Here is a 71,384-nt window from a genome sequence, read left to right as displayed (position 1 = left end):
TGTGGGTCAGGGCATTGCTGCCCTGATGATCCTGAGGGTCCTTGTGTTGCCAGGCTTGCATGGGTCTTTCAGGGTGAAGAGAGAGACGAGAATGTTGACTCCATGATCAGAAGGCTTGATTTATTATTTTAGGATATAAGTTACATGAAGACTATACTAAAAGGAATAGAAAGAAAAGTCTCAGAAGCTGCTAAGCTAAGAATAGAAAAAGAATGAATAAACAAATGAGCTCTCTCTGATTCTGTCCCAGAGAGAGCTTGTCTTTGATTGGCCCTTAATTGTAAACATGCAACATGGGCCAATCACAGCTGCACCTGTTGCATTCCACAGCAGCAGATAACCAGTGTTTACATTCTTTCTCTAGGACCTCAGCTTCCCAGAACGGGGAAAAATGCTAAAGAAAGGATTTTTCACAAAGGATGTCTGTGACAGTGCTTGAGCCCGCAAGGGCTTTTGCTTAGAAGCCCTGCATGAGAGAAAAGGTTCTTCACCCAGAGGGTGACTGGTCACTGGAACAGGCTCCCTAGGGCAGTGGTCACAGCCCCAAGGCTGCCAGGGCTCAAGAAGCATTTGGACAATGCTCTTAGGCACAGGGTGTGACTCCTGGGGGTGGTGCTGTGCAGGGTCAGGAGCTGGACTTCATACTTGGATGGACCTGAAAAGTGACATCTCCTGCTTAGGCCCGCACTGATTTTTGCCTTACAGCAGCCATGTGACAGAAGAGTCTGCCATTAAAGGTAACTTAGTTACTCTAAAGTGTTGCTGTATCACTGCTTAATTTTTGTTTCCACCTCCTCTGCAGTAGAATCATAGAAGTGTTTGGGTTGAAAGGAACATTAAAGATCACCTAGTTCCAAATCCCCTGCCATAGGCAGGGAACCTTCCACTGGACCAGTTTACTCAGAGCCTCATCCAGCCTGATCTTGGACACCTCCAAGGACAGGTAGTCCACAACCTGCAAGACAATTCAAGACACCTTGCTAGGCAGTTTTTACTGTGCTTAAAAGCAACACTGTATTGAAACAATAACTTTTGAGTTCCAAAGAACCATCTGGCTCCAGTTTGAAATTAAGGCCTGAATTTTTTGTCACATTTCAAGCTTCACTGTTTACAGAAACTCATGTCCTGTGCAGAGTACCGGAGACGCTGGGAGAGAGGACTGGGTGGAGTCATAGAACAACCAAAAATCATAAAGGAAAAGAAAGGGGAAGAAACCTTAAAAGGGAAAGGAGGTAGCAAAGATCAGGCCTCACCAAAGGAATATCATGATGTGACAACCTCTGTCCCTAAGGACATATTCTAAAGGTAAGTCTAAATGTCAGAGTAGGGAAAAGAGGAAAAGGAAGAAGAGACTGAGTCTATGGAGGGGCACATTCATGTTCTGTACCTCAGACAATACCTGACAACAAGTGCACAACAAAAAGAGAAATATATGGTACTTAATCTGAGGGGTCTGTCTGAAATTTGGCTTTCCTTGCTGCCCTAATAGAACCAAAATCTTTTCCAACAATGCACTGAAGGTAAAGCTCAAAAGAGATGAGACATGTTAGCCTGTCATCTCTTTATCATCTCCTGTGCAAAGGTACAAACATAAATAGTCTATTGAAATTTTCTAGCATTCAGAAAAAAATCAGATTAGCACTGTTACAAATAGAGAATCTGAAATAGTGATAATCTGCCCAGCAGTTTCTTCTGCACTGGTACTGCACCTGATTTCTCCAGTACCAAGGGAACTGACCACTCAAAATGTCTTCTGTTTATTCACTGAGAATGTTCAACAGCTCAATAAAATAAAGGCACTTTCATTGTTTCACTCTAGATTACTTTCATTAGCTGTGCAAGTTAGTAAGGTAGCAACTGATATGTTGGCATGGAGAGTTTTCCATGGTGTGGAAAACTGCTGTTTATTTAGGAAACACAGTAAATTCTTCCTCACAAGTTCCTTCTGAATAGCATTTGGTAGCTGAGTGTAAGCAACTGACATAAAGAAAAATGGTAGTATTTTAGATCTCCTATCCCATGAACCATCTAGTCACTTGCATATACATAGATATTACAGATGTCTTAAATTTCACTCAAATTAAAAAAAAAAACTCAAAAGTACACTCAGAATGATAAATGAATATGAAATTGTAGTCCATTTGTGGTCCCATATAAGTCAATGATGCCATTGATTGCAAACCAGAACAGAATTTTTTCACTAACATCTAAATATATCAAATCCTTGATTTATTCAGACTCTTATTAACCTTTTGTGTAGCACTCATTAAACTTTTATTAACCTTTTATGTATTTCAGTGGGTTACTGGTGAAGGATGTAGGGAAGGAATGAAAGAAGTATTTTGAAAACATTTTTTAAAACAGGTGATGTATTAAAATCATGGTAATTTTCCTTTTAAAGGCCAATGACATATTCATTAAAAGGGATGACAGTTTTGAGGGTATCAAAAGACACTAAACTCCCATCAGGCTTCAGGGACGGCTTTTCATCTTACCATCCATTTACATGCCCCTTCCATCTTTGTTCCCAAAGCAATAAAAAGTATGTGGGTTATTTTCTTTTTTCCTTTTACACTTGCAGCATACCCCCAGCACTTAGCTTTACGGGTTCTGGACAATATTGGAAGAGTTTGCACCTTTTCTTCTATTTTTTATTTAAATTACAAATATTTGACAAATTGCTTCTATCATGGAAGATTTCAAACCCCTCCAATTTAAAATACAGATTACTATTAAAAAGCTGCTAACAAAAGGAATAGTTGAACATTGCAATTAAATATGTTTTTATTGTTCTTATTATACTAAGGGTGCTCATATCAAAAGAGAAACTTTTTTCCCTTGTCCTCATTTTTTTTCTAATTAGGTCAGTCTTCCCTTTCATATGCTGTTCACCAGCTCAGCCTCTAATGGCCATGTCAGTTAGCAATCAGATTCTAGGAAAAAATATAATAATTTAGTCATTTTCTAAGTCATGAAAAAATACACAAAAATACACAAAAAAATCCAACATGATTTTTAACAATCAGTCCATTTTTTTCATTATTTAAGATGGTGAGATTGCCAAGTACACAAATTAGGAACCGCTTTTTCTTAGATCATCAGTGGAAAGAGGAAGTTCTTGTAGTGGTAGGTCAGCACATGAGACCCACCATCTTAAGAAGCTTAATTATAAAGAAAAGACAAGCAAAATAAATGCAGTCTTGCTCCCCAAAAAGGGTAGCTCCCAGAAACGTGTTCTGTCTGCCAGGGTTAGTAAATGCCTCTGGAGAACACAATTATAAATCTTAATTTGCTATTTTCTGGTGGTTTTGATTGTTGTAGAAAGCACATTTGTTCCCAGTCAGATTCACGATGTGTTCTGCTGTCCCCTTCACAGCCTCCTCTTTAGACAAGCGCCAAATGCTGCCACACCCTTGGAGAGAAAGCAGATGTGCACAATAGGCAAGAACCAGTTGCCAGGACTAAAGGGAAGTGCTAATCAATGGTCTTAAAACAGACAAAAGGAGGATGGAGCTGCAAGAAATTACCTTCCCGCAGGTATAAAACTTAGGGGGGCAACATTCCAACAAATCACAGAATCACACAATCATGGAATGGCTTGTATTGGAAGGGACCTCAAAGATCATCTGCTTACAGCCCCTCACCATGTGCAGGGATGCCTCCCACCAGACCAGGTTGTACATAGCCCCACCCAACCTGGCCTTGAAAACTTCCAGGGACAGGATGTTCACAGCTTCTCTGGACATTCCAGAGTCTCACCACCCTCACAGAAAAGAATTTCTTCCTAATATCCAATCTAAACCTGCCCTCTTTCAGTGTGAAGCTGTTCCCCCTTGTGCTGTCACTACCTGCCCTTGTGAAAAATCTCCCTCGATCTTTCTCGTAGGCACCCTTCGGGTAGCAGAAGGCTGCAATTAAGTCATCTCAAAGCCTTCTCTTCTCTAGGCTGAACAATCCCAATTCCCTCAGCCTTTCCCCTGGAAGACAGGATCCATCCCTTTAATGATCTTGGTGACTCTCCTCTGAACTCACTGATTGTATCTTTTTTCCTGTTCTCTGTTTTGGTCTGCTTGTTGCTGAGGTGGGGTTTTTCCTGCTGCAAATCCTTTCTGCTTTCTTCTACTTGTCCAAAGAACTACTGCAAGATCAAGGGAGAGGGAAACAAACCCTGAGAACAAGCAAGAGAGGACAGATAAAAATGGCTTTTTGGCATCTGGGGAGTAGCTTTGTGATAGAGAAAACTTTTTACTTACATATGTGCTACTCATGCTGCTTGGTTTAATTTCTTTCATTTCTGCTTTGCATTAACATTCAAGGCACACTGAGAAGAAGAATCTTCCTTTTTACTGAAGAGATATAATCAAGCATCCTTTCCTATATATCTCAAACGGAGACATCTGGAAATGAGAGCCATGGTGCAAGGAGGCCTTGTGACACTACTCCCGTGACAAGGCTCTACTAATCACTGAGAAACATTTCACATGTTGTGGTAATTTGCAATAAAAACTGCCACAGATGGTGTTAGTTAATTTCTGTGAAGTTTGTGGGATTAGTATTTGGCTACAAGTCTGTCTTCACATATCATATCTGTGATACTGAACAGAGCGCAGAGATGGAGGAGCCCAAATAAGCAAAATTTTTCTTAAAGGAGATTTTGTTGAGACTCAGTAGCACTACAACCTCCACAATAATCTGGGGACCAGATACAGTGAACTGTATAAATCCAGTTCTAACTTCCCCTCTATAAATAATCCCACTATATATCTGTAAATTATTCCTGATTGGCTGTTGTTTCTCCACACAGTGGTAATCCATGTAATCCTTTAAACACACAGGCAAAGGGTACAAAGCCTTCACTAGCATCTTGTTAAAGCAGCAGGATAAACAGACACGCAGCTCAGAGTTACACAGTACGCACTAGGGGGGCTGCATGATGGGAAGGACCACGGTGTAACAGTGTAGACTGGAAACATGTCCTCAAATGGGCATTTCCAAGCACAGGTTCTATTAGGAACCTGTACTGGCTTGTGTAGAGGGTGTACAGCTGGAGCTAGGGGAGCTGTACTATGAATCCATAAGTGTGAGATGCAGGATTAGATAAGTGAATGTAGGCAAGGTGCCTCAGGACACCACAGCTCTGCAGAACCCTGTGCTCTGGACTTACTACTTTGACTATTTCCTTCCCAATAAACCATAAGAATTAGTTTACATCTTGTTGTTGGTTTTGTGTTGCTCATTGTTTGTTTTTTTTTTTCTCAAGTAGGAAGATGCTATTCCTTCTTCTTGCCTTGAGAAAAGAGCCTACATTCATCCACACTGTGTGCATCTGTTGATGGTTCAAGATTTTCAAGGCTTTCCCTGTTCCTCTTGACCTTGCTCCTAATTCTATCTACCTGCACCCAAGCTACCCCAAAAAATGCATCACACATTTTTATTTGCTACCTAGCACTTGCTTCCAGGTCTTTTATCCCTTATGTTTTTTTTACACTCCAATTTTTCAGCCACCTTCACATAGACACTATCTTAATTTTAAAGTATTCTTCCTGTATGACATTTCCTTCCACTTCCTTGAAGAGATCTCACAGAAGGCAACTGAAGGGTGGGGGCAGAAAGAGAAAGGAGAGAAATTCAGAACTCCAGGCACCTATGCAACTGTCCTTTGCATCTCAGAAGTGACAGGCCAGACAAAGAAATCTGAAGTCTATGACATGTTTAACTTCTCATTTTGCAGTTCACAGTCATCAGGAGTCAGAGAACCAAGACAATCAGGACACATCTTGATGCCCACCGACCCTTTAGCCATAAATTCCTACAAGCTTGGCAAAGGGGGGAAGGCTTCACACCCTTTTTTCAGTAGGATATAAGTCAATTTTACAACCCATAGGTGTACAGACCACGTAACTCTGACTTATCCTGCTATACAAAAATACCTGAGAACACTGCAGCATGTTTGAGGACTTCCTGGTGTGTAGAGAAGGTGCCCATGCCCTGTGTAACCCTACTATCCTTGTTAATGCTTCAGTCTCGGTTATTTGGAAACCACTGAGATACCTCTGCCCTGGCTACATTCACATCTCCCTTTGCAGGACAGATCCAGCAACAACTGAATTCCATAAAGACTGCCACAGATGTAAGAGAAGCTGAGGATTGCTTCTTGAAAGGGGAAGGGAAATAGTAGCTCAGACATAGCTCTTATTTTGTTTTTGTTCTCCACAGCAGTGAGCTTAGCTTAGAAAAGTCTAAGTCTTCACAACCAGAGCCCAGAAAGACAATTTCCTGTCTTCTCCTGGCAAACACTTCTGCTCTTTAACCCCATAGAGCCTCTATAATCAGACACTACCACAGCACTTGTGCCATTCTGAACATGACCGTTCACTCCCTGAACACAGTAGTTCGTTCAGCCAACTGTAAATGTTTATGAGCAGCTTTCTAATTAAGACATAGACACATCCTTATAATGAAACCAATCTTTTCTAGCTGAGGAATCATTGGAGTTTCATATGATTTGAGGGACAATGAGACAGAGTAAAAATCCCCCAGAGTAGAAATCCATTTTGATTTTGGAGAAAGGTACATCTTTAAGCTGCAAGGCTGAGGCTAAAGGGAAAATTGCATCAATGGAGGACAAAGATAAGGGCGGGGAGAGACAGGGGAGACAGGGAGAGATAAAGAGAGACAGAAACTGCTGTTAAAAGAAAGTCAGCTTGACCTAGGAATTCTTTCTGATAAAGAAGAACTAGGGGCAAATGTCATGGGAAATTCGTAAAAATGAATATATATGAACCTATGGTGAAACTGTATGCATATGTATTTGAGAGGGAGATAAAAAGGGACCAGGAGTTCCCAGAGGGACGCATGCCTTTTTTGAGGACAGCAATCTCCGCATGCGTCCAGCACTGTAATAAACGTACTGGCTTTACAACTTTCACAAAGTTGTGGAGTACTTTTTCTTTTCTCCACAAAACAACCAGGCATATGTTGTTCAATCATGAAGACCAAATATTTATTCTGATCACTTCAAAAGTATCTTGTGGGCTAACACTGGCTTTCCCAGCCATTGTTAGACAATTGCAAATGAGAAACATTCACAGCTTGTACACTTGGTGCAGAAAGCAGTGTATAAATCTCAGCTAAATCACTTGCAACGAGTAATTCCACCATTCAGTACAGATGCTAAGCATTGGAAGCTTACAGAACATTATGGAAATGTATCTTCCATCCTCAGGAGATGGGAGAATTTTAGTTCCTGGCACTGAATGCATGCTTCAACAAGAATATGATTAAACTTTTATAACTGCTCAATGTTTTCTTGGCACAATCAATATTCTTTTCAATAAGCCCTTAGCCTGTTCTGGAAACACAGCCAATATTTGTTGTTCAGTAAATGGGGTTTTATTATTCATTCCCATTGATCTGAGCAACAGAATGACATTGATCACAATGAGTACCGTGTTCAAATATTTTAAAACAATTTAATCGGCTCATGCAGGAGGTTAGGTAGCAGTGATGATTACAGCACATCTTTTAGTGGTCTCTGTTACAGATGAATGTGTTGCAGAATGAGCCGTTTGTCGGGGATGAGCCATTTGTCAGGTGCAGGGAAAACTCGGGGCTCAATATGAGACATCAGCAAGTTCTGTTTATTGAAGAGAGCATCAGACACTTATACAGCAAGTAATAAGCTCATGATTATTCTGTAATTTGCACCGTCCATTGGCCACACCACAACATCAGCTCTTCTCCATTTCCTAGGGGTTACATCTCTCTTTTCTCATGTCTCCCTATTTGTTATCATACTACAGCTAAGCCCAAGGACACACTATCTTGCAAGTGCAAGACTTAGAATTAGCCACAGCCTTGTACTTTTCCAATCTCTAGTCAGCTAAAATCCCAACATGAATGTGCTTTTATATTACCTTCAATGTACCCAACTGCAATCATCCACTTGTGCAAGCTGGCAGGAATGAATGGGGTCACACGCAGCAGTTGCTTCCTTTCCTTCAAAGGCAGATTGAAAGGGACACCACAAGTAGCTGTGCATGCCTCGGGAGGACCAGTATCCAGGGGGGAGATCCTGACCCTTCCAAACTGAAGTGTGTGGGAGCACCTAGGGGAATTGGCTATGATTAGTTAAATGTTAATACTGTCAAAAAGGGGGATGCTAGACCAGAATTTAGGGTGCACTTACAGCCTGTTCACCGATGTGCCAACAGCATGTGCACAACCCTGGGCAAATCACCTCACTCTGTGCCTCGGGTTTTCTTTCTAGCAAGGCAAGGTTAATAATTTTTGCCATGTTTTGTGAACTAGTTTGATACCTATGCAAGAAAAGCATGATGTGACTGTTGAGTTGTGGCATTTGTTCAGCACATTGGTGACACTCAGTTCTTTGCCAACCCAAGCAGGAGCTAGAGAGCTACTTCTACAAAATGCCTGAGAGAGTGAAGAGTTTGGAGCAAAAGTCAATCCAGACAGTTTCAACAGATGCTGAAAACTGAGAACAGTGGTGAGTAGTAAAAGGGACAAGAATCACTCGTTCCTTTTCAAGGAAATTTTCATCCTTTGCTTCAATGTGTAGTATATGGTAGTGATAATTCATGCTATTAATGTATGGTTTAAAGTATTGTAAAATCCAAACCATGTCTTTTTGACTACCCTGGCCAGGAGCAGCTGTCTTATTCAGATACAACTAGCTCCCAGACGCGTGTTAAGATAAATATCAATACTTTTAACATAAGAATAGAAGCTTCCTGGTCAATGATCCCTAGTTTCCCGAGTTATCGGGGACCCAAAAGCGATTATCGCCCTGCCGATTGCATCTGTCGAGATAACCAACAGTGCCACCCTGATACATCTGAACACACGGCTTCTCCAGAGTGGATTGACACCAATGGCGCACCTGGACGAGGCTTTTGTCCACCTCTGCACATGGAAAGCAACAGCGATGCATGTGAAGAGACAAGAAGAAAATTCGGTCATCTTTGCCTCGGGCAGAATAAACTGCATAAAACCTCACTGCGTGGAGCCGTGAGCGTGAACGGGGGAGACTCTGACACTCGAGGTCAGATCCGTGTTCACCCGGCGCCGATCCCGGGCTCGACGCTGTCTCTTTGGCTGTGGTGGTTTCGAAGACCAAACTTCGGTCTCGCAGACAAATTAATAAATCTTCGCTAAATTTTTGATAATTTTGGCTCATGATTTGATTATTTATAACAAATGGTAATACAATTCTATTAGATCAGATTTCTGTGCTTTGTACCCTGAGTTAAATGATTAAATGATTACTTTTGTTCTCTCTTCTGTATTCCCACATGTGATGGAAAAAGGATTGACCATTTCTTGGTGATTGTTGTCCTAATAATTGCTTATTCCTCTATCCACAGACAGAGTTGTTGAACTTGGGACCTGTCTTTATAAATGAGCTGGCAGTCAAACATATTTCAGTGATCAGAAGGCTTCAGAAATAACCAGATTACACAGTAAAAATAACCTGCTGTAGGTTGAATCCTGCAGAAGCCAAGCATCCACATGCATCCCAGGACAGAGGAGAAAACGGGAAGAGAAAATGTAAGAAAACAGAGAAATCAAAGTAAAGACACCTGAGTAAGTGACAGAAGGGGGAAAGCATCCCTCTTTGAGAACTAAGTGAGGACTTAGTGATGCAAAAGAGTCCTATGAGAACTAAGTGATGCAAAACCAATGACTCATTATTTCCCATAAGAGGAGTCTCCAAGTAATGGCCAACCTGAAAAAAAAAAACAAAAAACAAAAAACAAACAAAAAAACCACCCAAAAAACAAAACAAAAAAAAACCACCAAAAACCTCTCATCTTCTTCCTCTACCCCCAGGTTTTATTGCTGAGCATAAGGTTGTACAACATGGAACATCTCTCTGCTCAATTCAGGTTTAGATGTCTTATTTGGTCTCCTTCTGACTTCTTGCATAGGTCCAACCTACTCATACTCGCTGGAGTGGGCGAGGAGCAGCACAGTGGGGAAAAAAGCAAAAGCCTTGTGTTTGCAATCACTGGTCAGCAATAGCTGTCTTACCAGCATCACCTTCTTTAGCCACAAACCCAAGACTTAGCACCAAAGGGCTGCTATGAAGAGCTAGCTTCATCCCAGCCAGATCCAGTAGATCAGAACCAAAAAATGAAAATAGTGAAGTCCCATTCTGGCAGAGGAATGATTAGACTGGACCTAATAAAATTACTCCCAAACAAAATTACACATGCTCTTGACCACTGGGGGCAGTACAAAGCCTTCAGAAAACAAGGGATCCAGTAAGCACAGCCTTAGAGCCTGCTCCAAATGTGCTTCCAGCAGGACTGCACACAATTTTCAGAAATAGGGAAATTATAGAAATAATGTTATTAATCCCAGGACTATGTTTGGAAGCTCAGTGACATTTTTGACTTGGCAAGCAAGATCTTTTGATGCCTTCCTGATGGCCAAGTGTGGCTGGTTTTTTTTTTTTTTTTTTTTTTTTTTTTTGTTTTGTTTTGTTTTCTTTTCTTTTCTTTCATGCTTTATATAAGCAGAGTTATGGAGTGCTTGGATGTGTTTAATTATGATACGGTTTGGAAACATCTCTGTGTAACAGACACTCATGCAGGCACTGCCTTAGGTGAAGAAACTAATTTATGACTTTGGGTGGAGTTGTAAGTGAGGAGGCACAAAATAGCGCTTTACCTCCCACCTCTCAGAGAGCTGGGAAGGCAAGGCTCCTTTGCGAAGGGAATGATTCAAAGTGCCTGCTGCAGAACCTGGCCTGTGCTGACTCTTTTACTGTGGAGTTTTCCTGGGATGCTCACTTCCCTTCTCCACAGCTCTCCTGCACACCTACAACTACTCCCCCCTCCGCTCTCCACAGTGTTTTTTTTCACAGTCTCTGAATTTGTAATTATATTCACTGACTTGACACAAGCTGAGCTGTGCAAGGTTTTCTGGAAAAGAGCAGTTATTTTATGCTTTCTTATTCCCTTGTACAAAGAGAGAGAGCAGCATGCAATCCCAAAGAAATATACTGAAGAGAGAGGAGTTTGTCATTTCAATAGTCAATGTGATGTTTTGGCTGTATCTGAAGATCGACATTTACAGAAAATAGGTGCATAAATTGCCTTTTATATAGTTCTTCAGAAGTTGCTTTCAGGAAATTATTTGTTATTCCAGATGCGTAAGTAGTAAGGATACTGACTGACTGGAAAGAGTTCAGAGCAGAATAGTAAAAATGATCACTCAATGCAGATGTTTTGGCTTATTTTTAAAAAAAAGTGATAAATGGATTAAAAGGATAAAATACAGCTTGAGGCTGGACTAAATGATGAGCTGGGGAGGACACAGGCCTCTCCAAATATGAATAAACATCATGAATAAAACAGTAACACACAGCATATGGTAAACCATATGGTCAACAATGACACACTCAACTCAGAACCACAAATTATTCTTCTACAAGTCAAACTAATCAAAGGATAGTTGAAGTTAAATCTTCTGTCATATATTTCTGAACAGATCTACTCAACAGAAAGGCACAACATGTAGAGCTTGAACAGAATAGAGGATGAGGTTCTGATGTTACAAAGGCACCAAAGAAGTTTTCTTCTTGAAATGTCTGTTTCTGTATCATATTAATACATTCTGTTTTCTAGCAAAAAATGGCACAATATTCACTGTTTACTTATTACTATGTAAACAGTGAACATTGTGCCACTTTCTTTAGTTTGTCAACAGTTTGATCCACAGTCTTGCTTTGCAGTCAACATAAATTCACCCAAGTATTAGCTTATCTTTGTTGACTTTGTGGTTCTTAAGGTCATGCAGTTTAAAAATTTTTGGTTACACCTTATCAAATATACCAGTTGCTGCTGGCTTAGGACAGTTTCCATGCACAGCTGCTGAATGTCAATCTCATTTTCTCATATGGGTGATAGAAGGAATTTTTTGCACTTGAGTGCTCCTGTCACTGTGCTGAAGTGTACCATGAATTCAAAGTAGACAAAAGTAACTTCTGGATAAAATTGAAATAACTGGATCACACCCTTGTTTTTCTAGGTTGACGATTACCTCAAATATTAAATTAGTCAGGTGCTACATCTATTATTTAGGCTGTGAAGTCAGTGAGTCCTAAACTAGGAAATGTCAGAGGAAAGTAATTAATCTCATCCTCTGTCTGCAGTGCACTTCAACTTTAAGTCATCCAAGCACTACAAGGTAACCACAGAACACCACCATGAAGGCCATGACAACCCTAAACCTGCTGGTGAAAAGACAGAGATAGTGTGATGCTTCTTTTTCCCCACAAGTGACTTCATGATGCATTTTTTTTCCATATGATTAGCACTTTGAAAGCTGTAAGTATTGAATAGTGTGTTACCTGTTATTTCCTTTTATCCTTCTCTAAATGTGGGGCTCCAGATCTCATTCTCTGCATATCATGTAAAGCTGGCCCTGAGTATGTATAGATTTACTTGTCTACTAATAAAATTTCTACTACTATTCCAAACTAACCTGATATTTTATCATGTTGGAAGTATCACAGAAGTTATATTTCATCTATTCAAGGGAGTGAAATTAGTACTATATTTTACCAATGGGAAAGGAAAGATTATAGGCACTTGCTTCAAACTACTGAGTGCTCATCAATTTTGTCAATCTGCAATACAGAGATTCTAATTTATTTAGGGTAGTTACAATTTCTCCCCCCTATTTTTAAATCTTAGGAAGTATATATAAGCTTTGATATATTCAATGCACAGCTTCCATCAAAGCAAATGTAAAGACAAAGTATTGAGAGCTTCTGCAAATCTACTCCTGGGTATGTATCAAGAAAATAAAAGAACATAGAATTAGGTGCTCCTCAGTGAGATTCTGGGTTTTTAAAGATGATTTGTCCTGCAGTCATCCTGGTGGAAACACAGTGAAAAATGTAGGAGTGGGACCTGTTGTGTCACCTTGGAATTACCACACTCATCTTTTCCTGCATGCTGAAATCAACACTTCAGTACTCTCCTGGCAGGCCCGCTCAACACACACGTGATTTATCCACTGAGAGCAGTATTTCAATGCAGTGCTGGCAGAAAATCATACCCTGAAAAATTATAAGGCCTTAATGAAGAACCAGGAAAAGGGTAAGACTGGCCAGAAAGAGGGTTAAGTAAGACCTTAGTACAGATCTTGTCAGCTGTGAAAACTTCACAATCATACTAGTAAGAATGCTTAAATGTGGATCAAAGATGTATTTTTATGAAGTCCTACCGTTTAAAAAAATAAAACTTAACACAACTTTGTAAGAAGTGAGTAAATACAGATCAGCTTTAAACAGTGAGGGATTATGAAAAAGGCACGTCTTTACCAAAATGGAAAATGTTTTTTTAATGGGAAGGTGCAGGAAAATTGATGTGCTGGAGGGTATTTTACTTTAAAAAAAAAATCTTTATTTATAGAAAACCAATGGTTACTTGAAGAATATTGGGAAGGAACAGAATGGTATCCAAAATACAAGTGCCAGTAGGCAGGTAACGCTTTGGCCTTCTCCCAAAGGCCTGAAGCCTCTGGGGACCAAGAGAGCGACTGGGGAGGGCGTGACCGCCGGCCACTGAACGCCGAATTCCCGAGCCCTGACTCCTCTGTCCGTCTGTGCCGAATCCGACAGAGACACAACATTGTGTACATTTCTGTCTGGAGCTGCCCAGGCCGGGGAACACCCCGAGGCGCCGCCTTGCCCTGCGGCGGCACGTCCTGCCGGCGGGAGGCGGGCCGTGCGCCGCAGCCAATGGCAGCCCGCGGCCAGCGACATTGAGAGGCAGAACAACGCCCCGCGTCGCGCCGGACTTGGCGCCCAAAGCCAGGGCTTGGAGGCGAGGTGATGGGGGCACTCAGCAGCGCCAGTAACCAATCAGACTATAAAGCCCGCCCACCGCGGATTCTTATTGGCTACGGCGCCAGAACTGATTTTAGCAACAACCAATCGGACGCGGCGAAAGGGTGGCGGTTTGAATTGCGGCGGGAGGGGCCGGCTGCGGTGTACAGAGTGGAAGGTGGCCGGCGGTGCAAACGGCTTTTCGTTATGGAGTTTGATCCCACGATGCAGGAGGGGCTGCGGCGCAGCAGCGCCCGTTTCATGGCATCCATGACCCGCATCTTCGAAGAGGTGAGCTATGGCACCGGGGTGGCCGCGGGTTCCGGGCGCCGTCCTGGGGCGGGCGGGGAAGCGGGGACTGAGAGCAGCCGTGCCGTCTGTGCTGGGCCGCGCACTCCTGTGCCTTGGCAGGAGAGGGCTGGCAAGAGCCAGGTCGCGGGATATAGCCACAAAACGGACATCTGGGACTGCCCGTGCTGGGACTGCCCGTGCTGGAAACGCGACTTAGTCACAAGTGCGAGCTGACTTCACAGTGTCCGTAACCCCGGCTAGCTTGCGTTAGACGGGGGATTTCCAATGAAACTACAGAAAGTGGGGAACTCAGTGACTCCCTCTCCCTTGGGAGCCGTTCTGTGTTTAAGGTGTGCGCATGGTCCTCCTCCGTGCATCCCCGTTTATCCCGGGATGCGCCCTTTCCCGTTCGGGAGATGTTTTGTGCCGCCGCCGGGCTAAATCTGCCTCTACATGGATTTTCTAGGCTAGTGCCATATCGGATATTTCTACATGTCATGAGCTGTTGGTCTTATCTGCGGGCTGCTTTTAGTTTCTACAACAGAAATTTGGGTGAAACTGTCAGAGAGCGACTTAACTGCATTTTAAAACTCTGTGGAGCCCTGTTTTGGCAGGGCTTATGCCTTAGTCGAATGGCTTGCACATATGCTTAAAGTACATCAGTTTCCTCTAGGAGTTAATATTTCCAGATTGCTGACTTACAGCTTTAGCCAATAAAACACCGTAATGATAACTTCATGTTTGGGTAAAACAAAAAATTGTTCTCATAACAATATATAAAACATACATTAAAGGTATTACTTTGAAAGTTTGTTCTAATATTTAATCGTTCTTTTTCTTTAGTATAGTCATCCCTTCAGGGATGACGTATTGATTTCCATCGACTCTTTGACGTACGATACACATCAGGGTAAGAACTCTTTAAAACTACAAGGTTTACATACTGTATGTGTAGACTGAGTAAAGCATGTAAGTGTTGGTAGCTGCAGAATATTACAGTGTGACGGATACTGACTTTTTTTTTCACTAAGATACGATAAATCGTATGTAGACTTTGGTATAGTACCAAGACTTTACTCCAATTTGCATTTTTAGTCTATCATGTGCTCCATTCTAGATAAGACAATGGTTATTAGCAGAGTTCATGGTATAAATCGGTAATGTTTGGATTAATTGAAGGAAGAAAAGGAATGCAGACATTAGCAGGAGATGATATGCATGAATGGATTATGTATTTTCATCTCAACTTAGTATTCTGAATAATGCTCTGATAAATTACTGCTGTGCCAAACATCAGGGTGGAGTAGGTAGACACTGTTTTTAAATTTTATCTACCAACAGACCCAGGTTTGTTCGTAAAGACACATCCACTATTCCTCTCAGCATAAACCTAAACTGTGTGGACCCAAGACAGTATATATCCAGTTTTTCATTGTAATAGTTGATCCACATTATGCAGTGTTGAAAGGCGGATCCCGTCGGGGATCTGCGCGAGAGAATTGCTCGCTGTGAGGGCGAGGTCGCCGCCGGCTCCATTTCGCGCCTTCTCTTCGCGTGGGCGGCGCGAAGGAAAAGCCGCCGCCGCCCTGGCCCGTCTGTCTGCAGCACGGCCGCCCAGGAGCGGCCAAGGGAACCGAGTTCCTTGCGAGCCCTGCCAAGACAGCAGCGCCCTGGTCGCCAATTCCAGCCGCGTGTTCCCGGCCACGTGGCCGCTGCCGGCGCTGGTGTCGGCCGCGTGGTTCCTCGCCGTGCCGGACGGGCCCGCAGCGCGGCCCTGCAGGCTCCACCAGGAAAGGAAAGGGAGCGGCGCCACTCCTCGGGGAGCGCAGAGATAGAGGGCTTCTCGCGGTGTTTCTGCTGCTTAAATACATTGGCATAGAGGCGTTACCAGCTTCTCTAACTGGCTTAGCGGCGTGCCTCTTCTCAGAGCCAGCCGGCAATTAGTTTTGCCAGGCCCAGGAGAAGCTTTCAGGAACTCTTCCCAGAAAATCACTTCCATGACTGGCCTTCTTCCTCTTCCCCTAAAATGAAGCCCTATAAGAACTACCACATTCATGAATTGCCATCTCAGTTTTTATAACTTCCTGGAGAGATCGGGGAACTACCACTTGTGCACCAAAGGTTTTTACAGACTGGCAGGCTTGCATGTCATACACATTATCCAATGGGAGAGGAAGGAAGCATTCAAGAGTACTGTAATAGACAGCTTTGCATTGGTAAAGGATTGGTTGTGCTTTTGGGTTAGTGATCTCTGTTCAAAAAGGAAGGAGTATGGATCTCGGTCCCGTAGAGCCTTAGTTATGGCCCTGACTAACCTCAGATACCATGGAGTCTGCATTCATCGACTAAAATCTAGAAGCTAAAATCTTTTGCCTCTTTTCTCCTCTTGCTTGAATATGGGGCTGTAATGCTCTTTGGATTTTAGCTCAGTTGGACTCAGCATGTGCTGCTCTTTTTTGTCTTGCCTGACTTCTCAGCTTGAATTGCCATATTCTCCTGGTTTGTTTCCCTTTAAATTTTTACTTCAGCAAATGTGGTGGCAGACAGTTCAGATTTGCTAATGTTTTGTTATTCTGTAATATGTCGTTCCTAAATGTTTGTTAGAGTGATATTCAGTATAGATGGTATTATGGTAAGTGGTAATATTTTTACTTTTTGTTTTTTTCTAGGACCTAAACGATGGGACCGTATGTCAAGGAAAGACGCTAAAACCTGGAAGAAAGCATTTACGGTATTTAATAGTACAGTCCTACCATGCAGCCAAAATGCAGCAGTATTTCTTTGTGGATGGGTAGATAGATAGGATTACATTCTAATCTTGCCATGCTATAGAATATTTTCAGAGGTATTGAGGAGGTCATCATCTGCTTGACAATCGAGTTTTAGGATAGTTTAGGTGTTTCCGATGCATCTGGCTAAATAGATGACTATTTATCAGTGGTTAGCACCACTTGTAAACCTGGAGAAATTCTTTCTTTCAATTGCTGTCTGTTGGGACTGGGTATTTTTGGAACTCCTCAGAATGCATTCCGTGCAGTTAATGCATTGAATCAATTTATCTTTGTTCTTTGATTCAGCAGGGGTTTCTGGTTTCATCTTTGGTTTCTGTATTTTTTCCCCTGTGAAATAATGCCAATTAATTAAAGAATCTTTGCAGTCTCACCGGTCAGTGTGTCAGGTAAACCCATGGCCTGTATGGCGTGCCTTGGCAGTAACACAGCAGCTTTCTGTTCTGAGCCCCACCCAGTGAGGGCATGATGAGGAATGCAGTTCAGTCTGAGGCAGCATGAGTGGATTAATGGAGACCAAGAGGAGGCTGTATTTAGGGTTCCCTTTGCACTCCTGGTAATGCCTTGTGCACAGTCCCCTAAGCATTGGCGCCCAGGTTTCCCAGCCAAATCCATAAAAGACTGTGAGTGAAATTCTGTGTCTTAGCCTCTTCTGTGGGCGCAGGTATGTTCTTGCAGTGACTTTAGGGGCAGCAGGAAGGGAAGAAGTGAATGATCAGGTAAGTTTTACGAGATACTTGTGGCTTTTCTGGTTAGGCCAGGGGAACCTGAGAAAATGGAGTGGATTTGTAGTTGTGGGCTATAGCAAAGTAAATAAATACAATGGATAAAATTATTTTGCTATTCTTTGATTATTCTGACTTTTTTTTCTATTGCAGCGTATTAGTCGAAAGCCAAGGAGAACAGGTAGTGTTTCTTTTCAAAAAAAATCAATTGCAAAATGTCTTAATATTTTATGTCATTCATCTCAAGAAGTTTTATTTGGAGCACAAGAGGACAAAGCGCTGCCTAGCACCAGTCTTCCTCCACAGCACTGCCAAAAACCTTGTCCATACAGTGGTCAGATACAGGCTTTGAATCAGCCTAAAAAATGCCAATGTAGAGATGGAAAGTAAGGGTCTGGTACAAAAAGTTTCAGATGGTCCTGACCTTTACTTCTTGTTCCATTTGGCTAATGAGGCAAAGTCATTCAAAAATGTGGCTATAGTCTCTGATAAGACATGGAAAGAAAGTTAGGGTTTTTTTCAAAGATACTGTATTTAAAGTTACTTAGAATAAATATTTTGCTAATCTTTACAAATCTACTTCATGGTCTGAATATCCTAGAAGCTCTTACAGAAAGGAGTTTGCATGGTTGTCTTAAATGCTAGAAAGTCTTGATCTTTTCAATTTTAAATGTGGTGTACTCCATTTCAGATGACCTAGAAAGGCAGAAAAATGGGTAATATGTGTTTTTGCAGCTTCTGATGTTACTTGAGAAAAGTATTACTTTATTTCAAGTCATCCTAGGAAAGAAATTTCTGACTAAATATTAAAGTTGGATGAGCAACTTTCTTATGAACAAAGTAAGCTTGAGTAGATTTGTATTTTCCGTTGTACATTTATATATTCCATAAAAAATAGAACATTGCAGATTTTTTCCAGCTTAAGAAAACCATACATTGCTCTGGCTTTGTTTAATTGAAACACAAGGACACATGAAAACATTGGAGCTTTCTGGTTTTGGTTGCTGTTAGCCTTAAAAGAACCCAAAAATCAGAGCAGCCCATACACCTTAAACCCCCAGCTAAAAAAAACAGATATGTCTGACTATGGATGTAATGCTAATGTACAGATTTTATTTACTCACTTACTCTTAAGTAGACCTAAGTGTTTTAAATTAGGATACATAAAGGTTTGTGCTATGAAGTCTGAACATTAAACAAATACCTATCAATGGACCCCTCCCCTTAGAATATACCTCGTGTTGTTTTTTTCCAACTCACAATTCTGCATTTTGCTAGGTTTAAGTTTTCCTGTTTGGGTGGCATGTCCAGCACCTTCATCAAGCTTTACTGATTCAAATGTGACAGTCCTTTGAGTGGTGGACTTTTTTTTTTTTTTTCCAATCTATGGCAGCTCTCAGTTAAGGAAGAGCAGGTAGAATAAATTCCAGCCTCCCAGAGAAGTGATATTTTGGTCATATATCAGCTACATAAATTGCCTTTTTTTCCTTGAGAGTTTTTTGGGAACAAAATGGGCTTTGTGGTGCTTCTTAGACCTTGCTCAGTAAGGGAATTCAACTGGACACCACTTTATTCTTCTAATGCCATCTGTTCCCAATCCAGATGTGTTTGGAAGAGGCACTCTGGCTTCTAAAAGAATATGTTGTTGAGGAGGTGTTACAGTAGTGTTTTGCAAAAATCATGAAGATTAATTTCCAGAGAAGGTTACAACCTTAAGCCAGAGCCTTCTAGTTACGTGCTTGTTGGATTTGATGAGAGAGTGGTTTTATAGCCACTGGTTGGAAAATTGTGCTTTGGATAATTATCAGTGGTCTGCATCCAAACTTGGGGGAAACATGGCAGTTTGTATACAGGACTTGTCCTGTGCACATTATTGGTTGTATACTTTATTTAATTAATTAACAGAAGAAGGAGTTAATTAACTCTCAGATGATAGCAGGTAGGGTTGACCACTGTGAAAAGTGTCTGACAAATTAGGGCTAGAAGTGAAATTTCTTCAATTTCATGCAAAGAAGTTCAGAGTAATAGACTTACTTTGCAATAATCAAATGCTGAAGAGACAATTTTGAAAGCTGCTTGAGCCAACCAAGGATATTGCACTCTGCTGTAAAAGTAGCACACACCATGCTAGAAGATATGCACAAGTGCCTTGAACATGAAGCACACAAAAGAGGTTTTCTGCACTGTTCAATAGTGACAAAAAGTGTGCTGGAGTACTTTGGTTTGTGTTTCATTATAGTGTGATTGGCCAGAGGGATTTAGAAAAAGAAGCCAATTATTAGAGCCACTGGTGATAGGATGTAAATAGAGGGAAAAATAAAAGAAATTGAAAACAGAAATAGGAAGAGAGGGTGAGTGTTATGAAAGTAATGGAGTTTTTATTTTCCTCTCCCATTCATGCTACAAAATATCAGAGAAGCAGAGCCATGATCTTGAAGATGAGAACTCACCAGCACGCCAGGTATGGGTGCTGCATTGCATCTGTTGTGATGGAGTGTTGCAGGCCAGGCTGGGTGAGCCTTTGAGCAATCTGGCCATCACAGAGGGGGTTGGTTCTAGATGATTTTTAAGGTCCCTTCCAACCCCAGCTGTCCTGTGTTGGCCTCTTTGGGAAAATGTATTTGTGGAGTCAAAAGCTAAGAAATCATTTATGAGCAGGTGGTCCTGTGCCACGATATCTGTACTGGTTTTCAGCTGTTTAATTAGGGTTTTTTTGAAGGAGGAGAGAGAGCCATTGGATCTGGGCTCTTCACCATCAAGTGCCTTTTTAGTTAGGCAATATGTGGGTCTAACTTTTTAAATGACTATTTGTACAATCCATGTGGTCTAGAATAGCTTCTTTTGACTCAAAGTAAGTTTGTGTATAGACTTGTTAATAAAGATGGTGTGATTTGATCACAATTTGTGGAATACAGCTGCATTGGTTTTACTCCCACCGCCCCCCAAAAACTGAGCAAGTAGTGAAAGCAGAAAATTCTATGGGCTAATGAATACAGTTTAAGCTACCAGGTATTAAAATTCCTTTCATGTGCTTTTAAGGAATCTTCTGAGAACTCTGGTGCAGATGCATCTGATACAGGTGGGTTCTTTCATGTACTGCTTATCTACCCTTTATTGAACTTTGTTGAGAAAATGGAAGATAGTGAGGTTTTGACCTTGTATTCCCAAGTAATTATTGGATTGCATTAATTAGTGGGAGCTGCCTTTGACTTTTTAAAAATATTTATACCTGGTATTATTCAACAGTTTGATTCTAGAGCAAATGAAGACTTGGAGTATTTTTCTTAGATTCAGCTATGGCTGGGCAGTAGCCAGCAGTTAATGGCTGAAAGGGAAGTTGTACCAGAGTATGGTTAGCTTGGGGTTTCCCTATGCTGCTATTCAGTTAGCTTGCTCATCCACATAGCTGCCTCTAAGGCTGGCCATTTCTTCCCTGTTGAGGGAAATGTTTCCTACTGTCATTTGTGAGGATAGCTTCAAATAAGCATTTGAATGATGAAGTAATTTCTGCCAATTTAGAAAGCACGCCAATTTCTCGGCCTGCTCAATGAAAATTGGGAAAAAGACTTCAGAGACACCTGTAGCTTGGCTTCTGTAAGTTCCTTTGCATTTTGCACTCGTGGGATAAATGAGTGAAGCGCTTCAGACTCTGGTGTTTTCATAGCAGCATCCAATAAAATGATTATGAGTTTCTCCTCCTCCTCCTCTTACGAATGGTCTGCGAAGCGTCTGGTGAGGATTTCTGGAAACTGCTGTGAGTTCCAGCTATCTCCAAATCCTGTAAGATGTAGACTCTAGATTCTTCCCATGAAAAACTGAGTGCACTGTGGTGTTTTGGCTGTTGGAAGTTAGGGTGGGTGTTTTCAGGGCGCTTTTTTCTTGGTTGGGTTTTGGTGGCTTTTTGATGCATCAAAGCTTACCAATAGGGCTCACTAACTTAAGGGAAGAAATCAGTCCTTAGCTGTTTTGACTGAAGTTTTAGTTTTGGCAGGTGTTCTCCATTTTTAGTATTCATGTAGAATACTTCACACTAGTCAGGGAAGGCAGAGTTTCTTCCAGGTACTAAACACTATTTTTGTGTTGAAAGTGTGCAAAGCTTGTCTACAGCAGGTAAAAGTCAAGTGGAGCAGCTCTTACCTGGGCCAGCAAGTCTGTCCTTAATAGGGAAAGTTATTAGGATTACCATTTCTTGCTTTCTCAGGAAGTAGCTTGGCAGAGTAAATCTAACAATTTCTTGTATCTCTCAGGATGCTATCACAGAGGACTGAATTAATTTGGAGAAAGGGATAGAGAATGATAGTGTTTTGGATGCACCTCCTGTGAAATAGCTTTCTGTAATAAAGGTCATAGTTTTGAGAGAGGAAGGTGGAAGTTGTCTTTCTTCCTCTCTGTTCTGCCTTTGAGGTGCAAAGGTGTTAGTGAATTTCCCTTTTGGCCTTGAAGACCACTTTTGGATTCCCTGGAGAGAATACTTTTAGTTTTCCATTCTGTGCCATGGCCCACTGCTAATTACTGAAGATCCTGTGATTTGAAAGTATGATTGCCAGCACACTGAGGATATGCTAAAATTAGATTTTGGAGGACTCGCATGTAGAAGAATTTTCCACTTGTATACAAATCAACTCATGCTCTGATGCAAGCTATTTGTTAATAATTTAAAATGGATGTGATGGGGTCAACCATTCCGTGAGACAGGAGTTGTTCCCCTTATCCCAAGAAGCGCCCATTTCTGTAGCAGTGCAGTCTGTTCATGTGGATGAAGATTTAGGAAGCAATCTGACAGGTTTGTGCCCAGTTGTGCTGGAGGAAGAAGATTGTATGGCAGAAAGAGAAATAGCAATTTAAGAGTAGTATGACGAGGCAGTGATGTGGTAGTACCGTAACCAAGACTTCTTTCACTCACGATTGCCAGGGTTATTCCCCTCTCCTTTTTCCTTCCCTCTGGTGAGTGCAGGGCAGTTCAGAAAGCAGGGCTGAAAATGCAGTCATGTATTTGATGCTCATGGACGACTGATTTTGCTAATGATGAATTGGAAGGTCTGCCTACATCGAGGAAAACAATATTTTGTTGCATGTCATTGACCAAACCACCCACAGAATAGAATACCTAAAACTGAGTGACCAGAGTCTGTCTTGCTTTTTCATATTCTCAAGTCTTATTTCTCACTTTGTGAGTCCTGAGGTGGTCTTGGCAACAGGAAGCTACTAAGGGGAAGCGTGAGAGAAAATCCAGTTGGCATATTTAGGAATGTAGTGGGGATGGTTGATTAATGATTAATGAATCTTAGAGAGCCACAAAAGAAAAAGCTTTAAAAATGTTTCACTCCCTGAAGTATTTAATATAAATCGTAAAGAACTGATGGCAAACAAAGTTTCTTAACCCTTCTTTGCTCTGCTGCAGTCATTTATGGAGCCACAAACCATGCTTTCCAGTTGGAATTGGAATGGAAATGCAATGCAGTTTAAAGTTCTAGGGCAGAAAACTGTTTTCTAGAATGAAAAAAGTGTGGCCAATAACTGGCACAATGTGTATTTAAAAACATTTCTGTTTTGAGTTCAGCTATATTTGAGTTAATATTTACCTTCAAATTGCAGGTGAAGAAGGTGGTGATGTAGCCTCCGTAGGAAGAAAACTTGAAGGAATTCATCTCAAGGTAAAACTTTTGGGTGTCCAATAGAATGTAGTGATTCAATAGAAGCTGTTAACTATTTGAGTTGTTTACACCTGCCTAATGAGCTGATGCAGTCAGCAGAAGACTTGATATTGTCTGCATTTTAATGCACATTTTTGGCAGGTGAGGGGTTCAATCAATAGTGTCACAGAGACCAATGACAAGTGATGTTATTGTCTTGCTAATACCAGTGGGCCAGAGAAAGGCCTACAGTGTACTGCATCAGCAGGCAGCCCTGAGCAAGGCTTTTCTAGCTAAGGAAAAAGAGAAACCAGATGGATCTTAAGGTGAGAGCGCTTATAAAAAGAATGGTCATTCAGCTGGGGGTCTAGCATAAGTAGGTTACATGGTTTGAAGGAAATGGTAAATGAGCAATAATGGCTGCCATAACAAAAGCAGGCTGGAATCTTCTGCCGTTGCTTCCCAAACTAGACCATGGTCAGCACTAGCCAGACTATTTACAGTGTTGAGGAAAAATACAACATGCACTTTGTGTTTGTGAAGCCATTTTAATCCTGGTGTTTGCTACTTCAATAGCGTTGCCAAAAATGGGATTTACTTTCCTCACTTGTCTAGCACTGTGCTGGTGTCCACTCTCTGACAACAGCTAATTGAATCTGCTTCAGAAAGTGACAGTTTGACTAATGAATTGCCTTTTATTACAAAATTCTCTGAGGTTCTACTTTGAGGGTCGTTGCAGAATAGGCCTTAATTTGTATATGGCTTCCCACAGGATGTTGGGAATACAAGTAGAGATTTGCAGGTGTCCTTGTCAGAGTTTTGTAGCCATTTTTCTTTCTTTCTTTCTCCTTTCTTTATTTTTTTTGGATTTTTGTTGGTTTTTATCCGAGGATCTTTAAGGCAGTGTTTGCTGTTCCCTGAATATTCTTGTTTATTATCCCTTTTTATATATCTTCACAGATTGTTCCTTCTATGGAATTATAGGGGTTTTTTTTTGGCTGGGGGGCATGTGGGGAGGCAGATTTTTGCTTAAAATGTGTACATTAAAAATAACTTTATGCAGGTTGCATATATTCTGATCTGAAGAACACTAGTTTGCAGTAAATCAGAATAATCAGTTTGGAGTTGCCTGTGCTAATAAGTTTTATGTGTTTTAATAATTTTGTTTTCCTCTAAGAATCGGAATGTAGATGATGGACAAATCCTGAAGAAAAAAAGAGTTCCAGTGGATGTGATATTACAAGGTGATGAGAGAAATATTCCCAAATGGATAACGGTAAGATATTTCTCCTATTCTAAGTTATTGGCTAGTTAGAATAAAATAAAAGCTCTTTACCTGGGCAGCAGTTAAATGCATTCTGACACAACTTCTCTGTGCTTCTCCCATTGTTCTTCTGCTTGATGTCTGTGTAGATATTGTAGGATCTGGGGGTTTTGAGAGCTATGAAATGTAAGAAACAGAGCAAATGTTTTGAAATGTATTTTCCCTTTTTTTTTTACTTTTATATGTTATTCTTGGAGCCCTGATGTGCAGGTTGATCTTTGAGCTGTCAGTTTTCTTAAAAGTGTAAATCTGAGCTTTGTAGAGGCTCAAAGAAAAAGAATTAGCTTTGTGTTGATTTGAGGAGCAAGGAAGGTCAGAGGTGAAGTGTCAGGATAGAGCTTCTCTTTTCTGCTGGAGCTGCCAGAGGTGTGTAGATTACTCAAGTGTGTGTGTGTAGATATATATCCATGGATAAATTCTTATATTTGGGGTAGGGATTAGTACATGACATGTAATGTATAAGTTGAAAAAATGATGAATAGCTTTCCAAGAATAAAGTAGTAACTCCTAAAGCTTCCTACTGAAGCCTTAGACTAGATGTTTTCCATTTTGTCTGAACTTGGCTGAGCCCTTAAAAGGCCATAACTGTACATGACCCAGAACAGCAAGAGGCAAGGAAGTCACAAGTAAGGTTTTGATGATATGTTTAGCATGCAAAAAGCTCAGAATGTTAGATTGTTTTTTTCTTTTTATGTTTTTCAGATAACAACTCCAAGTTCGTCAAAAAGTCGTCGTTCAACTTTGCCAGGGCAAGAACTACTTGGTAAAATTAAGTCTTTTGTCTGTTGGTCAAATGTATTTCTTTAAAAAATTTGGATTCATTAATATTGTTTCGGAAAAGTGTTTCATTTTTGGGGAGGTTTGCCTTTGTATTTCCCTAGAATTACTTGGTTGCTTTAATTACTGGCCAAAGATTTTGACTGGCTTTTTGTAATATTTTCTGCTGGTATTCAACATTCAACATTTTTGATTCTTGAGCAAATGAAAACTTCCAGTGTTTTTCTTGGTCTAAGCTCTAGCTTGGAAGTACTCAGCATTAATGGCTGAAAGAGGAGTTGAAGTAAAGTATATGATTAGCTTGGGGTTTATATATTGTGGTATTCAATTAGCTTGCTCATCTACTTAGCTGCCTCTAAGGCTGGCAATTTCTTCCCTGTTGATGGAAATGTTTCCTACTTTGATTTGTGAGGATGGCTGCAAATAAGCATTTGCCTGATGAAATAATGTCTGCCAATTGAAAAAGCACGCCATTTTTCTCGGCCTGCTCAATGATAGCTAGAAGAATATTTCAGAGGCACCTGTAGCTTGGCTTCTGTAAGTTCCTTTGCCTTTTGCACTCGTGGGATAAATGAGTGAAGTGCTTCAGACTCTGGTATTTTCATAGCAGCATCCAATAAAACGATTATGAGCTTCTCCTCCTCCTCCTACCATACACCTGACAGTAAGAACTCCTTAAAGCTACAATGTTTGCATACTGTATGTGCAGACTTACTAAGCCATGCAAGTGTTGGCAGCTGCAGAATATTTAAGTGCGACGGATACTGTATTTTACTAAGCTTCACAAAGGTGTGTTGTTTCATATGTACAGTATAACACCAGTTGTTTACTCCTTGTGCACTTTTAGTTTATTGCATGCCCAATTTTAGACAAGACAATGGTTATTAGCAAGTTTCAGGGTAAAAAAATGGATAATGTATGGGTGACTTGTAGGTAGAATCAAAATGGAGAAGACTGAGAGGAAGCAAAGGGATTGGTGGCCTTGAATGGATTGTGTCTTTTTGTGTCCACTTAGTATTCTGAATACTGCTCTGATTAATTTCTGCTATGCCAAGCACCAGGGCGTAGTAGGTAGACAGTTTGCTTAACTTTTCATTGCATGTTCCCATGTGGCTAACATGAATCCAAACCATGTGGGCCCATGACAATATTTATCCAGTTTTTCATTGTGATGGTTGATGCATTATAGGGCCATAATGCTTATGGAAAGCTTATTGAGGGGAAACATGCTATTGTTTTCAAATAGATTCTGTATAAATATGGGTTTGAGTGGGACTTGTGAGTTAGTATCTTGGTGGCTTTTCTGGGAAATTAAATGTTTCTGGCAGGTTTTATTATCACTGAAATGAAGATTATGATACGTCAGGGCTTGGTGCTGGCTAAAAGCCAGTGCAGCATCTACCAAAGAAAATCATTCTTTCTGCTCTGCTATGGTTGAGCATAGGAGGAGGAGGAAAGAGGAATTAAAAAGCTTGTGGGGTGAGATAAGGAATTGGAGAAAAACACTTTAAAAGGTATGAAGGAAATTTTATTTACACAATCAAAAAGATGATAATGAGAATTAAGAGTACTTAATTCTTTCGAGTCCTTTTACCTACCCCGCCCCCCCAAACCATCCCCTGCCTTTTTTTATTTCTCACTGAGCGCATAGGAAGACAAAAGTATGGGGGTTTTGGTGAGTGTGTGGCTTGTAAAACTTCTGTTTCAGTTCACTTAGGGAGAGGAGTCTCTTGCTATGCCATGGGGTCCTTTCTATGGGAGGAAATTTTCTGTGAACTTTTTAATGTGGTGTGAATTTTTACAGGTTGCAGTCACACCTGAAACGTGCTTTGACATGTGTCAATGGGCAGAGTGGTCTTCTCACAACTGCCTTTTGCCCCTGGGCCATTAGTTCATGGGCTACAATTTTTAAGGATGAGCTGTTGTAGTATCAAAGCAAGTGTCCTCTTCCTCTGTCTCTGAAAGCAAGGGTTGTTCTACCTCTCTGTCTCTGCTCAGGCCTCTCACAGATCACAGCTTCTCAGCATGTCCACATTCTAGCCCTGAGCGCTTCTTTTTCATGGGATTCGGGAGCATTGTCCATCCTTCTAGCTACTTCGTTAATTACAGAGAAAGAATTTGTAGTATTCTAATCTTCACCACAGCTTGTAGAAGAATTTCAGCTCTGAGGCCTGGGGCTCTTCTTGTCCCCATCCCTTCTTTGCACCGGCTTTAGTGTCACTGTTGTGGTCCCCAGATGTCTTCACCCTTCCTTTTTTTTGGATTTGGGAGAGAGTTGGTGTTTGTAGGTTCGTGTGTTCTCAAGTGCTATCAGTCGAGAAGATTTTGCAGAGTTCTGCAGTGTTGAAAGGCGGATCCCGTCCGGGCTGTGCGCGAGAGAATTGCTCGCTGTGAGGGCGAGGTCGCCGCCGGCTCCATTTCGCGCCTTCTCTTCGCGTGGGCGGCGCGAAGGAAAAGCCGCCGCCGCCCTGGCCCGTCTGTCTGCAGCACGGCCGCCCAGGAGCGGCCAAGGGAACCGAGTTCCTTGCGAGCCCTGCCAAGACAGCAGCGCCCTGGTCGCCAATTCCAGCCGCGTGTTCCCGGCCACGTGGCCGCTGCCGGCGCTGGTGTCGGCCGCGTGGTTCCTCGCCGTGCCGGACGGGCCCGCAGCGCGGCCCTGCAGGCTCCACCAGGAAAGGAAAGGGAGCGGCGCCACTCCTCGGGGAGCGCAGAGATAGAGGGCTTCTCGCGGTGTTTCTGCTGCTTAAATACATTGGCATAGAGGCGTTACCAGCTTCTCTAACTGGCTTAGCGGCGTGCCTCTTCTCAGAGCCAGCCGGCAATTAGTTTTGCCAGGCCCAGGAGAAGTTTTCAGCAGCTCTTCCCAGAAAATCACTTCCATGACTGGCCTTCTTCCTCTTCCCCTAAAATGAAGCCCTATAAGAACTACCACGTTCATGAATTGCCGTCTCAGTTTTTATAACTTCCTGGAGAGATCGGGGAACTACCACTTGTGCACCAAAGGTTTTTACAGACTGGCAGGCTTGCATGTCATACACATTATCCAATGGGAGAGGAAGGAAGCATTCAAGAGTACTGTAATAGACAGCTTTGCATTGGTAAAGGATTGGTTGTGCTTTTGGGTTAGTGATCTCTGTTCAAAAAGGAAGGAGTATGGATCTCGGTCCCGTAGAGCCTTAGTTATGGCCCTGACTAACCTCAGATACCATGGAGTCTGCATTCATCGACTAAAATCTAGAAGCTAAAATCTTTTGCCTCTTTTCTCCTCTTGCTTGAATATGGGGCTGTAATGCTCTTTGGATTTTAGCTCAGTCTTGTTGGACTCAGCATGTGCTGCTCTTTTTTGTCTTGCCTGACTTCTCAGCTTGAATTGCCATATTCTCCTGGTTTGTTTCCCTTTAAATTTTTACTTCAGCAAATGTGGTGGCAGACAGTTCAGATTTGCTAATGTTTTGTTATTCTGTAATATGTCGTTCCTAAATGTTTGTTAGAGTGATATTCAGTATAGATGGTATTATGGTAAGTGGTAATATTTTTACTTTTTGTTTTTTTCTAGGACCTAAACGATGGGACCGTATGTCAAGGAAAGACGCTAAAACCTGGAAGAAAGCATTTACGGTATTTAATAGTACAGTCCTACCATGCAGCCAAAATGCAGCAGTATTTCTTTGTGGATGGGTAGATAGATAGATAGGATTATCTTCTAATCTTGCCATGCTATAGAATATTTTCAGAGGTATTGAGGAGGTCATCATCTGCTTGACAATCGAGTTTTAGGATAGTTTAGGTGTTTCCGATGCATCTGGCTAAATAGATGACTATTTATCAGTGGTTAGCACCACTTGTAAACCTGGAGAAATTCTTTCTTTCAATTGCTGTCTGTTGGGACTGGGTATTTTTGGAACTCCTCAGAATGCATTCCGTGCAGTTAATGCATTGAATCAATTTATCTTTGTTCTTTGATTCAGCAGGGGTTTCTGGTTTCATCTTTGGTTTCTGTATTTTTTCCCCTGTGAAATAATGCCAATTAATTAAAGAATCTTTGCAGTCTCACCGGTCAGTGTGTCAGGTAAACCCATGGCCTGTATGGCGTGCCTTGGCAGTAACACAGCAGCTTTCTGTTCTGAGCCCCACCCAGTGAGGGCATGATGAGGAATGCAGTTCAGTCTGAGGCAGCATGAGTGGATTAATGGAGACCAAGAGGAGGCTGTATTTAGGGTTCCCTTTGCACTCCTGGTAATGCCTTGTGCACAGTCCCCTAAGCATTGGCGCCCAGGTTTCCCAGCCAAATCCATAAAAGACTGTGAGGGAAATTCTGTGTCTTAGCCTCTTCTGTGGGCGCAGGTATGTTCTTGCAGTGACTTTAGGGGCAGCAGGAAGGGAAGAAGTGAATGATCAGGTAAGTTTTACGAGATACTTTTGGCTTTTCTGGTTAGGCCAGGGGAACCTGAGAAAATGGAGTGGATTTGTAGTTGTGGGCTATAGCAAAGTAAATAAATACAATGGATAAAATTACTTTGCTATTCTTTGATTATTCTGACTTTTTTTTCTATTGCAGCGTATTAGTCAAAAGCCAAGGAGAACAGGTAGTGTTTCTTTTCAAAAAAAATCAATTGCAAAATGTTTTAATATTTTATGTCATTCATCTCAAGAAGTTTTATTTGGAGCACAAGAGGACAAAGCGCTGCCTAGCACCAGTCTTCCTCCACAGCACTGCCAAAAACCTTGTCCATACAGTGGTCAGATACAGGCTTTGAATCAGCCTAAAAAATGCCAATGTAGAGATGGAAAGTAAGGGTCTGGTACAAAAAGTTTCAGATGGTCCTGACCTTTACTTCTTGTTCCATTTGGCTAATGAGGCAAAGTCATTCAAAAATGTGGCTATAGTCTCTGATAAAACATGGAAAGAAAGTTAGATTTTTTTTCAAAGATACTGTATTTAAAGTTACTTAGAATAAATATTTTGCTAATCTTTACAAATCTACTTCATGGTCTGAATATCCTAGAAGCTCTTACAGAAAGGAGTTTGCATGGTTGTCTTAAATGCTAGAAAGTCTTGATCTTTTTAATTTTAAATGTAGTGTACTCCATTTCAGATGACCTAGAAAGGCAGAAAAATGGGTAATATGTGTTTTTGCAGCTTCTGATGTTACTTGAGAAAAGTATTACTTTATTTCAAGTCATCCTAGGAAAGAAATTTCTGACTAAATATTAAAGTTGGATGAGCAACTTTCTTATGAACAACGTAAGCTTGAGTAGATTTGTATTTTCCGTTGTACATTTATATATTCCATAAAAAATAGAACATTGCAGATTTTTTCCAGCTTAAGAAAACCATACATTGCTCTGGCTTTGTTTAATTGAAACACAAAGACACATGAAAACATAGGAGCTTTCTGGTTTTGGTTGCTGTTAGCCTTAAAAGAACCCAAAAATCAAAGCAGCCCATACACCTTAAACCCCCAGCTAAAAAAAACAGATATGTCTGACTATGGATGTAATGCTAATGTACAGATTTTATTTACTCACTTACTCTTAAGTAGACCTAAGTGTTTTAAATTAGGATACATAAAGGTTTGTGCTATGAAGTCTGAACATTAAACAAATACCTATCAATGGACCCCTCCCCTTAGAATATACCTCGTGTTGTTTTTTTCCAACTCACAATTCTGCATTTTGCTAGGTTTAAGTTTTCCTGTTTGGGTGGCATGTCCAGCACCTTCATCAAGCTTTACTGATTCAAATGTGACAGTCCTTTGAGTGGTGGACTTTTTTTTTTTTTTTCCAATCTATGGCAGCTCTCAGTTAAGGAAGAGCAGGTAGAATAAATTCCAGCCTCCCAGAGAAGTGATATTTTGGTCATATATCAGCTACATAAATTGCCTTTTTTTCCTTGAGAGTTTTTTGGGAACAAAATGGGCTTTGTGGTGCTTCTTAGACCTTGCTCAGTAAGGGAATTCAACTGGACACCACTTTATTCTTCTAATGCCATCTGTTCCCAATCCAGATGTGTTTGGAAGAGGCACTCTGGCTTCTAAAAGAATATGTTGTTGAGGAGGTGTTACAGTAGTGTTTTGCAAAAATCATGAAGATTAATTTCCAGAGAAGGTTACAACCTTAAGCCAGAGCCTTCTAGTTACGTGCTTGTTGGATTTGATGAGAGAGTGGTTTTATAGCCACTGGTTGGAAAATTGTGCTTTGGATAATTATCAGTGGTCTGCATCCAAACTTGGGGGAAACATGGCAGTTTGTATACAGGACTTGTCCTGTGCACATTATTGGTTGTATACTTTATTTAATTAATTAACAGAAGAAGGAGTTAATTAACTCTCAGATGATAGCAGGTAGGGTTGACCACTGTGAAAAGTGTCTGACAAATTAGGGCTAGAAGTGAAATTTCTTCAATTTCATGCAAAGAAGTTCAGAGTAATAGACTTACTTTGCAATAATCAAATGCTGAAGAGACAATTTTGAAAGCTGCTTGAGCCAACCAAGGATATTGCACTCTGCTGTAAAAGTAGCACACACCATGCTAGAAGATATGCACAAGTGCCTTGAACATGAAGCACACAAAAGAGGTTTTCTGCACTGTTCAATAGTGACAAAAAGTGTGCTGGAGTACTTTGGTTTGTGTTTCATTATAGTGTGATTGGCCAGAGGGATTTAGAAAAAGAAGCCAATTATTAGAGCCACTGGTGATAGGATGTAAATAGAGGGAAAAATAAAAGAAATTGAAAACAGAAATAGGAAGAGAGGGTGAGTGTTATGAAAGTAATGGAGTTTTTATTTTCCTCTCCCATTCATGCTACAAAATATCAGAGAAGCAGAGCCATGATCTTGAAGATGAGAACTCACCAGCACGCCAGGTATGGGTGCTGCATTGCATCTGTTGTGATGGAGTGTTGCAGGCCAGGCTGGGTGAGCCTTTGAGCAATCTGGCCATCACAGAGGGGGTTGGTTCTAGATGATTTTTAAGGTCCCTTCCAACCCCAGCTGTCCTGTGTTGGCCTCTTTGGGAAAATGTATTTGTGGAGTCAAAAGCTAAGAAATCATTTATGAGCAGGTGGTCCTGTGCCACGATATCTGTACTGGTTTTCAGCTGTTTAATTAGGGTTTTTTTGAAGGAGGAGAGAGAGCCATTGGATCTGGGCTCTTCACCATCAAGTGCCTTTTTAGTTAGGCAATATGTGGGTCTAACTTTTTAAATGACTATTTGTACAATCCATGTGGTCTAGAATAGCTTCTTTTGACTCAAAGTAAGTTTGTGTATAGACTTGTTAATAAAGATGGTGTGATTTGATCACAATTTGTGGAATACAGCTGCATTGGTTTTACTCCCACCGCCCCCCAAAAACTGAGCAAGTAGTGAAAGCAGAAAATTCTATGGGCTAATGAATACAGTTTAAGCTACCAGGTATTAAAATTCCTTTCATGTGCTTTTAAGGAATCTTCTGAGAACTCTGGTGCAGATGCATCTGATACAGGTGGGTTCTTTCATGTACTGCTTATCTACCCTTTATTGAACTTTGTTGAGAAAATGGAAGATAGTGAGGTTTTGACCTTGTATTCCCAAGTAATTATTGGATTGCATTAATTAGTGGGAGCTGCCTTTGACTTTTTAAAAATATTTATACCTGGTATTATTCAACAGTTTGATTCTAGAGCAAATGAAGACTTGGAGTATTTTTCTTAGATTCAGCTATGGCTGGGCAGTAGCCAGCAGTTAATGGCTGAAAGGGAAGTTGTACCAGAGTATGGTTAGCTTGGGGTTTCCCTATGCTGCTATTCAGTTAGCTTGCTCATCCACATAGCTGCCTCTAAGGCTGGCCATTTCTTCCCTGTTGAGGGAAATGTTTCCTACTGTCATTTGTGAGGATAGCTTCAAATAAGCATTTGAATGATGAAGTAATTTCTGCCAATTTAGAAAGCACGCCAATTTCTCGGCCTGCTCAATGAAAATTGGGAAAAAGACTTCAGAGACACCTGTAGCTTGGCTTCTGTAAGTTCCTTTGCATTTTGCACTCGTGGGATAAATGAGTGAAGCGCTTCAGACTCTGGTGTTTTCATAGCAGCATCCAATAAAATGATTATGAGTTTCTCCTCCTCCTCCTCTTACGAATGGTCTGCGAAGCGTCTGGTGAGGATTTCTGGAAACTGCTGTGAGTTCCAGCTATCTCCAAATCCTGTAAGATGTAGACTCTAGATTCTTCCCATGAAAAACTGAGTGCACTGTGGTGTTTTGGCTGTTGGAAGTTAGGGTGGGTGTTTTCAGGGCGCTTTTTTCTTGGTTGGGTTTTGGTGGCTTTTTGATGCATCAAAGCTTACCAATAGGGCTCACTAACTTAAGGGAAGAAATCAGTCCTTAGCTGTTTTGACTGAAGTTTTAGTTTTGGCAGGTGTTCTCCATTTTTAGTATTCATGTAGAATACTTCACACTAGTCAGGGAAGGCAGAGTTTCTTCCAGGTACTAAACACTATTTTTGTGTTGAAAGTGTGCAAAGCTTGTCTACAGCAGGTAAAAGTCAAGTGGAGCAGCTCTTACCTGGGCCAGCAAGTCTGTCCTTAATAGGGAAAGTTATTAGGATTACCATTTCTTGCTTTCTCAGGAAGTAGCTTGGCAGAGTAAATCTAACAATTTCTTGTATCTCTCAGGATGCTATCACAGAGGACTGAATTAATTTGGAGAAAGGGATAGAGAATGATAGTGTTTTGGATGCACCTCCTGTGAAATAGCTTTCTGTAATAAAGGTCATAGTTTTGAGAGAGGAAGGTGGAAGTTGTCTTTCTTCCTCTCTGTTCTGCCTTTGAGGTGCAAAGGTGTTAGTGAATTTCCCTTTTGGCCTTGAAGACCACTTTTGGATTCCCTGGAGAGAATACTTTTAGTTTTCCATTCTGTGCCATGGCCCACTGCTAATTACTGAAGATCCTGTGATTTGAAAGTATGATTGCCAGCACACTGAGGATATGCTAAAATTAGATTTTGGAGGACTCGCATGTAGAAGAATTTTCCACTTGTATACAAATCAACTCATGCTCTGATGCAAGCTATTTGTTAATAATTTAAAATGGATGTGATGGGGTCAACCATTCCGTGAGACAGGAGTTGTTCCCCTTATCCCAAGAAGCGCCCATTTCTGTAGCAGTGCAGTCTGTTCATGTGGATGAAGATTTAGGAAGCAATCTGACAGGTTTGTGCCCAGTTGTGCTGGAGGAAGAAGATTGTATGGCAGAAAGAGAAATAGCAATTTAAGAGTAGTATGACGAGGCAGTGATGTGGTAGTACCGTAACCAAGACTTCTTTCACTCACGATTGCCAGGGTTATTCCCCTCTCCTTTTTCCTTCCCTCTGGTGAGTGCAGGGCAGTTCAGAAAGCAGGGCTGAAAATGCAGTCATGTATTTGATGCTCATGGACGACTGATTTTGCTAATGATGAATTGGAAGGTCTGCCTACATCGAGGAAAACAATATTTTGTTGCATGTCATTGACCAAACCACCCACAGAATAGAATACCTAAAACTGAGTGACCAGAGTCTGTCTTGCTTTTTCATATTCTCAAGTCTTATTTCTCACTTTGTGAGTCCTGAGGTGGTCTTGGCAACAGGAAGCTACTAAGGGGAAGCGTGAGAGAAAATCCAGTTGGCATATTTAGGAATGTAGTGGGGATGGTTGATTAATGATTAATGAATCTTAGAGAGCCACAAAAGAAAAAGCTTTAAAAATGTTTCACTCCCTGAAGTATTTAATATAAATCGTAAAGAACTGATGGCAAACAAAGTTTCTTAACCCTTCTTTGCTCTGCTGCAGTCATTTATGGAGCCACAAACCATGCTTTCCAGTTGGAATTGGAATGGAAATGCAATGCAGTTTAAAGTTCTAGGGCAGAAAACTGTTTTCTAGAATGAAAAAAGTGTGGCCAATAACTGGCACAATGTGTATTTAAAAACATTTCTGTTTTGAGTTCAGCTATATTTGAGTTAATATTTACCTTCAAATTGCAGGTGAAGAAGGTGGTGATGTAGCCTCCGTAGGAAGAAAACTTGAAGGAATTCATCTCAAGGTAAAACTTTTGGGTGTCCAATAGAATGTAGTGATTCAATAGAAGCTGTTAACTATTTGAGTTGTTTACACCTGCCTAATGAGCTGATGCAGTCAGCAGAAGACTTGATATTGTCTGCATTTTAATGCACATTTTTGGCAGGTGAGGGGTTCAATCAATAGTGTCACAGAGACCAATGACAAGTGATGTTATTGTCTTGCTAATACCAGTGGGCCAGAGAAAGGCCTACAGTGTACTGCATCAGCAGGCAGCCCTGAGCAAGGCTTTTCTAGCTAAGGAAAAAGAGAAACCAGATGGATCTTAAGGTGAGAGCGCTTATAAAAAGAATGGTCATTCAGCTGGGGGTCTAGCATAAGTAGGTTACATGGTTTGAAGGAAATGGTAAATGAGCAATAATGGCTGCCATAACAAAAGCAGGCTGGAATCTTCTGCCGTTGCTTCCCAAACTAGACCATGGTCAGCACTAGCCAGACTATTTACAGTGTTGAGGAAAAATACAACATGCACTTTGTGTTTGTGAAGCCATTTTAATCCTGGTGTTTGCTACTTCAATAGCGTTGCCAAAAATGGGATTTACTTTCCTCACTTGTCTAGCACTGTGCTGGTGTCCACTCTCTGACAACAGCTAATTGAATCTGCTTCAGAAAGTGACAGTTTGACTAATGAATTGCCTTTTATTACAAAATTCTCTGAGGTTCTACTTTGAGGGTCGTTGCAGAATAGGCCTTAATTTGTATATGGCTTCCCACAGGATGTTGGGAATACAAGTAGAGATTTGCAGGTGTCCTTGTCAGAGTTTTGTAGCCATTTTTCTTTCTTTCTTTCTCCTTTCTTTATTTTTTTTGGATTTTTGTTGGTTTTTATCCGAGGATCTTTAAGGCAGTGTTTGCTGTTCCCTGAATATTCTTGTTTATTATCCCTTTTTATATATCTTCACAGATTGTTCCTTCTATGGAATTATAGGGGTTTTTTTTTGGCTGGGGGGCATGTGGGGAGGCAGATTTTTGCTTAAAATGTGTACATTAAAAATAACTTTATGCAGGTTGCATATATTCTGATCTGAAGAACACTAGTTTGCAGTAAATCAGAATAATCAGTTTGGAGTTGCCTGTGCTAATAAGTTTTATGTGTTTTAATAATTTTGTTTTCCTCTAAGAATCGGAATGTAGATGATGGACAAATCCTGAAGAAAAAAAGAGTTCCAGTGGATGTGATATTACAAGGTGATGAGAGAAATATTCCCAAATGGATAACGGTAAGATATTTCTCCTATTCTAAGTTATTGGCTAGTTAGAATAAAATAAAAGCTCTTTACCTGGGCAGCAGTTAAATGCATTCTGACACAACTTCTCTGTGCTTCTCCCATTGTTCTTCTGCTTGATGTCTGTGTAGATATTGTAGGATCTGGGGGTTTTGAGAGCTATGAAATGTAAGAAACAGAGCAAATGTTTTGAAATGTATTTTCCCTTTTTTTTTTACTTTTATATGTTATTCTTGGAGCCCTGATGTGCAGGTTGATCTTTGAGCTGTCAGTTTTCTTAAAAGTGTAAATCTGAGCTTTGTAGAGGCTCAAAGAAAAAGAATTAGCTTTGTGTTGATTTGAGGAGCAAGGAAGGTCAGAGGTGAAGTGTCAGGATAGAGCTTCTCTTTTCTGCTGGAGCTGCCAGAGGTGTGTAGATTACTCAAGTGTGTGTGTGTAGATATATATCCATGGATAAATTCTTATATTTGGGGTAGGGATTAGTACATGACATGTAATGTATAAGTTGAAAAAATGATGAATAGCTTTCCAAGAATAAAGTAGTAACTCCTAAAGCTTCCTACTGAAGCCTTAGACTAGATGTTTTCCATTTTGTCTGAACTTGGCTGAGCCCTTAAAAGGCCATAACTGTACATGACCCAGAACAGCAAGAGGCAAGGAAGTCACAAGTAAGGTTTTGATGATATGTTTAGCATGCAAAAAGCTCAGAATGTTAGATTGTTTTTTTCTTTTTATGTTTTTCAGATAACAACTCCAAGTTCGTCAAAAAGTCGTCGTTCAACTTTGCCAGGGCAAGAACTACTTGGTAAAATTAAGTCTTTTGTCTGTTGGTCAAATGTATTTCTTTAAAAAATTTGGATTCATTAATATTGTTTCGGAAAAGTGTTTCATTTTTGGGGAGGTTTGCCTTTGTATTTCCCTAGAATTACTTGGTTGCTTTAATTACTGGCCAAAGATTTTGACTGGCTTTTTGTAATATTTTCTGCTGGTATTCAACATTCAACATTTTTGATTCTTGAGCAAATGAAAACTTCCAGTGTTTTTCTTGGTCTAAGCTCTAGCTTGGAAGTACTCAGCATTAATGGCTGAAAGAGGAGTTGAAGTAAAGTATATGATTAGCTTGGGGTTTATATATTGTGGTATTCAATTAGCTTGCTCATCTACTTAGCTGCCTCTAAGGCTGGCAATTTCTTCCCTGTTGATGGAAATGTTTCCTACTTTGATTTGTGAGGATGGCTGCAAATAAGCATTTGCCTGATGAAATAATGTCTGCCAATTGAAAAAGCACGCCATTTTTCTCGGCCTGCTCAATGATAGCTAGAAGAATATTTCAGAGGCACCTGTAGCTTGGCTTCTGTAAGTTCCTTTGCCTTTTGCACTCGTGGGATAAATGAGTGAAGTGCTTCAGACTCTGGTATTTTCATAGCAGCATCCAATAAAACGATTATGAGCTTCTCCTCCTCCTCCTACCATACACCTGACAGTAAGAACTCCTTAAAGCTACAATGTTTGCATACTGTATGTGCAGACTTACTAAGCCATGCAAGTGTTGGCAGCTGCAGAATATTTAAGTGCGACGGATACTGTATTTTACTAAGCTTCACAAAGGTGTGTTGTTTCATATGTACAGTATAACACCAGTTGTTTACTCCTTGTGCACTTTTAGTTTATTGCATGCCCAATTTTAGACAAGACAATGGTTATTAGCAAGTTTCAGGGTAAAAAAATGGATAATGTATGGGTGACTTGTAGGTAGAATCAAAATGGAGAAGACTGAGAGGAAGCAAAGGGATTGGTGGCCTTGAATGGATTGTGTCTTTTTGTGTCCACTTAGTATTCTGAATACTGCTCTGATTAATTTCTGCTATGCCAAGCACCAGGGCGTAGTAGGTAGACAGTTTGCTTAACTTTTCATTGCATGTTCCCATGTGGCTAACATGAATCCAAACCATGTGGGCCCATGACAATATTTATCCAGTTTTTCATTGTGATGGTTGATGCATTATAGGGCCATAATGCTTATGGAAAGCTTATTGAGGGGAAACATGCTATTGTTTTCAAATAGATTCTGTATAAATATGGGTTTGAGTGGGACTTGTGAGTTAGTATCTTGGTGGCTTTTCTGGGAAATTAAATGTTTCTGGCAGGTTTTATTATCACTGAAATGAAGATTATGATACGTCAGGGCTTGGTGCTGGCTAAAAGCCAGTGCAGCATCTACCAAAGAAAATCATTCTTTCTGCTCTGCTATGGTTGAGCATAGGAGGAGGAGGAAAGAGGAATTAAAAAGCTTGTGGGGTGAGATAAGGAATTGGAGAAAAACACTTTAAAAGGTATGAAGGAAATTTTATTTACACAATCAAAAAGATGATAATGAGAATTAAGAGTACTTAATTCTTTCGAGTCCTTTTACCTACCCCGCCCCCCCAAACCATCCCCTGCCTTTTTTTATTTCTCACTGAGCGCATAGGAAGACAAAAGTATGGGGGTTTTGGTGAGTGTGTGGCTTGTAAAACTTCTGTTTCAGTTCACTTAGGGAGAGGAGTCTCTTGCTATGCCATGGGGTCCTTTCTATGGGAGGAAATTTTCTGTGAACTTTTTAATGTGGTGTGAATTTTTACAGGTTGCAGTCACACCTGAAACGTGCTTTGACATGTGTCAATGGGCAGAGTGGTCTTCTCACAACTGCCTTTTGCCCCTGGGCCATTAGTTCATGGGCTACAATTTTTAAGGATGAGCTGTTGTAGTATCAAAGCAAGTGTCCTCTTCCTCTGTCTCTGAAAGCAAGGGTTGTTCTACCTCTCTGTCTCTGCTCAGGCCTCTCACAGATCACAGCTTCTCAGCATGTCCACATTCTAGCCCTGAGCGCTTCTTTTTCATGGGATTCGGGAGCATTGTCCATCCTTCTAGCTACTTCGTTAATTACAGAGAAAGAATTTGTAGTATTCTAATCTTCACCACAGCTTGTAGAAGAATTTCAGCTCTGAGGCCTGGGGCTCTTCTTGTCCCCATCCCTTCTTTGCACCGGCTTTAGTGTCACTGTTGTGGTCCCCAGATGTCTTCACCCTTCCTTTTTTTTGGATTTGGGAGAGAGTTGGTGTTTGTAGGTTCGTGTGTTCTCAAGTGCTATCAGTCGAGAAGATTTTGCAGAGTTCTGCAGTGTTGAAAGGCGGATCCCGTCCGGGCTGTGCGCGAGAGAATTGCTCGCTGTGAGGGCGAGGTCGCCGCCGGCTCCATTTCGCGCCTTCTCTTCGCGTGGGCGGCGCGAAGGAAAAGCCGCCGCCGCCCTGGCCCGTCTGTCTGCAGCACGGCCGCCCAGGAGCGGCCAAGGGAACCGAGTTCCTTGCGAGCCCTGCCAAGACAGCAGCGCCCTGGTCGCCAATTCCAGCCGCGTGTTCCCGGCCACGTGGCCGCTGCCGGCGCTGGTGTCGGCCGCGTGGTTCCTCGCCGTGCCGGACGGGCCCGCAGCGCGGCCCTGCAGGCTCCACCAGGAAAGGAAAGGGAGCGGCGCCACTCCTCGGGGAGCGCAGAGATAGAGGGCTTCTCGCGGTGTTTCTGCTGCTTAAATACATTGGCATAGAGGCGTTACCAGCTTCTCTAACTGGCTTAGCGGCGTGCCTCTTCTCAGAGCCAGCCGGCAATTAGTTTTGCCAGGCCCAGGAGAAGTTTTCAGCAGCTCTTCCCAGAAAATCACTTCCATGACTGGCCTTCTTCCTCTTCCCCTAAAATGAAGCCCTATAAGAACTACCACGTTCATGAATTGCCGTCTCAGTTTTTATAACTTCCTGGAGAGATCGGGGAACTACCACTTGTGCACCAAAGGTTTTTACAGACTGGCAGGCTTGCATGTCATACACATTATCCAATGGGAGAGGAAGGAAGCATTCAAGAGTACTGTAATAGACAGCTTTGCATTGGTAAAGGATTGGTTGTGCTTTTGGGTTAGTGATCTCTGTTCAAAAAGGAAGGAGTATGGATCTCGGTCCCGTAGAGCCTTAGTTATGGCCCTGACTAACCTCAGATACCATGGAGTCTGCATTCATCGACTAAAATCTAGAAGCTAAAATCTTTTGCCTCTTTTCTCCTCTTGCTTGAATATGGGGCTGTAATGCTCTTTGGATTTTAGCTCAGTCTTGTTGGACTCAGCATGTGCTGCTCTTTTTTGTCTTGCCTGACTTCTCAGCTTGAATTGCCATATTCTCCTGGTTTGTTTCCCTTTAAATTTTTACTTCAGCAAATGTGGTGGCAGACAGTTCAGATTTGCTAATGTTTTGTTATTCTGTAATATGTCGTTCCTAAATGTTTGTTAGAGTGATATTCAGTATAGATGGTATTATGGTAAGTGGTAATATTTTTACTTTTTGTTTTTTTCTAGGACCTAAACGATGGGACCGTATGTCAAGGAAAGACGCTAAAACCTGGAAGAAAGCATTTACGGTATTTAATAGTACAGTCCTACCATGCAGCCAAAATGCAGCAGTATTTCTTTGTGGATGGGTAGATAGATAGATAGGATTACCTTCTAATCTTGCCATGCTATAGAATATTTTCAGAGGTATTGAGGAGGTCATCATCTGCTTGACAATCGAGTTTTAGGATAGTTTAGGTGTTTCCGATGCATCTGGCTAAATAGATGACTATTTATCAGTGGTTAGCACCACTTGTAAACCTGGAGAAATTCTTTCTTTCAATTGCTGTCTGTTGGGACTGGGTATTTTTGGAACTCCTCAGAATGCATTCCGTGCAGTTAATGCATTGAATCAATTTATCTTTGTTCTTTGATTCAGCAGGGGTTTCTGGTTTCATCTTTGGTTTCTGTATTTTTTCCCCTGTGAAATAATGCCAATTAATTAAAGAATCTTTGCAGTCTCACCGGTCAGTGTGTCAGGTAAACCCATGGCCTGTATGGCGTGCCTTGGCAGTAACACAGCAGCTTTCTGTTCTGAGCCCCACCCAGTGAGGGCATGATGAGGAATGCAGTTCAGTCTGAGGCAGCATGAGTGGATTAATGGAGACCAAGAGGAGGCTGTATTTAGGGTTCCCTTTGCACTCCTGGTAATGCCTTGTGCACAGTCCCCTAAGCATTGGCGCCCAGGTTTCCCAGCCAAATCCATAAAAGACTGTGAGGGAAATTCTGTGTCTTAGCCTCTTCTGTGGGCGCAGGTATGTTCTTGCAGTGACTTTAGGGGCAGCAGGAAGGGAAGAAGTGAATGATCAGGTAAGTTTTACGAGATACTTTTGGCTTTTCTGGTTAGGCCAGGGGAACCTGAGAAAATGGAGTGGATTTGTAGTTGTGGGCTATAGCAAAGTAAATAAATACAATGGATAAAATTACTTTGCTATTCTTTGATTATTCTGACTTTTTTTTCTATTGCAGCGTATTAGTCAAAAGCCAAGGAGAACAGGTAGTGTTTCTTTTCAAAAAAAATCAATTGCAAAATGTTTTAATATTTTATGTCATTCATCTCAAGAAGTTTTATTTGGAGCACAAGAGGACAAAGCGCTGCCTAGCACCAGTCTTCCTCCACAGCACTGCCAAAAACCTTGTCCATACAGTGGTCAGATACAGGCTTTGAATCAGCCTAAAAAATGCCAATGTAGAGATGGAAAGTAAGGGTCTGGTACAAAAAGTTTCAGATGGTCCTGACCTTTACTTCTTGTTCCATTTGGCTAATGAGGCAAAGTCATTCAAAAATGTGGCTATAGTCTCTGATAAAACATGGAAAGAAAGTTAGATTTTTTTTCAAAGATACTGTATTTAAAGTTACTTAGAATAAATATTTTGCTAATCTTTACAAATCTACTTCATGGTCTGAATATCCTAGAAGCTCTTACAGAAAGGAGTTTGCATGGTTGTCTTAAATGCTAGAAAGTCTTGATCTTTTTAATTTTAAATGTAGTGTACTCCATTTCAGATGACCTAGAAAGGCAGAAAAATGGGTAATATGTGTTTTTGCAGCTTCTGATGTTACTTGAGAAAAGTATTACTTTATTTCAAGTCATCCTAGGAAAGAAATTTCTGACTAAATATTAAAGTTGGATGAGCAACTTTCTTATGAACAACGTAAGCTTGAGTAGATTTGTATTTTCCGTTGTACATTTATATATTCCATAAAAAATAGAACATTGCAGATTTTTTCCAGCTTAAGAAAACCATACATTGCTCTGGCTTTGTTTAATTGAAACACAAAGACACATGAAAACATAGGAGCTTTCTGGTTTTGGTTGCTGTTAGCCTTAAAAGAACCCAAAAATCAAAGCAGCCCATACACCTTAAACCCCCAGCTAAAAAAAACAGATATGTCTGACTATGGATGTAATGCTAATGTACAGATTTTATTTACTCACTTACTCTTAAGTAGACCTAAGTGTTTTAAATTAGGATACATAAAGGTTTGTGCTATGAAGTCTGAACATTAAACAAATACCTATCAATGGACCCCTCCCCTTAGAATATACCTCGTGTTGTTTTTTTCCAACTCACAATTCTGCATTTTGCTAGGTTTAAGTTTTCCTGTTTGGGTGGCATGTCCAGCACCTTCATCAAGCTTTACTGATTCAAATGTGACAGTCCTTTGAGTGGTGGACTTTTTTTTTTTTTTTTTCCATCTATGGCAGCTCTCAGTTAAGGAAGAGCAGGTAGAATAAATTCCAGCCTCCCAGAGAAGTGATATTTTGGTCATATATCAGCTACATAAATTGCCTTTTTTTCCTTGAGAGTTTTTTGGGAACAAAATGGGCTTTGTGGTGCTTCTTAGACCTTGCTCAGTAAGGGAATTCAACTGGACACCACTTTATTCTTCTAATGCCATCTGTTCCCAATCCAGATGTGTTTGGAAGAGGCACTCTGGCTTCTAAAAGAATATGTTGTTGAGGAGGTGTTACAGTAGTGTTTTGCAAAAATCATGAAGATTAATTTCCAGAGAAGGTTACAACCTTAAGCCAGAGCCTTCTAGTTACGTGCTTGTTGGATTTGATGAGAGAGTGGTTTTATAGCCACTGGTTGGAAAATTGTGCTTTGGATAATTATCAGTGGTCTGCATCCAAACTTGGGGGAAACATGGCAGTTTGTATACAGGACTTGTCCTGTGCACATTATTGGTTGTATACTTTATTTAATTAATTAACAGAAGAAGGAGTTAATTAACTCTCAGATGATAGCAGGTAGGGTTGACCACTGTGAAAAGTGTCTGACAAATTAGGGCTAGAAGTGAAATTTCTTCAATTTCATGCAAAGAAGTTCAGAGTAATAGACTTACTTTGCAATAATCAAATGCTGAAGAGACAATTTTGAAAGCTGCTTGAGCCAACCAAGGATATTGCACTCTGCTGTAAAAGTAGCACACACCATGCTAGAAGATATGCACAAGTGCCTTGAACATGAAGCACACAAAAGAGGTTTTCTGCACTGTTCAATAGTGACAAAAAGTGTGCTGGAGTACTTTGGTTTGTGTTTCATTATAGTGTGATTGGCCAGAGGGATTTAGAAAAAGAAGCCAATTATTAGAGCCACTGGTGATAGGATGTAAATAGAGGGAAAAATAAAAGAAATTGAAAACAGAAATAGGAAGAGAGGGTGAGTGTTATGAAAGTAATGGAGTTTTTATTTTCCTCTCCCATTCATGCTACAAAATATCAGAGAAGCAGAGCCATGATCTTGAAGATGAGAACTCACCAGCACGCCAGGTATGGGTGCTGCATTGCATCTGTTGTGATGGAGTGTTGCAGGCCAGGCTGGGTGAGCCTTTGAGCAATCTGGCCATCACAGAGGGGGTTGGTTCTAGATGATTTTTAAGGTCCCTTCCAACCCCAGCTGTCCTGTGTTGGCCTCTTTGGGAAAATGTATTTGTGGAGTCAAAAGCTAAGAAATCATTTATGAGCAGGTGGTCCTGTGCCACGATATCTGTACTGGTTTTCAGCTGTTTAATTAGGGTTTTTTTGAAGGAGGAGAGAGAGCCATTGGATCTGGGCTCTTCACCATCAAGTGCCTTTTTAGTTAGGCAATATGTGGGTCTAACTTTTTAAATGACTATTTGTACAATCCATGTGGTCTAGAATAGCTTCTTTTGACTCAAAGTAAGTTTGTGTATAGACTTGTTAATAAAGATGGTGTGATTTGATCACAATTTGTGGAATACAGCTGCATTGGTTTTACTCCCACCGCCCCCCAAAAACTGAGCAAGTAGTGAAAGCAGAAAATTCTATGGGCTAATGAATACAGTTTAAGCTACCAGGTATTAAAATTCCTTTCATGTGCTTTTAAGGAATCTTCTGAGAACTCTGGTGCAGATGCATCTGATACAGGTGGGTTCTTTCATGTACTGCTTATCTACCCTTTATTGAACTTTGTTGAGAAAATGGAAGATAGTGAGGTTTTGACCTTGTATTCCCAAGTAATTATTGGATTGCATTAATTAGTGGGAGCTGCCTTTGACTTTTTAAAAATATTTATACCTGGTATTATTCAACAGTTTGATTCTAGAGCAAATGAAGACTTGGAGTATTTTTCTTAGATTCAGCTATGGCTGGGCAGTAGCCAGCAGTTAATGGCTGAAAGGGAAGTTGTACCAGAGTATGGTTAGCTTGGGGTTTCCCTATGCTGCTATTCAGTTAGCTTGCTCATCCACATAGCTGCCTCTAAGGCTGGCCATTTCTTCCCTGTTGAGGGAAATGTTTCCTACTGTCATTTGTGAGGATAGCTTCAAATAAGCATTTGAATGATGAAGTAATTTCTGCCAATTTAGAAAGCACGCCAATTTCTCGGCCTGCTCAATGAAAATTGGGAAAAAGACTTCAGAGACACCTGTAGCTTGGCTTCTGTAAGTTCCTTTGCATTTTGCACTCGTGGGATAAATGAGTGAAGCGCTTCAGACTCTGGTGTTTTCATAGCAGCATCCAATAAAATGATTATGAGTTTCTCCTCCTCCTCCTCTTACGAATGGTCTGCGAAGCGTCTGGTGAGGATTTCTGGAAACCGCTGTGAGTTCCAGCTATCTCCAAATCCTGTAAGATGTAGACTCTAGATTCTTCCCATGAAAAACTGAGTGCACTGTGGTGTTTTGGCTGTTGGAAGTTAGGGTGGGTGTTTTCAGGGCGCTTTTTTCTTGGTTGGGTTTTGGTGGCTTTTTGATGCATCAAAGCTTACCAATAGGGCTCACTAACTTAAGGGAAGAAATCAGTCCTTAGCTGTTTTGACTGAAGTTTTAGTTTTGGCAGGTGTTCTCCATTTTTAGTATTCATGTAGAATACTTCACACTAGTCAGGGAAGGCAGAGTTTCTTCCAGGTACTAAACACTATTTTTGTGTTGAAAGTGTGCAAAGCTTGTCTACAGCAGGTAAAAGTCAAGTGGAGCAGCTCTTACCTGGGCCAGCAAGTCTGTCCTTAATAGGGAAAGTTATTAGGATTACCATTTCTTGCTTTCTCAGGAAGTAGCTTGGCAGAGTAAATCTAACAATTTCTTGTATCTCTCAGGATGCTATCACAGAGGACTGAATTAATTTGGAGAAAGGGATAGAGAATGATAGTGTTTTGGATGCACCTCCTGTGAAATAGCTTTCTGTAATAAAGGTCATAGTTTTGAGAGAGGAAGGTGGAAGTTGTCTTTCTTCCTCTCTGTTCTGCCTTTGAGGTGCAAAGGTGTTAGTGAATTTCCCTTTTGGCCTTGAAGACCACTTTTGGATTCCCTGGAGAGAATACTTTTAGTTTTCCATTCTGTGCCATGGCCCACTGCTAATTACTGAAGATCCTGTGATTTGAAAGTATGATTGCCAGCACATTGAGGATATGCTAAAATTAGATTTTGGAGGACTCCCACGTAGAAGAATTTTCCACTTGTATACAAATCAACTCATGCTCTGATGCAAGCTATTTGTTAATAATTTAAAATGGATGTGATGGGGTCAACCATTCCGTGAGACAGGAGTTGTTCCCCTTATCCCAAGAAGCGCCCATTTCTGTAGCAGTGCAGTCTGTTCATGTGGATGAAGATTTAGGAAGCAATCTGACAGGTTTGTGCCCAGTTGTGCTGGAGGAAGAAGATTGTATGGCAGAAAGAGAAATAGCAATTTAAGAGTAGTATGACGAGGCAGTGATGTGGTAGTACCGTAACCAAGACTTCTTTCACTCACGATTGCCAGGGTTATTCCCCTCTCCTTTTTCCTTCCCTCTGGTGAGTGCAGGGCAGTTCAGAAAGCAGGGCTGAAAATGCAGTCATGTATTTGATGCTCATGGACGACTGATTTTGCTAATGATGAATTGGAAGGTCTGCCTACATCGAGGAAAACAATATTTTGTTGCATGTCATTGACCAAACCACCCACAGAATAGAATACCTAAAACTGAGTGACCAGAGTCTGTCTTGCTTTTTCATATTCTCAAGTCTTATTTCTCACTTTGTGAGTCCTGAGGTGGTCTTGGCAGCAGGAAGCTACTAAGGGGAAGCGTGAGAGAAAATCCAGTTGGCATATTTAGGAATGTAGTGGGGATGGTTGATTAATGATTAATGAATCTTAGAGAGCCACAAAAGAAAAAGCTTTAAAAATGTTTCACTCCCTGAAGTATTTAATATAAATCGTAAAGAACTGATGGCAAACAAAATTTCTTAACCCTTCTTTGCTCTGCTGCAGTCATTTATGGAGCCACAAACCATGCTTTCCAGTTGGAATTGGAATGGAAATGCAATGCAGTTTAAAGTTCTAGGGCAGAAAACTGTTTTCTAGAATGAAAACAGTGTAGCCAATAACTTGCACAATGTGTATTTAAAAACATTTCTGTTTTGAGTTCAGCTATATTTGAGTTAATATTTACCTTCAAATTGCAGGTGAAGAAGGTGGTGATGTAGCCTCCGTAGGAAGAAAATTTGAAGGAATTCATCTCAAGGTAAAACTTTTGGGTGTCCAATAGAATGTAGTGATTCAATAGAAGCTGTTAACTATTTGAGTTGTTTACACCTGCCTGATGAGCTGATGCAGTCAGCGGAAGACTTGATATTGTCTGCATTTTAATGCACATTTTTGGCAGGTGAGGGGTTCAATCAATAGTGTCACAGAGACCAATGACAAGTGATGTTATTGTCTTGCTAATACCAGTGGGCCAGAGAAAGGCCTACAGTGTACTGCATCAGCAGGCAGCCCTGAGCAAGGCTTTTCTAGCTAAGGAAAAAGAGAAACCAGATGGATCTTAAGGTGAGAGCGCTTATAAAAAGAATGGTCATTCAGCTGGGGGTCTAGCATAAGTAGGTTACATGGTTTGAAGGAAATGGTAAATGAGCAATAATGGCTGCCATAACAAAAGCAGGCTGGAATCTTCTGCCGTTGCTTCCCAAACTAGACCATGGTCAGCACTAGCCAGACTATTTACAGTGTTGAGGAAAAATACAACATGCACTTTGTGTTTGTGAAGCCATTTTAATCCTGGTGTTTGCTACTTCAATAGCGTTGCCAAAAATGGGATTTACTTTCCTCACTTGTCTAGCACTGTGCTGGTGTCCACTCTCTGACAACAGCTAATTGAATCTGCTTCAGAAAGTGACAGTTTGACTAATGAATTGCCTTTTATTACAAAATTCTCTGAGGTTCTACATTGAAGGTTGTTGCAGAATAGGCCTTAATTTGTATATGGCTTCCCACAGGATGTTGGGAATACAAGTAGAGATTTGCAGGTGTCATTGTCAGAGTTTTGTAGCCATTTTTCTTTCTTTCTTTCTCCTTTCTTTATTTGTCTGGGTTGTTTGTTGGTTTTTATCCGAGGATCTTTAAGGCAGTGTTTGCTGTTCCCTGAATATTCTTGTTCATTATCCCTTTTTATATATCTTCACAGATTGTTCCTTCTATGGAATTATAGGGGTTTTTTTTTTGCCGGGGGGCATGTGGGGAGGCAGATTTTTGCTTAAAATGTGTACATAAAAGTAACTTTATGCAGGTTGCATATATTCTGATCTGAAGAACACTAGTTTGCAGTAAATCAGAATAATCAGTTTGGAGTTGCCTGTGCTAATAAGTTTTATGTGTTTTAATAATTTTGTTTTCCTCTAAGAATCGGAATGTAGATGATGGACAAATCCTGAAGAAAAAAAGAGTTCCAGTGGATGTGATATTACAAGGTGATGAGAGAAATATTCCCAAATGGATAACGGTAAGATATTTCTCCTACTCTAAGTTATTGGCTAGTTAGAATAAAATAAAAGCTCTTTACCTGGGCAGCAGTTAAATGCATTCTGACACAACTTCTCTGTGCTTCTCCCATTGTTCTTTTGCTTGATGTCTGTGTAGATATTGTAGGATCTGGGGGTTTTGAGAGCTATGAAATGTAAGAAACAGAGCAAATGTTTTGAAATGTATTTTCCCTTTTTTTTTTACTTTTATATGTTATTCTTGGAGCCCTGATGTGCAGGTTGATCTTTGAGCTGTCAGTTTTCTTAAAAGTGTAAATCTGAGCTTTGTAGAGGCTCAAAGAAAAAGAATTAGCTTTGTGTTGATTTGGGGAGCAAGGAAGGTCAGAGGTGAAGTGTCAGGATAGAGCTTCTCTTTTCTGCTGGAGCTGCCAGAGGTGTGTAGATTACTCAAGTGTGTGTGTGTAGATATATATCCATGGATAAATTCTTATATTTGGGGTAGGGATTAGTACATGACATGTAATGTATAAGTTGAAAAAATGATGAATAGCTTTCTAAGAATAAAGTAGTAACTCCTAAAACTTCGTACTGAAGCCTTAGACTAGATGTTTTCCATTTTGTCTGAACTTGGCTGAGCCCTTAAAAGGCCATAACTGTACATGACCCAGAACAGCAAGAGGCAAGGAAGTCACAAGTAAGGTTTTGATGATATGTTTAGCATGCAAAAAGCTCAGAATGTTTAGATTGTTTTTTTCTTTTTATGTTTTTCAGATAACAACTCCAAGTTCGTCAAAAAGTCGTCATTCAACTTTGCCAGGGCAAGAACTGCGTGGTACAATTAAGTCTTTTGTCTTTTGGTCAAATTTATTTGTTTAAAAATGGTTTTATTGAAATTCATTAGGAGAAATATTTAATTTCTTCTAAACAAAGGCATTATTTATCCAGCCTAAAATTTCAATAGGCTGGATTTTAAGGGAAAGTCAGTCATGATTTTTCTCATGGCAAAATCTATTTTGAAAACAGAAAGCAAATACATTGTTTGTATAAATCCAACTTTTCTCATGCAGCCTCAGGAACTAATATGCATAGTTTTAAATTCAGCTACATTTAGCTCACTGTAGGCAGTGGTTTTTAGTTGTGCCTATTTTAACCTCAAGGAATGTAATACTGTGGCTTGGGGTCTGCTGGCAGTTGGTAGTCAAGGTGGTACCTTGTCAGTGAACTTTGGTCAGAAGCTTCTGAGTCTCGTTGCAATCCTATGAGTTTTAGTATAAATATTTTAGGCTTAACAACTACTGAAAGCAATATTTTCATCATGATTTAAGAAAATAAAGGCTGCACTTTTACCAGCCATGTACAAAGCTTTCAAGGAGCACAGCAAATAAGTAACAAAACCTTTTGGATAAGGCTTTTACTTCTGAAAAAGTTTCACAAAATTGCAAAGAAGTCTTCTTCTGCAGTGAATATCTGCATATTATGCTATTTGAATAATGCTGTTTTCCAACATGTAACTTCTTTCCCCTTTAGTATGTGAAGTCCATATGATTAGAAGTGTATTAGGTTGTTTTTTTTAATAATCAGTAACTTTATCTGAATCATATGCAGTTTATTTGAAGTTATACAATATATTATTGTAAGTACTTTAATAAGTTTGGATTTTTTGGTTTTGTTTTTTTTGACTCACTGTAGTTTTTTTGTTTGGCTTTTGATTTTTATGAAATAGGCAATCGAGCTGGTGTTTGCAGAAAGAAGCTAGAGTTTTCAAATGAATGTTCTTCATCCAAATATCCACAGTTACAACATTCTGCTGTTCCCCTTCCATCAAATACAGTAGCCTCACCCAGGCATCGACCTTGTCCAGAACTGAACATGACTTCATGTGATAGTATCCTTGGAGGATGCCAGTCTGCAGATGAGGGATGCTCCTTGAGCAGTACAGATCTTTCAGGCTTATATCCAGCAATGGTAGCAATATTTACAGAGCTTATGACAAAGCATTCTCAGAGAAAAGTGTTGAAGTACATGTTTGGACACTTAAGGTCCAAGAGACGGCATTCTAGAAGACCAAAGCTCAATGTTACTGTAGACAAAAAGAGAGAGTCCGGATCTTGTAAATGGAAACCAAAGAAGGCATTCCACAGCATGTGTAGCCGTAGAAGTGAAGACAACCAAAATCCAACTTTCGGAAATGAGAGCAGAGAATTCTGTTCTGACAGTTGTCCCGTTAGTAATTCATCTGCTCTGGTGTCTTATGCTTGTGCTGATACAAATGAAACCAAAATGCACTACTCTGACTCAAGTTTAGAACAACATTTGGCATCTGGAAAAAGTCAAGAAGTCTTCAAACATACTGCTTTTCCTGATGTTATGGATAGAATGGGAGAGACATTTCTAGTTGAAGATAAATTACAGACTATTGCCTCACCAAAGAATTCAGAATACATAGAAGGTGAAAAATTTACTTACAAACTTTTCTCAGAACCCAGTTTTATAACATCTGCTGCCAGTTCAGATTCAAGAGCGTTTCATCTTGTAAAAGAGAGTAAGACACAGAAAGCGGACTTTTGTGTTGGTACCTCGGAGTTGTGTTCATCTGCTTGCAGTTCCTATGGCAATAGAGACAATTCTATGTCTACCATAAATTTTTCTCCTGCAAGATCAACAAATACTATGTTCATATGGCCTCAAAAAATAACTTCTTCCCAGCACAAAGAGTCATTTTCCTCCTGGAAGCAGAATTCTTTAAAGAGGGACGAAGAAATAGATGCTGCATTTGACGAACTCTACTACAGAGTGATTTCTGGGGAATACTTCAAGCCTTTGACATTGACAAGACCTCTTTTAAACTCACAGAGCCATGAAGAGAAAGGAACATTAGTGAAGAGTAATCTAAGTGATTCTGAGAGGTCCCTTAAACAGCGTGATACAGAATTTGAGAAACTGTGTGGGAAGTCTGTTCCAAAATTTCCTGGGCTTCAGAGAGCTTCAAATTTCAGGAAATATGAAGAAATACAGATGCCTGAAACTGTAAATGCTCTTGTTAATTCTCCTGTTAGAACTTATTCTGCAATTTCCAGTGCTAAAAGAGCAGGAAATTTTCAAAACCATCCTCTTTGTTCACCAGGAAAGCGACTGAAATTTATACCGGAATATTGTTTTTCTTCAAGCAAATGTCAGGAGATTTCCCACAGTAAAGAGGGTAATCTTCAGAGAAGTGGCATGGATTTTTTGAGCACATACAACTGTAGCAAGCCCAGCTTTTTTGCTGATCGCAACTTTCATTGTCAGGTATTTAAGGAGCTTGGGGGAAAAAAAACCGTGCACCTTTAGGTACTTGGAGAAGGGCTTAAGAATGGATTAGAGCTGCAAGCTGTTTTAACTATGGGTAGCATACTTACAGTGCTTTTTGGTCAGTAGGGATCGTTTACAGCTCTGGGGGCTTGGGGATGTCAGATCTTCTGGATCCATGTGATGAAGCTCTCCATATTTAATAAATTTGAAATGGTATAAATGAAAGTTTTTACTCCATTTTAATAGACAATGTCACTGGAAAAAATGGTCTCAAATATTGACTTAGTTATGGAGTTATCCTTTTGAAATAATGACATTAATTTTATAGATGGACAAGGTAAAACAATCTTTATAGGGTTTCACAGGAATCATTAAACTTTTTGATTTAAATCAGACGCTTCTTTTCAATTCACAGTAATTTCTTCTGAGGCAAGCTGTGAAACAGTATATCTTTTAATGAATGTTATATGTTGCTGCTTTATTTTCAGGGCTCTGGACCTCATGATTCTTCACAACAAAGTTTTCTTGGTATCTCTGGCACTTCCCTGCAAGGTTAGTTTCAGACCCTTTATTAATTTATGCAAGAGTATTTTCTTAAGGAAATTTGCCCATTGAAGTACTTCCAACGTTTAAATAGGCTAATATTTAAACAACATTCTGTAATGTTCATGCTACTCAGCATTGTTCCTGCCCTTTTCATACCAGAATCTGGGACTGCAGGTGCACACTCTGGTTGGCCTGGAGCAATGGAGAATTGCAGCTCTCTCAGAAGTGTGATCAAGCATCACCCAAGGTAATAATAGCCTCTTTTTAAAAGAGATTTCAAAATGAATTCTTACTCCTCTACGCCTGCATTAAAGATATGGAGGTGACATGCATAATTTTGTAGAATGAAAATGAGTGTGGGAGAGCCCAAGCTAATCACAGCTGCAGACTTGAACACTGAGAGGCAAGTGTCTGTGGTCAAAACTAGCCGGACTCCAGCAAGGAGAGCTGCTGAGCACAAGACAGTAAGATGACCTGACTGAATACCTACTGTAATTCCTATCTGGTGTTCATTATAGAGGCATTTATTGTTTTAGATATGCTGCAGAATTGTTTTGATTGTGGCTCTGTGTTTAAGCTGACAAGTCCTCTCAGAGAGAAGTGCAGCATATTATTATTTAAAAGAACTTGCCAAAGCTGGCCTCTGTGCAGATGGGCATCATTAGCTGCATTTTGGTTCTGTGTGAACAAGTGGTGGCTCTGTTTGGAACATATCAGAGATCCTCTCCTCCTGCTATTATCGCTACTGGCAGTGTACTTAGATCTCTGGAAGCAGGACACTTTACAGTTCCCTGAATACTGGCCTAAAATGTCTGGTTTTCATAGAAAATAAGTAACTTTTAAAGGAGTATCAAGCTTCCGATCTCTTCAATTTTTAATTACAAACATTTTAACATTCCAAAAATTTTTAAATCATTAAAAGCTTTCTAAAAAATTCCTGATTTTATTTACCAAAACATTTTTTACATGCTTTTTTGCCATAAGTGTAATTTTTCACCAGACATTATGCTGGCTTCCCAAGCTCAGTCAAGAAATATTTTCACTATGCTTGAGATCATCATATGGCTGGTATCAGCATTAACTGACCATGTTTGAATTGGAAGGTCAAAGGAAGGCTGAAAGCATTTTTTAAATTACTTGTATGGAGAATTTACCCAGAAAGGAAGTTTAATGATGTAAAGAAATCAAGTTTCAGTTTAAGCAAAGATGGAATTTAAATTTAGAGGCTTACAAATACATACAATATTGATAAAGATTACATTTTGATTATTTAGTATATAATGAAAGATTGGAGACAAGCTGATGAGTATGCAAGGATGTTTCTGTGATGTTAAGTATGCCCACTTAACTGAGCAAATATCTTCTCAGTTCTTTGATTCCCTTTTGTTTTTCCTCACTACATTATCCTGTCTCCCCATACAAAACAGCCATTCCTGTTAGATTAGTTACTGTTTTAAATGAAATGGGTTTTCTTTATTTAATGCCTATAAGTAGAGGAATCAAGATTTCAGAGTTTTTTTCCAAGTCATCTGGAATAAAATCTATTTCTTTCTTCTTTAATTACACAAAGACATGTTTGTTGATTTGTAGCCAAAACAGACTGTGAGCTGGAAAGCTTCCTGAGGCCTGTAGTGTGGTATTTTTAGCTTTCTATGGTTCCCAGCAGTGAAGCTTTTTAATGGCTTCAGATCCCTGAGACATTCAATCCCTAAGCCATGTGGAAAAATGCTCTATTTTCTAATTAATGGTTGTGAAAAGAAAAAGAATAATGTTTTTCTATCTGGACCCAGATTGCCTTTATCTAGAAGATGATTATGAAAGAGATTTCTGAAAAGGAAATGTTCATAACTAATAACATAACATAAATGTTCATAACAGCTCTGTGTGAACGCTGTCCTACAGCTTTACTGCTATACTTAATTGTCAGATGTAAACAAAATTAGTTCAAAATAGGAGAGAAAATCTATGCAATTTCTTAAGTAATATGCAAGGTGTTCTCACTTATATCTTTACCTTTTATCTAGTTCTGAATACATTCCAAGATTACATCTCAAAGTTTAATAGATATACATAACTTAGATTGATCTAGTAGCACTACTGAGGGATTAAAATGACATAGCATGAAAAGCTTTCTCTCCATGTGAAAGCACATAGGAAAGCAGACAAGGAGCCCTGCTGCTCTTGACAGTCAAGATGTTCAGATACCTTGCATTGACAATTTGTTTCAATTTCATCCTATTCACTGGAGTTTCAGCAAATGTACAGTATTTTTGTGTAATTTACTCTGTCATCTAAACAAGGGTTTTGGTTTTTTTTTCCTTAGAGTATACAGGAAACTAAGCTACACTGATGGGAAAGACCAGTTGTAGGAATGCCTTGGATGACTCTCTGGTTAAAGCTCACCAAGAAGCATTAACGCACAGTTACAGTTAAAAAAGTTTTATATAGGTTGGGTTTTATTCAGTGTTGTTTCTTCCAAGAATCAAGGATGTATAATTATATGTAAGCAATACACAAATAGTTCTGATTTATACTTCATTGTAGTTCAAATCTTTGGGAAAAGGTTCGTCCCTTTTAACAGGGCACTTCGTACTCAATTGATGGCTAAGTTGGATTTTTATATTTGATGGTATTTGTAATAACAGTGTGATCTGTATTCTTTTTATTTGCTGATAAGCTTTGATTCTTACTGTATTAATAGTAAGGAATAACCTAAATGGCTGCCTATTCATTCTTTTTGAATGCATAAGTACAGACCCAAAAATCATTGCTATATACTATGACTTGAGTCTGCTATGCAATGTTAATGTTAAAATTTTCCAGAGTTCATTGTTCAATAAAATTTTATACAGTTTAATAGGTTTATATTTGACGGTATTTGTAACAACAGTGTGATCTGTATTCTTTTTATTTGCTGATAAGCTTTGATTATCACTGTATTAATAATAAGGAATGACCTAAATGGCTGCCTATTCATTCTTTTTGAATGCATAAGTACAGACCCAAAAGTCATTGCTATATACTATGACTTGAGTCTGCTATGCAATGTTAATGTTAAAATTTTCCAGAGTTCATTGTTCAATAAAATTTTATACTGTTTAATAGGTTTATATTTGACGGGATTTGTAACAACAGTGTGATCTGTATTCTTTTTATTTGCTGATAAGCTGTGATTCTTACTGTATTAATAATAAGGAATAACCTAAATGGCTGCCTATCCATTCTTTTTGAATGCATAAGTACAGACCCAAAAGTCATTGATATATACTATGACTTGAGTCTGCTATGCAATGTTAATGTTAAAATTTTCCAGAGTTCATTGTTCAGTAAAATTTTATACTGTTTAATAGGTTTATATATGACGGGATTTGTAACAACAGTGTGATCTGTATTCTTTTTATTTGCTGATAAGCTGTGATTCTTACTGTATTAATAATAAGGAATAACCTAAATGGCTGCCTATCCATTCTTTTTGAATGCATAAGTACAGACCCAAAAGTCATTGATATATACTATGACTTGAGTCTGCTATGCAATGTTAATGTTAAAATTTTCCAGAGTTCATTGTTCAATAAAATTTTATACTGTTTAATAGGTTTATATATGACGGGATTTGTAACAACAGTGTGATCTGTATTCTTTTTATTTGCTGATAAGCTGTGATTCTTACTGTATTAATAATAAGGAATAACCTAAATGGCTGCCTATCCATTCTTTTTGAATGCATAAGTACAGACCCAAAAGTCATTGCTATATACTATGACTTGAGTCTGCTATGCAGTGTTAATGTTAAAATTTTCCAGAGTTCATTGTTCAATAAAATTTTATACTGTTTAATAGGTTTGATAATTGCATTTGTGTTTTGACAAAATTGTACATGACACAGTGTCAAAGTTTTGACACTGGCACAAGGCCAAATGCCCCCATGAAAATACACTTTCTCTGGTGTCTTCTGTGAGATTTTGACCAGGAATAAACAAAGCAGGCTCCCACTTGAAAAAAAGAAAAATTTATTAACTAAACTACAAAAACAATTACTAAACTACACACAAAATAAAAGAAAACACAAGAAAATGAAAACCTCACAAAAACACTCTCCTCCTCCTCCCCACTAAATTCCCAATACAATACGTCTTCCAAAACCACCAGTTCTGGGTCCAGTACCACCCCTTTAGAATGCTCAACTTTCAGTTCCTCAAGAGGAGAGGGAGTCCTGTGTGTTGTGGTGGTCTTTTCTGTCTTTGTTCTGTGCTCTCACCACCGAACAAGAATCAGGGCTGCTTCCAGGGTTGTCTTTTTTAAGGATGCTTTGTCCAGTTCCAGAAAAGCACTGTATCTCACCTTGTCACCTTTGGGACATCTGTCCCCCCCATATTTTATATACCCCCTGGGGCCGAGGGGTACCCACGCTGAATCTTCTTTGGCTCTGGGACATTTCTCCCCCTGGACTCAGTCTCTGTATCTCACGGAAACATGGCTCAGTCCATGGCTACACGAAAGAGTCCAGCATAAAATGCCACTCCATTCTTCCAACATCTCTCACTCTCTCTCTCTCTGGTCCAGACCTTCATCACTTGTCTAGGAAGGGTTAATGTTCTGTGAAGTTTTCATTGTCCAAGAAGGGTTAAAAACTCCTCCAAGCGGCTGGACTCCTGGCTGCACCCCCCCCCCCCCCCCATCTCCTCAGCCGGGCTGCCTGCTGCCAGCACATGTTTACTAAATTTCAAGGTAACGGCCACAAACACAGGCTGCACTCTCTCTCTCTGTCTGTCTCCAAGGGGGGGGAACAGGCTGCACATTGCTTCCCAGCATTTCTTCTTCCTTCCACCCTTGTGGGGGCCATGCCTACCTCTCCTGGGCCGGGCCGCATGGCTTTTCCCCTCCCCCCGCCCAGCCAGCAACTGGGCCCGGGGAGAGACCCAACTCCTTCCTGCCGGAAACCCAAAGGGAAACTGCCAGGGGGAGAGCCCTGCTTTTACCCTGTGTTCTCAGAGGTGGATCCAATGCCCAGTGGTTGGGCCAGATGGCAATATTCAAATCTGAGCACTCATTGGCCCTATCTACAGCATCCCAGAAATCCTGTTTCTGGGTCAAACCATGACACACAGTATATATTCTAAATAAAAAACTGTTCTGAACAAATACCTGCCTTCAACATTTCATTTCACATATGTGAATTCTCAGGAGGAGTTTGTATATCTGCATGAGGAAATCCATGAGAATGAGGTATGAGGGTCCCACAGACTTTCACTGCTGTGTCCTTTCTTGGCAAGGGGATTGTGTTAGTGGTGTCAGATCAGGTACTTGCTGTTTTATCAGCACTGCCCCTAGCTTTCTGAGCTTCAGAGAAGGAATAAATTTGTTTTCTTTGGCTTTACTTTATTTCCAGACATACAGGAGGGTTTTATTTTAGCTCTTACAACCAGAATTTTGTTATCTTAAGTATTGTTCTTAGGACAAGAAGCCAGCTCTAGTGAAGTTTTCTCTGCAATACGAACTTCTGCACACACATTCCACCCTTCATAATTTGGATATTGCATGTCTTTCCATGACAGTAGCAAAATATTGTCTTCTAGAAATGCTCTTGGGGTTCTTTTTTCTTCCTTTTCCAGACATGGATTCACTGTAGGGAATATATTTTATGAGCTATCTTCCTCTTAGATTTGTTGAGGTAATTATTTCCCAGTATTTCTTGATACACTACTATTGAGAAATTGCATAATTAATTTATTGTTTTCTGTTCTAAAGTAATTTTGAAGTCAACTGGATTTGTGGTTTGGACCTGTTCTGAATCTAGGTATGACTTCTAAATAGCAACTTCAATGCAGCTCAGACAGGTAAGGGAAAGTAAGTTGGTTTGATTCAACATAGCAAAATTGTCTTTGTGAAGATTACTTTGAAATAATTTAAAGAGGTCATTCTTGGAAAACCTTTTAAGTGTTAGAAGATAAGATTCTACTAATGCCATGTTTTGGGTGCTAGTTTTAGAGTTCATCCTCCTACACCACGTGAGCCAGCAGACTCTTAGAAGTATGATACAAGCAGAAGTCTGTTGTTTCTCCTAACGATGCTAACTGCTGGACCAGGTATGTTTAGCCAGGTACATCTGCAGTGATATATCAAATCCTATAATTGCTGCTGGAATACATCTGCCTCAACTTATAAAGATGTCAATGGTGCTACCTGATATCTTGTGTTTTGAGTTCCATTCTTCTAACCTTCCAAACAGTATTGCTTTTTCCACCATATTTCCTCTTTTTTACTCATTCTTCACTGTTCCATTGAACTGGTACTTGAATGCTAAGCTTACCGTTAATAAAAAAAAGCTTTACACTGCTTCTCTTTGCTATAAATTTTTTTTTAAGGAACAGTGGAAAAACAGAAAAGGTTACTGAGACAGTGTAAACCTAGAACCTAGCCCCTGTTCTTATGTTTTAATTGGTTGTAACTTGCTCTATATGTAAAGAATTTAACTGGTTCACAGTAAATTTTGGAGAGAACCCCAAAGGGGCTCCTCTAGGAAAGCAGATTCAATCAGCCCCTCCCCCAAACCAGTCCGGGAGAAAATACCTCCTTGGAGAAAAGTGGAAAAAACTGTTTACTAAACAATAAAACCTGAACAATATTAATCAATAAACCCCCTTGCTGCTCCAAAAGAGATGACAAACTCAGAAAGTCCCCTCCCCAGGCAGCAGCTCAGCTCACTCAGTCTCTGATCAGTCCCTCAGTGCTGGAAATGTCGCAGGCCAGGCCCGGCCCGGTGGGCCACAGGTGCAGCTGCTGGTGCTCTCCTGGGTGTTCAGTCCAGAGCAGGTTTGAACAGCTCCAAAGAAAAGGGAAAAAGGAAAAGCCCACAGTCCAGGGAACTTCTCTGCCTCAGCTAGCTAAACTAACTAAAGGCAAAGATCTCTGTCCCACTGTCTGTCCACCTGCAGACAACACAGTCCAGGAGCAGGAATGTGGAGGAGTGAGTTCAGGGTCTGAAAGCAAACTGCGCGCTCCTTCTCTGCCCCCTTCACTCTCTGGAACACATCTTAAAGGTGCAAAACTTATTATTCAGCATAAACAGAACAAGATGATTGGAGATAAAAGCATCATATAGTCAACCTAGGACATTCCACCCCTTATCGTCCGCTTACTACTAAAAACTAATATATATTCTAACTCTACAAACACATACATCCAATATACAGCTATTTAGACAACGGTAGTAAAGGAAAAAAAAAAAAAAACTTACACATACATCTCACCCAACAACCAGATCTTCCTTAGGTACACATCGTGTTCTTCCATCTTTTTGCGTTATCCACCATGTGCAACCTGGTCCCTGAGCAAAAACAACCCCACAAATGGGTTTGTCTGTATTCAAGGCAGAATTAATCCAAACTGTCTTCCCTAACAAACCTCTGACATGTACCACTGAGACTTTGTCTCTATCTACTCTCTGCAAAGGCTCAGATTGGGCAGGGCCCACTCAGTTAGTAGAGCCTCGGGTGTTAACTAACCATGTGGCTCTTGCCAGATGCTGCTCCCAGTTTTTGAAAGATCCCCCACCTAATGCTTTCAAGATGGTTTTTAGCAGTCCATTGTACCTCTCCACTTTGCCTGCAGCTGGTGCGTGGTAGGAGATATGGTACACCCACTCAATGCCATGTTCCCTAGCCCAAGTGTTGATAAGGCTGTTCTTGAAATGGGTCTCAGTCCTCTCAGGGGTACCATGTGTCCACAGGACTTGGTTTTCAAGGCCCAGGATGGTGTTACGGGCCGTGGCATGAGACACAGGGTAGGTTTCCAACCATCCAGTGGTGGCTTCCACCATGGTCAGCATGTAGCGTTTGCCCTGGCGTATCTGGGGCGGTGTGATGGAGTCAATCTGCCAGGCCTCCCCATACTTGTACTTGGACCACCGCCCACCGTACCACAGGGGCTTCACTCGCTTGGCCTGCTTGATGGCAGCACACGTTTCACAGTCATGGATAACCTGAGAAATACTGTCCATGGTTAGATCCACCCCTCGGTCTCATGCCCACTTATAGGTGCCATCCCTGCCCTGATGGCCTGAGGCATCATGGGCCCATCGAGCTAGGGATATCTCTCCCTTGTGTTCCTAATCTAGGTCTATCTTGGACACCCCTATCTTTGCAGCTTGGTCTACCTCATTATTTCAGTGTTCCTCATTAGCTCTACTCTTGGGGACATGAGCATCTACATGGCAGACCTTCACAGGTACCCTCCCTACCCTGGTAGCAATATCTTTCCACTCATCAGCAGCCAAGTTTGGTTTTCCTCTACGCTGCCAGTTAGACTCTTTCCACCTCTCCAGCCATCCCCACAGAGCATTGGCTACCATCCAAGAATCAATATAAAGGTAAAGCTTTGGCCACTTCTCTCTCTCAGCAATGTCCAGGGCTGAGAGAGAGAAGTTGAACGGCTTTGAGTTCAGCAAGTTGGCTTGATCCACCTTTTCCTTCAGTGGTCTCTGCAACCTGTCATGTGGGGCTCCATATGGCTGCTTTCCACTTTTGTTTCATTCTCACAATGTGGCAAGAACCATCAGTAAAAAGAGCGTAGCGTGTGTCTTCTGCTGGCAGTTAGTTGTATGGTGGAGCTTCTTCAGCACGTGTCACTTCTTGTTCCTCTTCATCAGTGAGACCAAAATTTTCACCTTCGGGCCAGTTTTAATTGTTTCCAGAATCCCAGGGTGATTCAGGTGTCCAATATGGGCACGCCATGTGATTAGAGCAATCCACTTGCTCCATTTGCTCCATGTAGCACTGGTGGCATGGTGAGTGGAAGGAACCTTGCCTTTGAACATCCACCCCAGCACTGGTAGTCAGGGTGCCAGGAGGTGTTGTGCTTCTGTTATGAATATGAACGAGGCCAAACTTTCTCCAGAGAAAGAGGTTCTCGTTTATCAAAATAGCTACAAGGAATGGAGTACCCAGGATAGGCCCAGGCACCCACACCACGAGCCAAAAACAAAACAGTGCACTAACCCCAAGTGCACTGGGTTCTCCCCAGAAAAAACAAGTATCCAAAAAGAAGAACTCTGACCCAACCAAACTCCTCCCCATTTATAGCCCCTTTTGAGTCCAGGATTGGTCCATTTTGAGTCCAGGATCTGCATGACAATTGGTCCATTTCCAGGCTTCTCATTAGTCTTTAACGCCATTCATTCTGGACCAATCATTTCTGCAGGGCTTCGAATGATTGATTGGTCAGATCTTCCATCCAACCCATCTTCGACCTCGCCTTGCCCCGCCAGACCACTGTTCCACCAAACCCCGGACCCTTCTCTTAGCACATTCTAATAAGCCCCCCCCTTTTAGCATAATACAATTAATATAACATAATTAATACAATATAATTGAACTATACCCTTATTAAACTTAACTTTTACCTATAACACTTCAGTGCCTATTACCTGTGAGCTGGCTTGGATTCCTTCATAGGCTGCTAAAATTTCCTTCTCTGTTGGAGTGTAGTTGGCTTCAGACCCTCTGTACCTTCGACTCCAAAATCCCAGTGGTTGACCCTGAATCTCCCCAGGCACCTTCTGCCAAAGGCTCCAGGACAAGCCACTGTTCCCAGCTGCAGAGTAGAGCACGTTCTTCACCTCTGGTCCTGTCCTGACTGGGCCGAGGGCTACTGCATGAGCAATCTCCTGCTTGATCTGTGCAAAGGCTTGTTGCTGATCAGGGCCCCAGTGGAACTCATTCTTCTTACAGGTGACCAGGTAAAGAGGGCTCACAATCTGACTGTACTCAGGAATATGCATCCTCCAAAAAACCTATGGCACCTAGGAAAGCTTGTGTTTCCTTCTTGCTGGATGGTGGAGACATTGCTGTGATCTTGTTGATGACATCGGTGGGAATCTGACGCCGTCCATCTTGCCACTTCACTCCCAGAAACTGGATCTCTTGAGCAGGTCCCTTGACTTTGCTCTTCTTGATGGGAAAGCCGGTTTTCAGGAGAATCTGGATGATCCTCTCTCCTTTGTCTAACACTTCTGCTGCCATCTTCCCACACACAATGATGTCATCAATATATTGCAGATAATCTGGAGCCTCACCCTTTTCCAGTGCAGCCTGGATCAGTCCATGGCAGATGGTGGGGCTGTGCTCCACCCCTGGGGCAGTCGGTTCCAGGTGTACTGCACTCCCCTCCAGGTGAAAGCCAACTGAGGCCTGCATTCTGCTGCCAGAGGAATGGAGAAAAACTCATTGGCAATGTCTATAGTGGCATACCACCTTGCTGCCTTGGACTCAAGCTCATACTGGAGTTCCAGCATGTCCAGCACAGCAGCGCTCAGCGGTGGAGTTACTTCATTCAAGCCACGATAGTCCACAGTCAATCTCCATTGTCCTTCAGATTTACACACAGGCCAAGTGGGGCTGTTGAAGGGTGAGTGGGTTTTGCTGACCACCCCTTGGCTCTCCATCTCATGGATCATTTTGTGGATGGGAATCACAGCATCTCGATTTGTTCGGTACTGTCGGCGGTGCACTGTTGAAGTGGCAGTCGGCACTCATTGCTCTTCCACCTTCAGAAGTCCTACTGCAGATGGGTTTTCTGACATTCCAGGCAAGATATTCAATTGCTTGACATCCTCTGTCTGTACAGCAGCTATTCCAAATGCCCATCTGAGTCCCTTTGGGTCTTTGAAATACTCACTTCGGAGGAAGTCTATGCCTAAAACGCATGGTGCCTCTGGGCCAGTCACAATAGAGTGTTTCTTCCACTCATTTCCATTCAGGCTCACATCAGCTTCCACCAAAGTGAAATCCTGTGATCCCACTGTCACACCATCAATAGAAACAGACTCTGTCCCCACGTGTCTCAGTGGGATTAATGTGCATTGTGCACCAGTGTCAACCAAAGCTTTATATTCTTGTGGTTCAGATGTGCCAGGCCAACGAATCCACACAGTCCAAAAAACACCGTTTTCCCTAGCCTCTACCTGGCTAGAGGCAGGGCCCCTCTAAGCCTGGTTATCCTTCTTTGCCTGGGCATATGCCTTGGAGGTTCCTTCCAGGGGATCGAAAATATTGTCATTATCATCATATGTGACAGTTCGTTACTGGCCACTGGAGCTGCTTCCCTTTTGGAACTTCCTCTCTGAGTCTTCAGTTCACGCACCCATTGTGCCAGAGCAGCAGTAGGTTTTCCATCCCATCTCCTTGTGTTTTCTCTGCAATCACGCAGGAACAACCACAGCTCAGCTCGTGGGGTGTACCTTCTCATCTGGGGAACGTCTCCATTGAGTACCAGAACCTCTGATCTGTACTGCCGAGATTTGGAGAAAGTCCTCTTTAATCTCCTCCCTCAATTTCTTGTGATTCTCCTCCATCTGGTCTAATTTCTGCAGACGTGTTTCCACTGCTGCGATTCTGGCATGTGTTGGGCCATGCACAGCATCTGCATATGCTCGAGCTTCTTTGCAATATCCAGCACAGTCTCCTCACCATCATCCCGCTTCATTATTCTAAAGCAGAAGTGTATTCTTGTGGCCCAAGTTGTACAAGTTTTCTCCACATCACAGATGTGCATGGTACCAAGTCTGGATTTACAGTGTTTATGTCATCTGAGAAGACAATCTCTGCCACTGCCATTTCCCTCAAGCGTTGAATCCCTTGTTCTATGGTCTTCCACTGGGTTTGCTGCATACAGAGATTTTCTGCACACAGGTACCTTTGTGCTACTCTTCCCAGGACCCATGCCCAGAGGCTGTGTGGATTAGCCCCCCTCATCATTACTTGGTTAATGACAGGATCCTGTGACAGGGATCCCAAATGCCTCGCTTCAGTACTGTCCAGAATGCCTGCAGCATCCCAGAGATGGACTAACCACCTAATTAGAGATCCATTGGGTCTTTGAGTGTAATCCTTTCTTAGGCCACGAAGGTCCTTCAGGGAATAAGACTCAATAGTGGCTTCTAATGCTGTGTCAGTTGGGATAACTTTGGCTTTTGTGTCAGTTGGTGTTGAAGATCCTTCCCCTGGATCATCATCATCGGTCACTGGCTGATTGGTTTTGCTTGTGTGCTTTTTTCCTGCAGCAACTGCCAGTGGCTTAGGCTCACTATCTGGTTTATCTGCTGGCTTCGAGCCTGGGGTGTTGGCTGAAGCCTGAGTGATTGCGGTAGCTGCTGCTTTATCTCCCTGCCCCCCTGTCCCTGTCTGCTGCCCTACAGTATCTAACAGAGTGCAATAAGCATAGGCCAGGGCCCAACTTATTGCAATGAGCCTTCTTTCTTTAGTCATCATGGCACTTTTCCCCACCTCAGCAGGGGTCTGGATTTGTTCACATGGAAAATCCCTGTTTACAGGATCAGAAAATTCCTTCAGGGTTTGGCCTATATTTTCCCATTCTCCACACCACTCAGGATTTTCCACACCTGTGTCTGCTTCTGAGTCAGGGGTCTCATTGGCTCCTCTGGACATCTCAGCCCTCATTCTAGAGAAGCTGCAGACCATATAGAGGAAGCTTACCAGATTAAATACCAGAAAGACGATCTCTTTAGCATTCAGGGGAAACTGAACATTCTCAAAAAGTGACATAACAAATTTGAAGGAGAAGATGGAAAGGAAAAGCTGGAAAGCCTCATTCCTGCTCTTCCTCTAACAAACTGGGTGAAATTACTAATAAATTCCCAAAACATACTACTGGAACTGGGATGCAGGGTAGGACAAAGAAACCATAAACCATAAATATCATAAACAGACTCCAGTATCTTTGTAAATGCCCTATAAATCATTATCACCAAGGCCAGCACAACAGCTATTCCAATCCGTGCCCCTCTACTGTAAAGATTACATGTTAGGTACAATAATCCTAGTGATCAGAAAGGTATTGAAACCTCAAAAAAACCCTTTCTAGACCAGAACCACATGAAGGCCTCCACCCCAAGAGACATTACGAATTCAAACAAAATGGCTACTGACTGCTTTAACTCACTACAGAGCAAGCACAACCAACATGCAATCGATAGAGTTTTTTTCCACTTTCTCAAGCCACGCATTGGGCGCCAATAGATGTATTTGTCCTGATTCAGGGCAAATTTTGGAGAGAACCTCAAAGGGCCCCATCTAGGAAAGCAGATTCAATCGGCCCCTCCCCGCAACCCATCCGTGAGAAAATACCTCCTTGGAGAAAAGTGGAAAAATCTGTTTATTAAACACTAAAACCTAAACAATATTAAACAATAAAACCTCTTGCTGCTCCAAAAGAGATGACAAACTCAGAAAGTCCCCTCCCCAGGCAGCAGCTCAGCTCACTCAGTCTCTGGTCAGTCCCTCAGTGCTGGAAATGTCGCAGGCCAGGCCCGGCCCGGTGGGCCACAGGTGCAGCTGCCGGTGCTCCCCTGGGTGTTCAGTCCAGAGCAGGTCTGAACAGCTCCAAAGAAAAGGGAAAAAGGAAAAGCCCACAGTCCAGGGAACTTCTTTGCCTCAGCTAGATAAACTAACTAAAAGCAAAGAAGAGCTCTGTCCCACTGTCTGTCCATCCGCAGACAACACGGTCCAGGAGCAGGAATGTGGAGGAGTGAGTTCAGGGTCTGAAAGCAAACTGCGCGCTCCTTCTCTGCCCCCTTCACTCTCTGGAACACATCTTAAAGGTGCAAAACTTATTATTCAGCATAAACAGAACAAGATGATTGGAGATAAAAGCATCATATAGTCAACCTAGGACAATATGATAGTTTATGTAGGTCTTTCTCTAATGTCTTGAAGATGGAACAATATTGAACATGCTTTATTATGTAAGGATTCAGTAGTCATTTGAAAACTTACCCAAAACTTGTTTAAAAAAAAATTGGGTTGTTTGATTTCTTATTTAAGCAGAGGGAGGGTAAAGCGCCAAAAGAATAAAGCTAAATTTGAATGTGGCAGCATTACAAATGCCTTGGAAATAGTTGATAGGCTGTTAAAGATCATCCTGAGAGCCACAATACATAATTTATTGGTGGCACTGATTAAATGTGGAAAGGAAGTGTGTATAGATATATATGAAGAATATTTACAAAAATGCTCTTTGAACAAACTATGTTGCAAGGGAAAGCAGCTGATGAAAATTAGTGTAAACATATAGCTGGGCTAAACAATGAAGACCGAGAATAGAAAGGAAACTAAATGTAGTTAAATCCCGTGAAGTGAACCCTGTGTTACATGTACACTCAATGAGAGAAATGGGTACCTCATTTCCATTAAATTGAAATGACAGATTGAATTTAACCATTGTTTCTTTTTGTTGGGTTTTGTTTGTTTTTTGTTTGTTGGTTTTGTTGGTTTTTTTTTCATAAATTTATCTCATCCCTTGATGTTTCCGTCCATTTCTACTGTTAGAAGGTGTTTGCTCTCTGTACTATGGGCCTTTTGTTTCCAGGTTTACCTCTCAGGACCTGACGCAGTTTTAGGGCTCTGTGCTCTTCTGAGTTTTAAGCTCCTTGGCACTGATCTGTGGATTTTAAAGGCTCAAATATCCTGGTTTTTTGAGAAGGCAGAAGTGTCTGACACCTAGAGGCACACACATTGCATCAATTTGCTTTATTGTTTCCTGCTGCAACTACTTAATGACTCCCAGAATATAAAATATAATATTAAACAGATACCCACTCTATAAAAATTACCATTTAAAGAGTTTAGTCTTCAAATAAATGTGCATGCAGTAAGTGAAGGGTTTGGGGAAATAAAAAGCTCTTGTTGTTTTTGTAAAATAGTTAAGGATGGCAATGGAAAACCTAATAGGAATGCAAACATAACATGGGTATTGGAAGAAATCCTTCCTGTTTTTATTGTTACAGGTGGTGTGATAATCTTTGTGGACGCTTGAATACAGCTGAATACAATATTACACTAGTAGAGGAGTTGAGATTTGAGATGTATTCTAGGATTGTTAGAGGAAACTAAAGATACACAAAGATACTGCTAAATCTCATGAAATGTACAATTACTACTTTAAATCAGCTGTTAAATTATTCTCCAGTCATTGCCATAGACCAGTCACAGTCAGCAAGTTCACACCGTGAAACAGCAGATTAGTTCTTATTTGGTAAAACAACTAATCACCAAGTGTGCATGTACGAAACACAATCTCATTTCAAAAGTATTGAAGTTAATATGGAATAGATGTACTCTGCTAGAGCTGTATAGACAACAAGGGGGTCTTTTAGGACTGCTTGAAAGCTGATGATGTTTAAAACAGGATCAATTCTTACTGGAATCACTACCATGTGAATGCTGAGCTACAAGCTTCTGCAACTCTTTCAAACTGTCTTCAGAAGGGCAGATTCATCTGAGTGGCAGTCTGGACCTATGTCTTGCTTAGTCTATAAATATGTTTGGCAGACAGTTTGGAACACTTAACTTGCCCATTTCATACCACTGTTTAGTATGTCGTCTTTCTGGAATATTTTTTCTGGTCCTCCAGAATGAAAAAGCAAATCTCAGTTTATGGTTACATATTTGGTTCATTACATATTCAGTTCTCCCCTTTTGTATTATGAATCAAACCCATTAATCTGACGGGATCATCGTGAATGGCTTCTTCTTTCTCCGTGTTTTCGGCAGCCAGCTGCTCACTGTTGAGGTAAATGCTAACTTTGGAAGCCACCATGGGGTTAGATGATCTTTCTCCTTCATCTTCCTCTAATGAAGGATCTTTCTTTCTCCTTGGTTTTCTGCATTTTCCCTTGACACTGTGATCAAGTGAGGCATAACACATCTGACTGGCTGACTCCACCTGAAAGAAAATTCACTTTACGTTCAGTAGTTATCCTTGTTTTGAAGTCTAAATCTTCAAATATGTCTATGCTCTAATCATAATCCTGCTTGTAATTTGTCTAAACTAGCTGTAAAACAGCTCATTAAAAGTACAAATTATTAAACTGTGGGAGAATGGAAAACAGATCAATATAAGCTAATGGTAAATGACTGATAGTGGCAATATGGAAAAATTCATCAAGGTATCACTAGAAAGAGTCTCTGTGGAAAAGAGGGAAGCTCATGTAATAAATCCAGATTCTTTGGGATGCAAGACATTATTTGATCTGGTTTTCTTCTCACTTTTTTATTTTTTAGTTGGAATCCTGTTATGAACAGGCTTTGTTTGTGCAGAAATTCAAAGATGGATGATTCTTGTCTATATATATGATCTCATTTCCAGTGCAAAATGTGTGCTTTTTGTGTCTTTCCTCTGATTTTTGTGCTTTTTCAAGCCAGACCATCAATGACTGTTGACATTGGAATGTCTAGATTTAAAAAGTTTTTCTTTACCTGCTGGAAATACCCTGTGAGAGTCTGAAAATCCATCCCTATGATATATGTGGCAATCAACTCAGGAAATTGATGCTAGGAATGCTTCAATCACAGGCAAATTTCATTTGAAGCTTTCGTGCTTTTAGGCATACAGGTATCTCAACAAAGTACAAATCAATAGCAAATAATCTTTCCCCGGTTAAGGCATATAGATTTTGGACAGGAGAGACCCAGTCAAACTCATGAGTATCATGTGATGCAGCCTGTGTTTTCACTTGGTTGATAACTAAACCAAATAAAATTAATTCTTTACGTTAGCCATGGATGCAAATTTAATTCCATGTGATCTTCATGCCTGTGGCTGAGCTTTATTATGCTGTATTGCATGGATCTGAACCATATATAATTATGCTTCCTTATTAATGACTCAGATTGAATGGAGGGTCAAGTTTGTACTGAAATACTTTGATGAACTGAGATACTAATACATGGTAATTTTTGTGAGAGTGTGAAGATTTTTGTTATATACTCTTATAGGATAAATAAAGGAACTCTGAGACAGACCATATTACTCTAATTCAGAAATCTATAACTAAAATTAAAGATACCTGTAGCTGGTTAACTGGTCTTTGAGGCTGGGACTTCATCTGCTCGTAACAACATTCTTCTGTAATTTATCAAAGTAGAAAAATCTTTTTATTAAGACATGCTACTGAGTTTTAAATGATCAGACAAACAGATTTCATCTGTTAGAGAATGCTCTAACATTAAATTAAATTAATGTGCTCTAACATTAAATTAAATTAATGTGCTCGAACATTAAATTAAATTAATGCTTTAAACTCCCCCCAGTTTGCTTTGGTAGGATGTTTGTGTTTGTTTTGAAATCACACATATTTCTCTCCTTCTAATTACAGAGAGGTAAATAGCTAAGAAATTCAGACACATACTGTGAAAATGGAAATAATTGTGTTCATATGAAGGAGAGGTTTCTCATTATTTACTTATATGAGTGTCATTTTAGAGTGGTAGGAGGACTTCTTGCAATTAAGACGTAGCCACATACTGATTAATTTTTTAGCACAGGCAGCCTTTTCTTTGACTGAGAAAGAAGTTGTGAGTTGCAGCAGCTGGTGATTAAATTTTGTTCCTGAGTCTACTTCAGTTTTCTGTAAATTCAGTTCTAGTTATTTTCTCATGTTATATCTCATTTTAGCCACCAGTAAAACAGATTACTTCCTTACAGTTTGCAGACATTTACAATGTCACTGCATTTGAGCATTGACTTGATTCAATTTATGCAAACTGTGTATGAAAAAGTTGCTGCAGTATGAAAAAGTTTGTTTGGGCTTTTTTTTCCCCTGCAGTTGAAGTGCTTTAGTTTTGCTTAGCTCCAGTTAAGGCTTGCAGAAAAAGTATTCTCGTTACTTAAATATTGCTTTAACTCTATAAGGGCTTTGAAACCCTGTGCACATCCAGCTCTCGCTGCAGTTACATGATGTTACAGCCTTTAATGTGTCTCTGCCAAGGATTGTTAACTTGAGCACAGTAGAGCAGAGCCAAGCTGTCTGCCCACCATTCAGCTGCTGGGCTTCAGCACATTTGTCAGTGTCGCTGGTGATTTGTGGATAGCCACAGCAGAGAGCTGGGATGTGCTTGTTTCTGCCTCCTTTTGTGGGAACACTGACCTTGGACCGTGAGTAATTTGTGATTCAGATTGCTTTAATAGGCATGGATCAAGCTGCTGTTTCTGTTAGTGTAACTTTACATTTAGACAAGCTCTTTATTTTGAGATACTTGGTTGAATAGGAACATATGGACTGTTAAAAATCAAATTCAGCATGAGATCTGTTGTTATAAATAGCAGTGCAGTATGAAGGTTTGCATTTCTGTCCCAAGTATCTTTTAATAATTTCAGTTATATCAATAGTTGAAAATATGTAGATTCTCAAGTTTGCCATTTGAGAAATGCAAAATATGTCAGTCATTTTTAATCATACATTTTTATAGCCACTGAATAGACACGTGTTCCAAAAATGAAGCTTACCTAAAATATCTTGATTGAGATTGCCATAAACTGGATAATCTTCTGTGTGATAGCCATCATAGCTACAAGGGGAATGAAAAAATACTTTTAATTCACAGAATATGCTTTATTTAGCACCCCAATACTATATTTTAGTAAGTGTTTTATACACATATGCAGATTGCGTGTGTATATCTATATATAGCAGATTGTTTGTTATCTTATAAACAAAATCAAAATATCAGAGGGGGCAGAAATGGCAGTATGGGTATTCTCAGGAGAGATTTGTTACCTAGCCCAGAACTGAACTCTCCTTCCCTGTAACTTCATTAAGCACAAAGCTAATCTCAAGACTATTATGCTACAGTTTGAGGTAGGGTAAGAAATATTGATGATCACTGAAAGGAACCCAATTCATGTCCTCTGAGACCACTC

General features: G+C 40.6%; 2 protein-coding genes across 2 annotated transcripts in view; one reads left to right on the top strand and one right to left on the bottom strand.

Annotated features, from left to right (window-relative positions):
* Positions 1–14,016: 14,016 nt before the first annotated feature.
* Positions 14,017–56,508, top strand: LOC131572480 (uncharacterized). The gene is made up of 27 exons (XM_058825682.1): positions 14,017–14,152; positions 14,996–15,062; positions 16,822–16,883; positions 17,820–17,847; positions 20,081–20,127; positions 20,706–20,745; positions 23,262–23,320; positions 24,477–24,575; positions 25,326–25,386; positions 28,957–29,018; positions 29,959–29,986; positions 32,220–32,266; positions 32,845–32,884; positions 35,401–35,459; positions 36,616–36,714; positions 37,465–37,525; positions 41,096–41,157; positions 42,098–42,125; positions 44,360–44,406; positions 44,985–45,024; positions 47,541–47,599; positions 48,755–48,853; positions 49,605–49,665; positions 50,557–52,121; positions 52,613–52,676; positions 52,830–52,917; positions 54,994–56,508. The coding sequence occupies exons 1-27, from the start codon at positions 14,069–14,071 to the stop codon at positions 55,037–55,039; spliced, it is 3,102 nt and encodes a 1,033-aa protein (XP_058681665.1). The 5' UTR covers positions 14,017–14,068; the 3' UTR covers positions 55,040–56,508.
* Positions 56,509–66,786: 10,278 nt separating this feature from the next.
* Positions 66,787–71,384, bottom strand: part of LOC131554760 (T-cell receptor-associated transmembrane adapter 1) — a 13,219-nt gene continuing 8,621 nt past the window's right edge. The window contains exons 5-7 of the mRNA XM_058800356.1: positions 70,971–71,032; positions 69,532–69,590; positions 66,787–68,408 (exon numbers count right to left, since the gene is read on the bottom strand). Coding sequence (XP_058656339.1) covers positions 68,148–68,408; positions 69,532–69,590; positions 70,971–71,032 — 382 coding nt within the window. The 3' untranslated portion in view covers positions 66,787–68,147. The remainder of the gene's footprint in view (positions 68,409–69,531; positions 69,591–70,970; positions 71,033–71,384) is intronic.

The sequence above is a fragment of the Ammospiza caudacuta genome, chromosome 2 (genome assembly GCF_027887145.1).
Source record: "Ammospiza caudacuta isolate bAmmCau1 chromosome 2, bAmmCau1.pri, whole genome shotgun sequence".
NCBI classification, from domain to species: Eukaryota; Metazoa; Chordata; class Aves; order Passeriformes; family Passerellidae; genus Ammospiza; species Ammospiza caudacuta.
This window is presented reverse-complemented; position numbering and strand designations above follow the sequence as displayed.

What these genes read in the sequence shown, in the direction of transcription:
- LOC131572480 (XM_058825682.1), top strand. Translation starts at nt 14,069, where the DNA reads ATGGAGTTTGATCCCACGATGCAGGAGGGGCTGCGGCGCAGCAGCGCC. An exon ending in GCCAGGGCAAGAACTACTTG is followed by an intron (nt 37,526 to 41,095) that starts GTAAAATTAAGT and finishes GTTTTTTTCTAG; the next exon opens with GACCTAAACGATGGGACCGT. An exon ending in CTCTGGCACTTCCCTGCAAG is followed by an intron (nt 52,677 to 52,829) that starts GTTAGTTTCAGA and finishes TTTTCATACCAG; the next exon opens with AATCTGGGACTGCAGGTGCA.